Raw genomic sequence first — 72,089 nt, forward strand, 5'->3', positions numbered from 1 at the left:
AAGCTACTTATAAAAAAATCACTTCAATAACCATGAAATAGGTAGGATGAAAGCAAAAAGCTGGAAAAGACATATCAAGATCATGTTAAGAAAACCTATGATTAGGTATTTATTAGATAAAGTAGGCATCAGAGAAAAATAAGTAGGGGCAAAAGGGACATGATATAATCATAAATGGAACAATCCACCAAGAAGACTAAACATTTATACAATGAAAAGCAGAGTTTCAAAATGCATGGAAAAAACATTAATGGAACTGAATGGAAAAAAATTTAGAGACATCTACAACTATAATTAGAAAAGCTAATACTGCTCTCTCAATAGTATTGATAAATATTAAATATCTGTAGGATAAAAATCCTACAAAGAAAATCTGAAAGTATATAAAGTAACTGAAAAACAACATCAAGCCACAGAATATAACTGACAATTAGCAGTCCACACAACAATATCAGAATACATATTATTTTCCATTGCCCACAGAACATTCATTAAACTAGACCAAGTCCTAATCTTAAAACAGACCTCAAAAACTTAAGATAATTGAAATCATAGAGAATGTTTTCCAGTCATGGTGTATACAAACTAGAAATTGAGAGAAAAATAAGAGGCTATATCCAAACAGTTGAAAACTAAACAAGATATTTCCAAATAATTCACTGACTGAGAGGGAAGGAGGAAGTGTCAAAAGAGATAAAATATATATAACATTTAATTAAAAATGAAAACAAAATACATCAAAAGTTGTGGGATGCAGTTAAAACAGTGTTTAGAGGGAGATTTATAGCACCGAAAAATGCCTACACTAGAAAACAGAAAAAGTTTCAAGTAAATAATTTATGATCTTCCTCAAGAAGCCAGAGAACAACAAAATGCACACAAAATAAATAGAAGAGCCATCAGGGAGATTCAAATCAAAACCACATTGAGATACAAACTTACACCAGTTAGAATGACCAAAATTAACAAGACAGTAAACAACAAGTGTTGGAGAGGATATGGAGAAAGGGGAACACTCTTACACTATTGGTGGGAATGCAAGTTGGTGCAGCCACTTTGGAAAACAGTGTGGAGATTCCTTAAGAAATTACAAATAGAGCTACCCTATGACCCTGCAATTGCACTACTGGGTATTTACCCCAAAGATACAGATGTAGTGAAAAGAAGGGCCATCTGTACCCCAATGTTCATAGCAGCAATGGCCACAATCATCAAACTGTGGAAAGAGCCAAGATGCCCTTCAACAGACAAATGGATAAAGAAGATATGGTCCATATATGCAATGGAGTATTATGCCTCCATCAGAAAGGATGAATATCCAACTTTTGTATCAACATGGACGGGACTGGAGGAGATTGTGCTGAGTGAAATAGTCAAGCAGAGAGAGTCAATTATCATACGGTTTCACTTACTTGTGGAGCATAAGGAATAACACAGAGGACATGGGGAGATGGAGAGGAGAAGTGAATTGGGGGAAATCAGAGGGAGAGACGAACCATGGGAAACTGTGGACTCTGAGAAACAAACCGAGGGTTTTGGAGGGGAAAAGGGTGGGGGTTGGGAGAACCTGCTCGTGGTATTAAGGAGGGCACGTATTGCATGGAACACTGGGTGTGGTGCATAAACAATGAATCTTAGAACACTGAAAAAATAAAACTAAATTTTAAAAATAGTAAATACAAGAGAAGAAAGAAGAAAGAATAGAAACTAGTGAAATTGAAAACAGGAAAGCAATAGAAAATGCAATGAAACCAAAAGTTGATTCTTTAAAAATATCAATTAAATTGATTAATCCCTAGCCATACTGACAATGGTCAGAACAGAAAAGACACAAATTGTTAACATCAAGAATGAAAAGCGATGATTCCCCTGCAGGGAATACTGCGTGCAAATTTAAGTTTAAAATTTCAGCAACTTAAAAGAAATTGGCCAATTCCTTGAAAACTACAAGCTGTTAAAAATCAACCAAGATTAAAAAGAAAAGTAAATTTGTATTTTTTTTTTTAATTTGTACTTTTAAAACTCCTGAAAAAGAATTTCTATGCCCAGATGGCTTTCCTATAGAAGTTTACCAAAAATTAAAGAAGAAATTTGGGAGAGGAGGGTGGGGTTATGGACATTGGGGAGGGTATGTGCTATGGTGAGTGCTGTGAGTGTGTAAACCTGGCGATTCACAGACCTGTACCCCTGGGGATAAAAATATAAGTTTATAAAAAATTAAAAATTAAAAAAAATAAAAACATTAAAAAAATTAAAGAAGAATTAACCATTCTATGCACAACTTCTACCAGAAATAAAACAGGAGAGGAGAATCTCCACCTATTGTAAATGGCCAGCATTACACTGATATGTTACCAAACACAGCAGTGGGGGGAGGAAAGAGAGAGAGAACTACACAGTGTGGGGGGGAGATAAAGAGAGAGACAGAGAACGAGAGAGAGAGAACTACAACAGGCCAATATCTCTCATGAATTTAGGAGCAATATACTCAAAATAATAAATATAAATATAAATCAAATCCAGCAAAATATGAAATAAGTTATGTGACAGGTCTAAGTGGGATTCATTTCAGATATGCAAGACTGGTTCAATATTTGAAAAATCAATCATTGTAATCCACTGCATCAACAGATATATAGAAGGTTATATATCCATTTTTACAGGAAAATAATTTCACAAAATTCAACCACCATTCACGATTAAAAAAAGAAAAAAAAACCTGTTCGCACACTATTCAAGAGGATAATTTCCCAATACGATAAAGAGCATGTACAAAAGACCCTTTATTAACATCATACTTCATGATGAAAGACCCAATGTTTACCACTTAAACTTTTTAAAAGGCAAAAATTTTAAATTTTCCAGTTATTTAACATAGTGCTGGAAGGCTGTAAGCAACTTGGAATTCTCTACCCAGCAAAATTATCTTTAAAACTGGATGAGAAATACAGACTGTCTCAGACAAACGAAAACAGAGTGAATTCATAGCCAACAGACCTACCCTGAAAGAAACATTTAAAAGAGTTATTTAGTGAAAAACACAATTGATACAGGACAGAAACAGATCTACATAAAGGGGGAAAGGGTATCAGAGAAACAACAGATGAAGGCAAAATCTTTTATTTTTATTATTTAATTCATCAAAAAGACAACATGTCATTTAAAATAACTATAGTTAAAAGGTATTGGGCAATTGCAGCATACTGACAAGTGAAATAAATGACAGCATTCCCACAAGGGATGGGAGGGAGGAACTGGAAATTCTGTCATATGTACTTACACTACATGTGAAGCAGTATAGCATCATTTGAAGATCAGCTTAGATAACTTGAGAACATATATTGTAAACTAAAAGGCAGACACTCAGAAAGTGAAAAAAATGACATTTTAACAGAAGAGACAAAATAGACACAATTCACTAATATTAAAAATGAAAAGGATAATTTTTGATCCTATGGAAAAATTCCTTGAAAGATACCGAAGTGCTACAATTCCACACAAGGCATAATATATAACTTGAGTAACCCTAATTCTATTAAATAAATTGAATCAATAATTAACAACCTTCTGAAAAGAAAGCAACATACCCAAATGATTTTAATGAGTGAATTCTAGCAAACATTTTAAATTATTATGTTCAATTAGCCAGCATATAGTACATTAGGTCTTTTTTTAACATTAAAAAAAAAGATTTTATTTATTTATTTAACAGAAAGAGAGAGATCATGAGTAGACAGAGAGGAAGGCAGAGAGAGAGGGGAAGCAGCCTCCCCGCTGAGCAGAGAGCCAGATGTGGGGCTCAATCCCAGGACCGAGATCATGACCTGAAATGAAGGCAGAGGCCTAAGCGACTGAGCCACCCAGGTGCTCCACATCATTAGTTTTTAATGTAGTGTTCAACAATTTGTAAGTTGCACATATCTAGCGAACAATTAAAGGAGAAATAATAGGAATTCTTCTCAATCTCTTCCAGAAAGTTGAAGCAGAGAGATGCCTGCCTTCCTAACCTGTTAACTTTCATGTAACTTACAAGAATCTATTTAAAAAAATGTACAGTTAAACTCAAACTTAATAATGAGAGTAGATGCTTTTTCCCTAAGCAGAGCTAGGCAAAAATGTCCTCTCTCACAAATCCTATTCTATACTGTTTTAGACATCTTAGTACAATAAAAGAAGAAAAAGAATGAAAGATAAACAAATTGAAAATAATGTTGTTATTCTCAGTAATCAGTATTGTCTATGTAGAAAACCCCAAACCACCCCCATGACTCTAAAACTCCTAGAAATAATATGCAAAAATAAGAGGGTCTTAGAATAAAAAGGTGAATATATTAATCAAGCATTTCTATATACCCGTGACATATTACTGGAATGAATAAGAAATACATTTGCAACATCACCAAAAAAAGCAATACTTAAGCAAAAATTTAACAAATATGTCTTAATTCTCTTTATCCCTTTATCCATCTTTCTATCTATTCATCCCTTCCTTAAAAAGGTGTTTCCAGGGCGACTGGGTGGCTCAGTCATTAAATGTCTGCTTTCGGCTCAGGTCATGATCCCAGGGTCCTAGGATCCAGCTCTGAATCTGGGTCCCTCCTCGGCAGGAAACCTGCTTCTCCCTCTCCTACTCCCTCTACTTGTGTTCCCTCCCTCACTGTGTCTTTCTTGGTCAAATAAATAAAATCTTAAAAAAAAAATTTTTTTAAGTGTTTCCAGAAATGTATTGGCACTATATATTTGGAAATGAACTAAAATATCACACAAATAAGAAATCATCCATATTGATAAATGCAACAGGGGAAAAAAACAGACGGAGGACTGCCACAAAAGTCCTTTCTAAGAAAGTGGCATTGAAGCTCTGAAGTAAGAGTGGGTCAGACAATTACAAGAAGAGAGATATGAAGTACAATTCAAGGAAAAGCAACAGGCATCTAGAAAAACCCTCAGAAGGGAATAAACTTATGCCAGTAAACTGAAAAAGGCAGTGTGGACCACAAAAAAGTTGGAAAAATTGGCAGACAGTAATCCTGAAACCCACATTAAGATTGTGTGCGTGTGTGTGTGTGTGCGTGCGCGTGCATGCGTGCTTAAATGGAAATATTTATTCAGGGATTTTAGGTTATCTTTGGACTTCCAGCAAATAGATTCCTTTCCCTACATTATTCGACCATTTAAGTTTTTCCAAGAAAACATTTCCAATGAAATTCAGTAGGAATATATCCTCTTATTTTGAGGATTTAATAATTACTGACTTTTCAAAATTCTTCTGAGGTGGTCCTCTTTTTTTTTTTTTTACATTTTTTAATTATGTCAGTCACCACACAGGTACATCATTAGTTTTTGATGTAGTGTTCCATGATTCATTGTTTGCATATAACACCCAGTGCTCCATTCCATACATGCCCTCCTTAATACCTATTACCAGGCTAATCCATAATCCCACCCCCCTCCATTCTAAAACCCTCAGTTTGTTTCTTGGAGTCCATAGTCTCTAGTGGTTTGTCTTCCCCTCTGAATCCGCCCTCCCCCCCGCTTCATTTTCCCTTTCCTTCTCCTAATACCTGAATTTATGTTCAGGAATTTATGTTCCACAAATAAGTGAAACCATATGATAATTGACTTTCTCTCCTTCACTTATTTCACTTAGCATAATCTCCTCCAGTCACATCCATATTGGTGCAAAAGTTGGGTATTCATCCTTTTGGGCGGCTGAGTAATATTCCATTGTAAATATGGACCACATCTTCTTTATCCATTTGTCTGTTGAAGGCATCTCGGCTCTTTAAACAGTTCAGCTATTGCGGACATTGCTGCTATGAATATTGGGATGCATGGGGCCCTTCTTTTCACTACATCAGTTATCTTTGGGATAGATGCCCAGTAGTGCAATTGCTAGGTCATAGGGTAGCTCTATTTTTAAATCTTTGAGAAACTTCCACAGTTTTCCAAAGTGGTTGAAACAACTTGCATTCCCATCAATAGTGTAAGAGGGTTCCCATTTCTCCACAACCATTGGTGTTTCTTGCCTTGTCAATTTTTAACATTCTAACTGGTGTAAGGTGGTATCTCAATGTTTTTTTTTTCTTTAATTAACATATAATGTATAATTTGTTTTAGGGGTACAGGTTGGTGATTCATCAGTCTTACACAATTCATAGCACTCACCATAATACATATCCTCCTTAATGTCCATTCCCCAGCCACCTCAGTTCTCCCACCCACCTCCCCTCCAGCAATCCTCAGTTTGTTTCCTGAGATTAAGAGTCTCTTATGGTTTGCCTCCCTCTCTGGTTTCATCTTGTTTCATTTTTCCCTCCCTTCCCCTATGATCCTCTGTGTTTCTTGAATTCCTCTTATCAGTGAAATCATATGATAACTGTCTTTCTCTGACTGACTTATTTCACTTAGCATAATACCCTCTAGTTCCATCCAATCATTGCAAATGGCAAGATTTTGGTTTTAGTTGATGGCTTCATAATATTCCATCCATTTCATATATATATATATAAAATATATGAATGTATATGGAACATAAAATGTAAATTTAAGTATAAAATATATAATATAAAATATAAATATGTGTGTGTATATATATATATATATATATATATATATATATCTCCCATCTTCTTTATTTGTTCATCTGTTGATGGACATCTAAGCTCTTTCCACAGTTTCGTTATTGTGGACATTGCTGCCATAAACATTCAGGTGCATGTGCCCCTTTGGATCACTACATTTGTACCTATAGGGTAAATACCCAGTAGTGCAACTGCTGGGTCATAGGGTAGCTCTATTTTCAACTTTTTGAGGAACCTCCATGCTGTTTTCCAAAGTGGCTACACCAGCTTGCAAATCCCACCAACAGTGTAGGAAAGTTCCCCTTTCTCCACATCCTTGCCAACATCTGTTGATTCCTGACTGGTTAGTTTTAGCCCTTCTGACTGGTATGAAGTGTATCTCACTGTGATTTTGATTTGTATTTCCCTGATGCCAAGTGATGTTGAGTACTTTTTCAGGTGTCTCTTGGCCATTTGGATGTCTTCTCTGCAGAAATGTCTGTTCATGTCTTCTGTCCATTTGATTGGATTATTTGCTCTTTGGGTTTTGAGTTAAATTATTTATAGACTTTCCATACAGCCCTTTATCTCATATTTCATGTGCAAGTATCTTCTCTCATTCTGTCAGTTGTCTCTCAGTTTTGTTGACTGTTTCCTTTGTTGTGCAAAACTTTTTATCTTGATGAAGTTCCAATAGCTCATTTTTGCCCTTGCTTCTCTTGCCTTTGGCAATGGTTCTAGGAAGAAGTTGCTGCTGCTGAGGTCAAAGAGGTTGATGCCTGTGTTCTCCTCAAGGATTTAAATGGATTCCTGTCTCACATTGAGGTCTTTCATCCATTTTCAGTCTATTTTTGTGTGCAGTGTAAGGAAATGGTCCAGTTTCACTCTTATGCATGTGGCTATCCAATTTTCCCAACACCATTTTCAGAAGAGACTGTCTTTTTTCCATTGGACATTCTTTCCTACTTTGTCAAAGATTAGTTGACTATAGAGTTGAGAGTCCATTTCTGGGTTCTCTATTCTCTATTCTGTTCCACTGATCTATGTATCTGTTTTTGTGCCAGTACCATGATGTCTTGGTGATCACAGCTTTGTAATATGGCTTGAAATCAGGCAATGTGATGTCCCCAGCTTTTTCTTTTTCAACATTTCCTTGGAAATTCAGGGTCCTCTCTGGCTCCAAACAAATTTGTTCCAGCATTTGAAAAGTGTCTTTGGTATACTGACTGACATGGAATTGAAAGTATAAATTGCTCTGGGCAGCATAGTCATTTTAACAATGTTTATTCTATGGATCCATAAGCATGGAATGTTTTTCCATTTCTTTGTGTCTTCCTCAATTTCTTTCATGAGTATTCTATAGTTTTCTGAGTATAGATTCTTTGCCTCTTTTGTCAGGCTAATTCCTAGGTATCTTATGGTTTGGGGTGCAACAGTGTAAATGGGATCAGCTCCTTAATTTCTTTTGCTTCTGTCTTGTTGTTGGTGTACAGAATTGCAACTGATTTCTGTGCATTGATTTTATATCCCAACACTTTACTGAATTTCTGGTAAATTCTAGCAGTTTTGGAGTGGATCTTTTGGGTTTTCCACATAAAATATATCATGTGCAAAGAGGGAAAGTTTGACTTCTTTGTCAATTTGGATGCCTTTAATTTCTTTTTGTTGTCTGACTTCTGAGGCTAGAACTTCTAGTACTATGTTGACTAGCAGTGGTGATAGTGGACAGCCCTGCCATGTTCCTGACCTCAGGAGAAAAGCTCTCAGTTTTTCCCCATTGTGAATTATATTTGCTGTGGGTTTTTAATTGGTGGTTTTTGTGATATTGAGGTATGTACCCTCTATGCCTACACTGGGAAGAGTTTTGATCAAGAAAGGATGCTGTACTTTGTCAAATGCTTTTTCAGCATCTATTGAGAGTATCACATGGTTTTTGTTCTTTTATTAATGTATTTTAGCATATGAACTGATTGGCAGGTGCCGAACCAACCTTGTATCCCAGGAATAAATACCACTTGGTCGTGGTGAATAATCCTTTCAATGTACTGTTGGATCCTACTGGCTAGTATTTTGGTGAGAATTTTTGCATCCATGTTCATCAGGGATATTGGTCTGTAATTCTTTTTGATGGGGTCTTTGGTTTGGGGATCAAGGTAATGCTGGTCTCATAAAATGAGTTTGGAAGTTATTCTTCTATTTCTACTTTTTGGAAGAGTTTCAGGAGAATAGGTATTAATTCTTCTTTAAATGCTTGGTAGAATTCCCCTGAGAAGCCATCTGGCCCTGGGCTCATTTGTTGGGAGACTTTTGATGTCTCCTTCAATTTCCTTCCTGGTTGTGGGTCTGTTCAGTTTTCTATTTGTTCCAGGTTCAGTTTTGGTAGTTTATACATCTATAGGAATGCATCCATTACTTCCAGATTGTCTAATTTGCTGGTGTATAGTTGATCATAATATGCTCTTATAACTGTTTATATTTCTTTGGTGTTGGTTTTGGTCTAACCTCTTTCATTTATGATTTTATTAATTTGGGTTCTCTTTTCTTTTTGATATGTCTGGCCAGGGGTTTATCAATCTTATTAATTCTTTCAAAGAAGAGGCTCCTAGTTTTGATGATCTGTTCTACTGTTCTTTTCGTTTCTATGTCACTGATTTCTGCTCTGATTGTTATTATTTCTCTTCTTCTGCTGGGTTTAGGCTTTCTTTGCTATTCTTTCTCCAGCTCTTTTAGGTGTAAGATTACATTGTATATTTGAGACCTTTCTTGTTTCCTGAGAAAGGCTTGTATCATTATATACTGTCCTCTCAGGACTGCCTTTAGTGTCCCAAAGACTTTGAACAGTGGTGTTTTCATTTTCATTTGTTTCCATGAATTTTTAAATTCTTCTTTAATTTTCTGGTTGACCCATTCATTCTGTAGTAGGATGATCTTTAGCCTCCATGTATTTGAGTTCTTTCCAACTTTCTTCTTGTGGTTAAGTTCTAGTTTCAAAGCATTGTGGGATAAGCAGGGAATGATCCCAATCTTTTGGTACTGGCTGAGATCTGATTTGTGATGCAGGACAGGATCTATTCTGGAGAATGTTTCCATGTGCACCAGAGAAGAATGTGTATTCTGTTGCTTTGGGATGGAATGTTCTGAATCTATCTGAGATGTCCATCTGTTCCAGTGTGTCATTTAAAGCCTTTATTTCCTTGTTGATCTTTTACTTGGATGATCTGTCCATTTCAGTGAGGGGGGTGTTAAAGTCCCCTATTATTGTATTATTATTGATGTTTTACTTTAATTTTGTTATTAATTGATTTATATAATTGGCTACTCCCATGTTAGGGGCATAGATATTTAAAATTGTTAGATCTTCTTTTTGGACAGACCCTTTAAGTATGATAAAGTGTCTTCCCTCATCTCCATTATAGTCTTTGGCTTAAAAGTCAATTTGTCTGAATAATGATTACTACCCCAGCTTTCTTTTGTTATCCATTAGCATGGTAAATTATTTCCCACCCCTCAGTTTAAATCTGGAGGTGTCTTTGGGTCTAAAATGAGTCTCTCGCAGATAGTATATTAATGGGTCTTGTTTTTTAATCCATTCTGATATCCTGTGTCCTTTGATTTGGGCATTTAGCCCGTTTACATTCAGGATAACTACTGAAAGATATGAATTTAACGTCATTGTAAGATTTCTTTTTAAAGATTTTATTTATTTGAGGGACAGGGAGGGAGAAAGAGAGAGAGAACACAAGTTGGCAGAGAGAAAGAGAGAAATTCCCCACTGAGCAGGGAGCCTAATGTGGGACTTGATTCCAGGACCCTGACATCATGACCTAAGCCAAAGGCAGATGCTTAACTGACTGAGCCACCCAGGCACCCTGAAGGCCACATTAAGATTTAAAAATTTTTGTCCTAAGTAATGTGGATCACCTATGTGACTTTTTAAAAAATTATAATAATACAAGCAAATTCAAGCTTCTCAGAAAACAGAAATTAAACATACACTAAAAGGGTGTACCAGAGAAGCCAAAGGCAAGATTTTAACAGCCCCAAGAAGAACCTAGAATATGAGATGGAAGAGTGGATAGAACTCTACTAGCAATCTCCACATTTCTGGTTTATTCTTTTCTAACTAATCCTTTTGGTCTCTCAGGCCCATGAGCTTATCTTCCCTTACAAATGCAGATAAGTGGGGGCAAGGGCAGAATGGCCAATGGCCAATCTTTCAAGCAATCTGATATTCATTATATTATATCATATATATATATATATATATATATATATATATATATATATATATAAAATACCATATTGCCACTCCATATGTGCCAGGCTTACTCTCTTTGCTCTACATTTATTTGTATTATATAATGTAGAGTGGCTTGGTCTCTAGTTCTTTTCTATTCATTTCTTTGAAGCCCAATTTGTGCTTCATCTATATACAGAAAATCTCCCTATGCTCTCTTAGTCTAGATAAATTACTCTGGATTCCTTACTCTCAAAACATACATTTCTTTTCTTTGCTCCTTGCCAAGCAGAGCGCCCAAGGCATGGCTCCATTCCAGCCTGAGATCATGATCTGAACTGAAGGTAGAGGTTTAACCCACTGAGCCACCCAGGCATCCCAAAACATATGTTTTCTTAAATATCTTGATATTTTATTAAATTTTGCCTTCAACTATTTTTAAATAAGTATCTCTTTAAAATCTGTATTTTATCAATAAAAATTCTAGATATTTCAGGATTGGTATTATGCCTGTATGTATAATTCCCTATATGCCTCCCATTGTGCCACACACATAGTGAATGTAATAAAATAAAACACACAGTGAATGCTCAATAAATGTTTGTATAGCTAAACAATAAAATTAGATGCATAAAACTATTATTTATAAAATATACTTTAAAATGTTATGAAGTATTATTGTTGGCAGGATTTATAAAATACTTACATGGACCAGTTTAAATTTAGTTACAGGATAGATTTACTTTACTCCACATAGCCCACAAGAAAAGGAAGTACCCTATCACCAGTTATTCAGACAAGGGTATCCTCACTGAGGAGGGAACCCCTTCCCATATTCCTAAAGATCTTCATTTGTCATCTGGATTATTATATTAGCCTATACTCTGGAACTTGCCTGGCCTTGCTTCTCTTTTAATGTTTTCAACAGTGCTGCCCAAAGGTGTCTAAATCCAAAGGCTCACTGCCCTGGTTTAAACCCTTCAATGGATTCTTCTACCATTAGGATAAAATCCGCACTAGCATGACACTCAATGTCCACTATGATCAAGCATCTCTCCACCTATTTCTCTTGAGTTGTCCATTGTCAGTCATCCAGAGATACCAGTCATACCAGACATTCTGTATTTTCTCTCACTCACACCATCCTGATTGAAACTACTCACTCTTCAAGCCATTAATGGAGGAACTTTCTCCTACAATCACTGAGATAAAGAACTGATGTTTTCACCCTTCAGTAACTAATGGTCACCTTGTGATATAAATCATGACTCCTACAGACCAGGGACAGGGTCTGAACTCTTTTTATTTAGTTACTAGCACATGTCCTGGTATTCAGTGGATTCTCAATTCGAATGCGTTAACTAAATTGTGTGTGTGGAAGGGAACACTGGTACCCAAAGGTGAGGTTTAAAAAGTTCTAATTGCTGGGGAACCTGGGTGGCACAGTCAGTTAAGCATTCAACTCTTGGTTTTGGCTCAGGTCGTGATCTCAGGGTTGTGAGATGGAGCTCTGCGTCAGGCTGTGCACTCAGCACTGAGTCTGCTTAAGAATCTTTCCCTCTCCCTCTCTCATGCCTATTCATGCTCTCTCTCTAAAATAAATAAGTAAATCTTAAAAAAAAAAAAAGCTCAAATTGCTTAAATGATCAGAAGAGCAATTTCTGCATTTTGTGCCAAAATAAATTAGATTTTGAATTGGACTGAGTAAATATTCCCAGAACAGAAAAGATTTAAACTATTTAAAAGCATCTTAATTAAAAGTTCCTGAAAAATATCTAAAATCATTTTTTTTTAATAAACAGGCTTTGCATAACCTCGGTGACCATACCATCTGTTAAGCATTTTAGTAACATTACTGAGCATGAATTGCATTTTCTAAGTTTGGCCCATCACTCATCTGTTCTGTGTGGTAAAAGGCATGGCATTTTTAGCATGTTCAAATTGCAAGTAATTTAGCATTTCTGCAAGTTCCTTGGTGATTTGAGTCATACTTAGACAGTAATTATGATTTGTTTGAAAATGGACCATAATGTGTGATTATTGTATCATATACATTGAAATGCATTTATTGACTTTCTAATTTTTGAGTACAGTAATTACCCTGAAATGAAGCAAAGCCAATTTTACTTGTTTTTATCAACTTCAAAACATGCAAGTTAATGAGATTTATACACTGACAATTTTTATTGTTTTACTTGCTCTGTTATGAACATTAGCATCTCAAATCAATATATTATCCCTTTGATCTGATAGTCATCAGAGGAATAGGTTTGGTTTCATTCTCTTATGTTTTTTCATATAGGCAGTACTCTAGATCATGAGGACAAGTCAAGATGGAAGGCTTTTATTCCCCAAAAGGTCTTTTATGACTGCTCAGTAGTAATGCCCTCTCTACTTCTACTTCCCCAGAAGCCCCAGGTGAATGGAATAGCAGATTTACAACCAATGGTTGTACTATTGGTTGTACTGAGACTAGCCCAGGAATTTTACATTCCTAGTAATGATAAGTCTTTGATTCATTCACTTGTTCTCTCATTTACATGTATTTAGTAATCATTTCTTAAATGGTAGACACCATTATAGGCATGGAAGGATTCCCAATAGAGAAAAAGGCATGCTCTCTGCCTTCACAGAGCTTATAATGTGGTACGGGACAAAAGTACATAAACAGACCACGTAAGATAGCAGTATGTGCTATGACCCAAGAAATAAAGAACATTTGGTGAATGTATAGTTAAGGACAGGAAATCCAGTTTGGGGAACAGGAAAAAACTTCTTAACCAGGGTGACAACTCACCTGAGCGCTAAGTAACAGAAGAGGAAGATCCTGGCCTAAGTGATGCAAGATGTTTATGTATAAGATCAGCTCTGAATCCTGGAAAGAAAAGCAATTTGGACCATGTGGTCCAGAAAGTACCAAAACAGTCATAATTGTTCCTAACAAACATCACTCCTTTCCACCTTTACTGGAAATTGCTGTATTCATTGTTAAATGAGTCAGTAGCAGGTCTCATCATAAAGGGCTAACCTTGTACTTTTGCTCTCCTTTGAGAAAAATGCAGAGTTCTGCCAGCTTTTCCCTGTTTAATCATGTGTTAAATCTCAAGAGCTCCTTTTAGGACATTTTTTCTTTAAATGAGTCCCTTAACAAGTCTAGATGCTAAAATCACACATCCTCACCTGAATATACTTCAGAAGGTTTGGTGCTATGCACGAGTCTTCATTAAGAAAATGACAGAGTCTTGATTGTTATTTAATTTGGAGAAAATGATACCTCGTGTCTGGGCATGCTAGCTTGTAGATTTAAAAATAAATGTGAGATTTCAGAGTCAGGTGGACTTAGCTGGGGCTGTGTGGAATTCTGAATAGGGAAAATGATTCAATGATTAGGACAATTCAGGGGACTATTTTTATTCGTTCTTTAATTTTGCATTTTTAAAAGATCCTCATATTATTTGTAAATTCACTACAAGAAGTGTTTAGTATATGAGACTTTTCATAACACACATCTATTTCTACACTGAATTTGAAATGCATATAATTGATCTGTAATTAGAACTTTGTAGGATCTTGAGCAATAAATTCCTTCCTTTCAAAGGGCTTCTGTTATGTCATGTATAAAATGAGGGAGCTGATTTAGATATATATAAAATAGGTTAGAGGGAACATAGTGAAACGGAATATAGAGGAAAGATAACCTCTAACAGTATGTTTAAGAAATGAAGACACTAGTGGCTCTTATAGTTTTTAAAATATAATACAACTTTATAATGTCCAAATTTCAGGGAAATAGAGTATTCTATTACAAAGTATCTCTAGCAACCTTGTTATTTATCCACAGCTAAATTTCTAGGTTTCTCACATTTTAGTATATACACCTTAAGTAAATATACTACTTATAATATACATATTTTACTATACAGTGTATATATATTTTCAGTGTGTATATATACACACATATACTCAAATATATATTTAATATATTATTTATTTTTTCCTCACTTATTTCTAGGGCAATTTGAAATATAATGGACTGAAATGTTAGTCACACTATTATTTCTGTAAATGTTTGTTTTCTTATTAATATTATATCCTGACTTTTGTTTCTATAACTCTTTGTTTCTTAAAGATTCATGACATAGAGATCTTAACTCTATTAAAATGGGATTGTTAAAAATCATTAGGTGTCCCACTTCTCTGAATGGGATTGAAAACAAGGAACTACCCTTGTTTGTAGGTTAAAAAAATGATTTTTTTTTGTACAAAGATGTTATTTTGCATGAGGATATAGTTATTGTACAGTAATTTTGCATAAGGATATTGATCTCAGAGCATGAACTGCCAATGATTTTTTTATATAGTATTAGGAATAATTTTGCCTTAAGACACCCACATTTTGGGACATTTGGGTGGCTCAGTCGGTTAAGTGTCTCCCTTCAGCTCAGGTTATGATCCCAGGGTCCTGGGATCAAGTCCTTCCATTGGGCTCCTTGCTGCGTGGGGAGCCTGCTTCTCACTCTGCCTGCCTCTTCCCCTGCTTGTGCTCTCTGCTCCTCTTTCTGTGACAAATAAATAAATAAAATGTTAAAAAAAAAGACACCCACACTTTTCTCAACCAAAGTCTTCTTTGTAAGCATAAATAACAAACTGAAAGATAGCTATCACAGTTTAGATGTTTAATCTGAAGTCCATGGTACAGGATGGATTAACCCAGAAAGGACTGATCTTTACAGCCTCCTTATAGAAATTGATGTGGCAATTTACAAGAATTTTTGTGTATTGTTTCATCAATATGTGAATATATTCTTGAGAGTCTGTATTAAGTATTTTAAAGGAAGGGAAACCAAACTGTGCTAAGGACTTGATAGCCCTTTTTTCTGATTCTTAAGATTCTTACGATATACTAATGTTTTCTTTCCTAATCTATATACAAAACGACCCAGTAAGAGCCAAAACAGTAGAAAAAGTGCTATTTATCCCATTGAGAGGAATAAATAAGATTCTTTATAGATGAAGATGATGTGAGGTTTTCTTACCAGTGCAAAAGTTTATAACTACACTCAAAATAAAGTTTGACCTCCTAAATAGATTAGTTGAGTTTATAAGATTTATCTTGCCTAAACATAATTTCCTTTGTTAAAGATTTCACAGATAAATCCAGAATACATAATGCAACACAGCAATGATAAAATGTATCTTAATTTCAGGAACAGAACTGCTATTAGTCTTCTATGACAGTAAAACACTGATGGACTGTGTTTGAATTCCACCTGCCATTAAGTATTATTCACACACAGCCACACTTACACACTCATTATATAAGTGAATATATTGAGAAAAGTAACATTTTAGTGATTATGAATGCTGGTGACTAGAGCAGTGATCTAGATTCTGCAGAATCCTTTTTTTTTAAAGATTTACTGATTTATTTGAGAAGGAGAGAGAGAGGAGCTATGGGAGGTGTGGGGGCAGAGGGAGAGAAACTGAGAAGCCAGACATAGGGCTCCATTTCAAGATTCTGAGATCACAACCTGGATGAAACCAAGAGTCCGAACCTTAACCCGCGGGGCTACTCTGGTACTCCTAGATTCTGCAAAATTCTTAATTCAAATTACAAAAGAAATGTTGCTGACAATAAAAACGGAAAACACCTCTACCTAATAGAAAACCTGTTCTTTAAGAGCAAAGCAATAAATACTATTTATCATTATATCTTGCACAGTACTTTGTATATTATAGATGTGTGATCCATGCTTGTGCATTGATAGATATATTAGGCTGCTATACAGCCAAGCTATTAAAAAAGAGCATCTACTTGTTATAGATTATCCACTGGCTACTACTTTAATGCAGTATCCTTAGGAAACTCTTCATATAAAATTCAATTAAATCCTTTCTTTTGAATAGAAATTTTTTATGTAGAGGGACAGTACTTTTCCCTCCTCACCACACCTCCTCATTGGAGTCAAGTACTCCACTGAATTGGAGGAAATGGATGTGACTTAGCAAAAGTATGTGTACAATTTATAAATATGTCTCAGTGGTTGGTTGAAAGGAAGAACTATACAAGTCAACAAATCCTGTGGTCAGCACGTCATTTTGGGTTTCACGGGAGATGAGGTAGTGTACCTTTATAGTGGATTAAAACTTGTTTGACCAAATGTTTTCAGGTGTCTGAGTTCACTTTTTTTTTTTTTTTTAAACTGAGGAAGACAGTGCAAAGATGCCCATCCCTAGACAGCACCCCAGCTGACTCTTCATTGTGTGTCATACCAAATAACCAGACACCAGTTCTTCATGCTGATTATTCAAGAGGAGCAACGGGGCGTCTCGGAAACAAAGTCAGGGAGACCCTCCAGCAGCCGCTTCTCCGTTCAGCCGCGTCTGAATCCAAACAGGGGATCTCACATTGCTACACCCACGTGGGTCTCCTGGACACGAGCCTCGCTGTTTTCAAAGTTAGATGTTTTGAGGGCTTGTGTCTCAGAGGCAGGTCTTTAAAAGTTGGGGATGCTGGGTGTGAGGTTTGAACCCTTCCCTCCTCAGGAAGAAGCTTCCAGTTTGAGCTCCTTCCCGCTTTGGAGGTCGCCCCACCGTGGTGGGGTTTCTGGCGGGACTGCGTCCTGGCCTCTCCCCTCTCCTACCTGCTTTCATGCGGGCCTTCTCTCCTTCCTGCAGGCTTAGGTGTTGTGAAGCTGTTGTTGCTCCTTAGAAGTTGTTCCACGCGTCTCTCTGTAGCACCCGTTTGTTTCCGGGAGGAGACGAGTCCGGGGTCCCACGCCGCCATCTTGAATCGCAACTGCGCGTTTAGTCCAAGTGGAAGCAGCCGCGCGAGACACGGGAAGAGAGGTCAAAGGCGCTCTACACACCGGCAGTGAAAGGAGGTGGGGGCAGGTTGTGTTTAGCTTAAGAAGAGAAAGTTAAAAAAAAAAAAAAAAAAAAAGGAATTAATGCTTGTAAGACATAGGGTCAAAAAGAGAATGGCAGAAAATAAACAAGTCCTTTTATTCTGTTTAAAATTACCTAGTGAATTCTCATCTTATTCAGAGAAAGACGGAACCTCTAAAACAGTGGTCGTCAATGATGTGGGAAGAGTGGATTTGAGCGTCGAAGGAGATTTCACAGAGTCAGGAGACATTTTTGATTGCCATCATGAGAGGGATGAGCGTGCTTCTGGAATCTGGTGGGTAGAGGTCAGGATGCTGCTGAACATCCTACGGAGTACAGGACAGTCCCTCACAACAAAGAATCATCCAGCCCAAAGTGTAGGTACTGAGGTTGAGAAAGACCTAAACGAGACCTCAAGACCCCTTTTTAACAATCTTGGGTCACTTCTTTCTTGTCTCCAATTATCCATGTATTTGCTGAGCCCCAACCATAATGGCTTCCTCACTCTTTCTAATATGTTTCTTCCTCAAAAGGCTTATACCATTCCCCCTCTTTAGAAGCCACTTTCCTCAAATAACAGCATGGTCTATGTCTTCATCTCTTTCCGTGTTTTGTTCTCAGTAAGCACTTTTTGAACTCTCTGCTTAAACCTTTCATCACAACCACCGTCCTCATGGCCTATGCTCCTTCCTTTTTCTACATTGCATTCATTTACTTTATTGCCTACCTCTCCCCACTATCATGTACACCTAAAAGGGAAGGAATTGTAGCTATTTTGTTCCCTCCTGTATTCCTGTTTCTGGGAATCGTATTTTTGCGGGAACGAATAAAAGGAAGAGCTGTACAAAATTTCTTATGTAAAACATTGTATCAGTATGAACAAAGAAAATTTTGGAAGAAATTGATAGTACCTATAGGAAGATGAACTGCAGTGAGTACAATCTATTAAAGCGTCAAAAAAGAATTGATAGAGAGCTCTATGTTGCAGATTTCTTTATGCTAAAGCAATGATAAAATTATCACTGAACAAGGAGAAATAGATGAGATTCAAACATTGGCTCTTCAAGTTTCTGACAAGTTACGAGGTGGTAATAGGCACAAGCTTTGGACTTAGACTTATCCAGGATTGGCTTCAGTTCTACCACTCTGCGTATTTACTGTGAATCCTTAGGAAAATTACTGAATCTCTCTGAGCATTACATTACTTTTTATCTAAAATAAGGGTAGCAATAATATATTCTGCAAAAGATCAATTAGAGGAGTAAATAAGAATTCTGTGTGAAGTACCTCACACATAGTTAAATGCATATATTTGTTAATAATAATAATAATAATAAATAATACTTACTAGTGTTAATATTTTTTCCAGAGTATATAACATTGTCTTTTTTATTTTGAGTATTTCAGATTTGTTATCTCTACCTTAACACCCACCATATTTTTCCTAGACTGCCCCTAAGGACAGAAGTTTAATCAGTCTTCAGTGCCAGTACAGAATTATTATGCTACTCTTCTGTCAACCCAGGCCCTCTCTCAAAATACTTAGGATAAGTTCTTAGTCTCAATGCTGACATGCCTATTACATTTTAAGTGTTTAGAAATTGTATTTGCAGAATAAAAATAAGAATTTTATTTGTAGAAATTTTCCTGTAGCTCTTCTTAACCACTGTGCTGAGAGTCTACTACAGGGCACTACTAGATTCTGATCACTATGCAACATAAATTTTTGGTGTAAGTGGTAAAGATGATTATAGAGCAGGATATAGAAGGTCAAAATCTTGATACAAGTAAAAAGAGCTATTATCTGAAACTGAGGCCACAGACAAGATTGTATAGGAGATGAAATGTTCAAACATTCACTTCCACGTATATAAGAAAATGGCATTATGGAAGAAAACAATTCTACTCATTTATAAAGTGACCAATAGTAGTGGATATATTTATTTATCCTATATATAGTTATGTAATGATTTATCCTATATATGATTATGTGGTGATTCTTGGTGACATATTAATGTCATTTTGATAATTAATTTTGTATGTCAACTTGACTGGGGTAAGGTTCCTCGGATAACCGGTAAAACTTTATTTCTTGTTGTGTTTGTGAGGGTGTTTCCAAAAGAAATTAGTATTTAAATCAGTAGACTGGATAAAGAAGTTTGCCCTTGCCAGCGCAGGTGGGTGTCATCCAATCTTTTGGGAGGCCTGAATAAAACAAAAAGGTAAGGAAGAGTGAGTTTGCTCTCTGCCTGAGCTGGAACATCCATACTTTCCCGACCCTGGATATTGAGCTGGGACATCCATACTTTCCTGCCCTTGGACATTAATCCTCCTGGTTTTGGGGCTTCTGACTCAGACCAGGACATATACCACCAGTTCCCCTGGTTCTCAGGCCTTTGGACTTGGACTGAATTACATCACTGGCTGTGTAGACAGCAGGTTGCAGGACTTATAGGCTTCCAAAATCACGTGAGCCAATTCCTGTAATAAATCTCCTCCTGTGTATATCCTATTGGTTCTGCCTTTCTGGTGAACCCTAACTAATACACAGGTGTCTGTCAGTTCAGGCTGCCATAACAGAACACCACAGGCTGAGTGGCTTAATCAACCGAAATTTATATCCTTACAGTTCTACAGGCTAGAAGTCTCAGATCAATCAACAGGATTGGTTTCTGGTGAGAAATGTCTGACTGGCTTGTAGATGCCCATCTTCTCTCTACGACCTCACATAGCTTTTCCTAGGTGTGTGCATGCCCAAAGGGAGAGAGAGAGAGAATGAAAGAGGGAGAGAGAGATCTTTCTCATTTTATGATCATATTATAAGATCCATTGGGATTAGGACCCTATGCTTATCACTTCATTTAATCTTAATTATCTCCCAAAGGTCTACAATTTAGGGAGATACAATTCAGTTCATAGCAATCCCTTCAGGTATGTACCCCCCAAATATGCCATTTAAAACATGCCATCCACAGGCTCGAAATGTTTGAGAATTAGACACTAAGGATCTCAGGATCCTCAACATCTTAATAGTTACAATGCATCCTGTCACCCCCCCCCAATAATTAATTAGATTTAATGCCTCAATTATGTGTTTCAACAAATTCTGCAATTTTGTCATTTCATCTAGTAACTGATGAAAGTCGAGGAATTAACCTAAAAATTACACTCCTGACTTTTATTACATAGGTCAAAAGAAATTAGTATTTAAATCAGTAGCATAATACTACAATGTATCCAGTAAAAACTTAATAAATTTTTAACTACATGTGACTCATAGTATCCCTACTGATGATGTAAGCTGGAGTGGCTCTGCTGAAACTCTTACACTGTCTCAATTCCTATCACTATTCTTTTCTGGATTTTCTGATGACTGTATTTTAGTCACATGAATCCAACTTTTTTTCCCCTCAACTGATAGAGGAAAGGAAAATGAGAGACAGAAACAGGGAGAGAAGAGAAATAAGAAAGAGGGAAGAAGAAGAGGGAGGAAGAGAGGGAGAGAGAGAGGAAGGGAGAGGGAAATAGAGAACAATTTAAAAGAGGAGGTGATTTCATTGGCCACTTCTCACCATGGGTATATGGGCTGGAGTGACCTTGAAATGACAGAGTCAGTTTCCTGTTTTCTCATTCATTCTCAAATACTCAGATTCTCAGAGTATATCATGTGATAGGGGATTCTAGGAATAGATTTATAATTTTTTATCACATCACCTTTTAGTATGAACATAGTGGACATATTGTATATTTTATTTTGCATGGACATTTTAAAGAATTACAGCCTATTTCTGACAGCATATAATTCTTACCTTACCATTTGGCTTTGAAAGCAAAACCCATCTCCTATGTTTCCATTGCATAAATCCTAATTTCAGAAAAGTTAAATCTGTAATATTTTGTATCACAGAGACAGGACGAATTTTTCAAACTGAAGTAGCTGCATAGGGACAACTGTATTATCATTAAGAATTAGTACTTCACATCTTCTCCAACACTTGTTGTTTATTATCTTGTTGATTTTGGCCATTCTGACTGGTGTAAGGCCACAGTCACCAAACTGTGGCAAGAGCCAAGATGCCCTTCAACAGACGAATGGATAAAGAAGATGTGGACCATATATACAATGGAGTATCGTGCCTCCATCAGAAAGGATGGATACCCAACTTTTGCGTCAACATGGTTGGGACTGGAGGAGATTATGCTGAGTGAAATAAGTCAAGCAGAGAGAGTCAATTTTATGGTTTCACTTACTTGTGGAGCATAAGGAATAATATGGAGGACATTGGGAGATGGGGAGGAGAAGTGAGTTGGGGGAAATCGGAGTGGGAGACAAACCATGAGAGATTGTGGACTCTGAGAAACAAACAGGGTTTTGAAGGGGGGGAGGGTGTGAGTGGGGAGTTGGGTGAGCCTGGTTGTGGGTGTTAAGAGGACATGTATTGCATGGAGTACTGGATGTGGTGAATAAACAATGAATTTTGGAACACAGAAAAAAAATAAAATTAAATTAAAAAAAAAAGAAGAATTGGTACTTCTCAAAAGAATTGTAGCTAAATTATCTGTAGTCTCTTCTACAGCAATATAAATGTTGATTTTTAAAAATAACAGTTTTCCATAATTTAGTCCTCCACACATTATGATGCCTCACAAAAAAGCTTTTCAAATATGTTTGTCCTTCCTTTAGTGAAAGAGTCTTTGGAAAGGTACAATGTCTTACTAGAATTATAATAAAATGATAAGCAGTGGTTCCTGGGGTTGCAATAGTGAACTATATGACAAGTAAAATTAGTAAAATATTCTTTATTTAATTACATTATTAAGATAGAGTTATTAATGGAGTTTCACATCTTTTTAACTTCGGGCATTATATATGGAGGCCATATAAAGAACACATCTACAAGTATCATCAAATAGTATTTTCAAAGATGCCTGAACTATTGGAACAAAATCACTCTGAGTTCATGTGTTTTTGTTTTTGTTTTTGTTTTCCACTTAAATTAATCCTCAGCTGAGAAAAGTGGTTCTTAATACTTATGACTATAGTTGTTAATTCAGATAATGAAAAATAAGGTTATCAGCAGGAAAGAACAGCTTTGTGTCCTGAATTGCAGTTTTCTTATACCTTACAGAGGAAATGAGATATTCACATTGTCTCCATGTAGAGAGATTTTGTGGTAGGAATAGACACTGTAATTTGTCTGCGGTACAAATATTCCTATATAGATCACACTCACTCAGGAAATGCCCAGAATCTAAATTACAATACAACTATTTCAGTCAAGATGGATTCAAAACCCAAACTGTAAAATCATCAGGGTCCTCAGAATATACAAATGTGTGTGTGTGTGTGTGTGTGTGTGTGTGTGTGTAGATGTAGAGATATATGTATATATATATATACATATACATATGTATATATATATGTAAATCAGGGACTTAAAACATAGACCCTAATATACTTGGAGATAAATATATTGTATATACCACTCTTTACTTTGGTAATACAGATAAAAAGAAGAAAAAGAAGGCATGATGAGAAAAGAAGATTTCATAAAGAAGATAAAATCACCATTTCAGATATAAATGAAATGTAGCTATCTCCATATTAACATCTTTGTGATTATAAAGCTTTCATTTTGATTTGTTTTCCAAGCTGTCAAGAAAAGCACACTCATGTGTTGTCCTTATTGAATGCCATTACCTGAATATTAACAATTAAGCTGCCTTTAAGAGATACAAAGTGATAGCAATTCTAAGTGTTCTTTCTTCACTACCCTTTCGTGTGTTTATTTGTAGATTTGTGTTGGTAGAATGTTTACTGAATTATGAAAGGTTACTTTAAAAATGAAATGCAATTTTTTTCCTGTTTTTCCTTTACCTCTTTTAAGAAAAATTCTAGACCATAGTGAAAAATTCACCCCAGTAATAGCCTAAAGAATAGTCATTATTTTGAAAAGAAGATAGCAATTGCTTAAGCAGTATTAGAAATACTGAATGATGAGACTAATTCCATCAAGCCCTTTAATATACAATCCATACCTACATAATACCTCCCAGGAAAAGAACATAAGTGTTTTGTATCTCTGCAGAATAAATAGTACAGGAAGACTGAAATAGTCTATCTATTAATAACCAAAGAAATTTTCCCCTCAATTCCCCGTTTTCAACTATCCTTTACTGCTTTAGCATTTCTTTCAGTATTTGCTTCAGTTTTAAGATTTTCTCCAACCTGGGGCACCTGGGCTCAGTGGGTTAAGCCTCTGCCTTCAGCTCATGTATGATCTCAGGGTACTGGGATAGAGCCCTGCATCAGGCTCTCTGCTCAGCAAGGAGCCTGCTCCCCTCTGCCTACAGGTGATCTCTCTGTCAAATAAATAAATAAAATCTTTTTAAAAAATTTTAAAAAATCTAAAAAAGATTTTCTCCAACCTCACAGCATATAATATTAATAATAAATAAATAAATAAATAAATAAATAACATCTACTATTTGAGAGAGGTTTCCCCCCTATGTAATTTTCTATAGTGGCTTAAGAAACATATAAACAAAAGCTTTGAACAACAGCTTTAAATCTGAATCACTTTGCTGTAAATGGATTTTGGTATAAAATTATTGCCTCTCTTAAGGTTTACAGAAGACATAGAGAAACTATATGTGTTATAAATTTAACTTTGAGGAAAAACTCCAAAAGAGTTTTAGAAATGCCAGGCCATCTGGGTAGCTCAGTTGGTTAAGTGCCTGCCATTGGCTCATGTCATAATCCCAGGGTCCTGGGATAGGTCCATGTCAGGCTCCCTGCTCAGCAGGGGATCTGTTTGTCCCTCTTCCTCTGTCCCTCCCCACCCTCGCCAGCTCCTGCTTATGCTTTCTGTCTCTCAAATAAATATATCTTTTAAAAGAGTTTTAAAAATGCAAAAAAAAACTAGGGAAAATAATGTGTTCCCTTGACTTCTTCAAAGAGTGAACAATTTTACAATATTTGTGAGCTAAGAAAAACATGTGTAAATGAAGTCTTTGCCTCTCCAGCATGCTTGTGTTATGGGCAGTGAAATGGAGATACGAGTAAAGATTTTCTTCCTATTCAGATACGAACAGTTTCCAGTACAGATTTTACATTTGACTTTAAAAAAAATACCCCCTCCCATGTACATCTAAAAGAAAGTGCTGTGAAATGCTGCCTTCAGCTATTATAGTTTGCCTGAAACATAGTATTATATTTTATGTATTTGACTTTTATGTGCATTTGTCCAGATTTGGTTATCAATTATAATGTCAGTAGGTGGAATGCTATAAAATTAACTAAATGCTGAGACCCACAGAGTTCAATTCTATACAAAGCATGACAACTGACTCACTACGGAAACCAAAAAAAATCACTTGACCACTTGTGCCTTCCGTTTTCTTATCCACAAAAAGAGAGTAATGGTACTCCCTCATGTGGATTTTACTGAGATTCCCAAGAGACTCAGAAGGTAGATTTCAAAGGCTTTGAAATGTATAAAACACGAAGACAGCAATAAAATATTCTCAATAAAATAATGAGAATAAGTGAAATTTTATAGCATGAATAGACTGACAAATAGAGATTTCTGTTATTTTGCTTCTGTGGTTAAATTTGGGAAAAGTTGTCATTTTTTTATTATACTCTAACAAATGGTACGTACACATTGAAATTTATTTCAAAAGGAAGGCCTTTAAATTTATTTGAAATATGTACATTTTAATATATTTTCCAACCCATGAACATGAATGTCTTTTCATATATTTACATCTTTAATTTGTATTTTCAATGTATTGTACTTTTCAGCATAGCTCTTTCAATCCCCTTGGTTAAGTATATTCTTAAGTATTTTATTCCTTTTGACACTATTATAAGTGGAAGTGTTTTCTTAATTTCCTTTTCATATTTCATTGTTAGTGTATAGAAATGCAACTGATTTTTGTATGTTGATTTTGTATCTTGCAGATTTGCAACCTAAATATGAATCAGTACATGAATGGATAAAAAAAAAAATATGGTATCTACACACACACACAATGTAATTCAGCTTTAAGAGAAGAAGGAAATCCTACTATTTGCAACAATGAGAATGGACTTGGAAGACATTGTCCTAATTAAATAAAGAAGTCAGTCACTGAAGGACTAACTGCATGATTCCGCTTTTATGTGCTATCTGAAATAGTCAAACTTACAGAAGCAGAACATAGAATAGTGGTTTCCAGGGTACGGAAGGAGGGGACATAGGGAGTTGTTCAATGGGCATAAAGCTAGGGTTGTAAAAGATAAATCAGTTCCAGAGAGCTGTCCAGCATATAACCTATAGTTAGCAGTACAGTATTGTGAACTTAGTAGTACTTAGTATGAGTAGGCCTCATATTCATGTTCTTACAATGGTAATAAGAAGGAAGGAAGCAAGGAAGGAAGGAAGGAAGGAAGAAGGGAAGGAAGGAATGAAAGAAGAAAGGAAAAAAGGGATACTTGGAAACATTTGGAGGCAACGGATACATATATAACCTTGACTGTGGTAATGGTATCCCAGTTGTATGTAATGTCCAAACTCATAAAACTGTATATATTAAATGTATACAATTTTTTTGTATATAAATTATACCTCAACACAGTTGCAAAAAATTTTAGATATAGACACAAACACAGGCACAGGCACACAAACACCCTAATACACTAGAGGATATACTATACAAAATACATAAATAACCCTCTGTTGTAAATTATTGATGTTACATTCCAGAACCCCTTTTAAATAATATGAGAATTGAAACTGATTTTTAAAACAGAAAGAAGAGTAAAATAAATTGAAAATAAACTTTTAACAAAGCTTGCAAGAAAGTTGTTTTATTATTAATCCATATTGCTATAGAAGTAAATAAGTTGAATCAGGTAAACAGGAAGCTTATAGACCTGACTGTTTGAAAGAAATATTCTGCACAGCATTATTTAGGTTTGTTTGTTCTGTTCACTAGTTTAAAATGTTAGTCTTTAAAATTAATTTATTTAAAATTATTTGAATTCACTAAGCTTATCTTCTGAGTAATTGACCTCATAGGTAGACACTTGGTTCATTTAAAAAGGAAATAGGGTAGGCACCGCTGCAGTTTCATGAATCTGGAATTTATGCTAAAACAAAAAAGGAAACAATTTTGGCACTTAATAAATAGGGGAACATTTTCATCTATTGATTTATACTCCTAAAAGCAGTTCAAACATTTATTTCCTAGAGGTGGCATATAGTAAATATGAAATATGGACCTTGGTTTCTCATATCATCTGGAGAAGAAATAATTGATATCACTGATTTGTTGAGCTCACAGCAGATGATTAGCTACATTAATTATAACCTGAGGGCTTTTATTTTTACCATAAATATATTCTCTGCTTTCCTACCAAAGCTCAGGATGGTTTTTACATTACTGTGCATAGATTCATGGTTGACAGCTTCTTGTAATTCTCATTTTGGACATAATTCTGGTCAGGAGGGATTACTTGAACAATCTACATTCCATAAATAAGCACTTAGGTTGGCATATCTATCTCATGATTAATATAAATGGTGTTTGTTTTCAGATGTCAGAAAGATTGTCTGTTTCAGGAGCCATTGCTCCTCTGTATTGAAAGGTCAATATATCCTGATTCTTCTATAAGTGTCCAAACCCCAAACGCCCAGAGAGAACGACTGAACAATAGAATAGAAAGTGAAAGAGCTCAAGTCAAAGGGCATACCAAGCAGTAGAGTTATGTGGGTGAATCACTTTACTACTCTGGTTTTCATTTTTTTAACTAAAATAAATTTTGGATTAATTGTTGTCTATGATTCCCTCCTGCCTTGTTGTTCTATAATATGTGTCTGAAATTTTGCTGAATCCTTTGAGATGCAGCTGCCAAACAGTGAAAATTTGGTTTCTCAAGGGTTGTTCTGAGTAGAGTCGTACCATGTATTCACTAAAATTTGCCTCTTTTAATCCTTTCTGTAGCTTTTGAAAAGAGTGCACCTCAAGCACTGAGTGGTTTTTTCTTTTCCTCAAAGAACCAATAAAATTAAAACTGAAGTCAAGAAAGAGTAAAATTGGAGATAATTGTGGTGAAATCATGCTAATAATTTTGAGTACTCAGCTTTTTTTTTTCATTAAATTACTCTCTCCATCATGATCCAATTAATCATCATCATATCTCCTTAAGGGAGTTAAGTAGCTAATATTACTAGGTGAATTAAATGCCCATTTTTATTTTAAGAGGTATCTTCCCCAGCTTTATTTTTAATACCAATTACCTCTTTATCTAGAGTAGGCTGAAGTATACCAATAATACCACATACATTCTTTTCCTGTGGTCAAATAAATAGGTTATTTTACTGATTTATTTCATGAATTTGATGATATTTCAAAAAAGTAATTTTGTGTCATAGCATAGTGAATTCTAAGATTTTCTGATTGTCCAAGTAAGGCTAAATTGAATCCATAGGTTTCATGAACTTACCAGCTCTTCTATTAATTTGTTGTGTGTTCTTGCCCAAATTCTTTAATATATTTGTGCCCCACTGTAAGAAGCTAGTAAACTAATTGCTCTGTTAATATTTACACTTCTTAGGTGTGTTGTACAAATTCAAAATAATATGATTGCCATTATGTCTGATACCAATATTTATCCTTTAAAAAAAACACTGCCAGGGGAAATAATGACCAACTTTCTAAACCCCAATGCTCTAAAACTTTTCAACTTTGTACAAATGTGTGTAAAAAGTGACATTTGTGTGCATGCACAAGGTATGTACAAAGCATACATCTAACTAGCTCTTTCTTTTTATTTTTCATTGGACAAGTGAATCATGGTTAAGGTAGAAATAAAATTGGGAATTTTCTCAAAGTATTTCATATTTACAGAATTATAGAATTGGGCATGATCCTTGAAAGAATGTCCTTCTGTTCCCTCATTTTCTATAATGTATTCATGCTGTGTAGGAGAGTGATTTAGAAGAAAGTATTTGGAGACAACACTGGATTTTGACTACTGACTATCACTAAGTAGCTTTGAAAACTTGGCCAAAACCTAGACCTTAATTTTTTGCAGTTTTGTAACTGAATGATTAATTTCTAATTCATTGAACTTTTGGTTAAGTAAGGTGATGTATTCAAGACACTTGATATGCTGAAAATAAAAGGAGGGACAGAGGGTGAGAAGAGATAAAACGTTTCTTTGTTGAAGGAGCTACTAGGTGAATTCTTTTTGGTCTTTTGGAATTCTCTTTGATTCAGTCTTCTGATGCCCTCTGCTCTGGATGAGGCCACGGAAGAAGAATGCACAGGCATCGACCTCTGGATATTTCTATGTTGCCTTCATATCTCTTAGCTTCTATTGCAGCAGCTTCTACTGGGAAACAAAATGAACAAGTTTGGGGAGTGAGCCAATTTGGCAAAGATCACTCTTCTCTTCCTGTGTTACTTAATGCCCCTAGCAGAACATGGCACTCACTCATCCATGTCTTTTTCATTACTGCCATTTTGTGTTACAAATATCTCTATTAGCACTTCTTTCCCTAGATTCTAATTATCTGTCGATGTTTCTTTTCACTAGATTGAGTCCCTTGAAGGTATAGGGTATATATTACTTTTTTGTTTTAATTTCAGCACAGCTCTGACACATCAGTGCCATTCAGTCTGAATGAATGAAGTTTATGTGTTAGATTAATAATGGGAAACAAATTCAGAAAAAAGAGAAAAGACAGAAAACCCTATATAGGTTAGAAGTAGAAATCCATCTATGTGGAACAGAGAATTTGATATACATAATTTATGGTCACCATAGATACTAAGCTTATGTGAATTCTGTATAGTCCTGCTTATGTGAGCCTCCTTTTAAAACTGATGGCCACACCTGATATGAATTAAATATGTACAGGATAAAAGAAGAATGAGCCACAGTTACTTTAACATTGATTTTTCTATGGATATTTTAGTTTTGAAATTACAACCTTTATCCTAATTGCTATTCACAGTATGCTGTGGTTTATTGAGCTCCACATATGTACCAGGCGCTGTAGAGGGACTTCTGCATTAAAATTTTAAACTTCATGATTATAGTGAAGTAATTTTGGTTTTCTTATTTTATAAATGAGTACTTTGGAGCATGAAATGAAACCAACGATATTGAATTCATAGGTGATTATGTAAATATACTGGTGTTGCTCTCTTTCTCCAAGTGACTTTCAGAAGATCTGCTAATGAATGTTACAATGGTCTGATCAAAATATATTTTTTCTAATCACAGTGAGGAACAAGCCACCAGTTGGACAATTGCTAGGAAGATGAAAGGTTAGGAATAATGCACATACTGGATAATTGACCCACTTGGATGGTCTGTATGGGAATGGCAACAGCACTCCACCCTCTTTTGTTCTATTCTAAATATTGCTTCTCAGTGTCTTAGGTAGCTCACAAACTGGGAAACAGAGTGCATGAGTCACTGAAGAGAACTAGTTAAGACGCTACTGGCACAAACTTGCTAACATATGCAAATGTCTTATATAAGCGTATGCTTCTCAGTATTCTAAGCCCTTTATCATAAATTAGCTTATAATATGTAGGCTAGCAGAGAGAAGCAATAAAGTATCGTGGTTCAGACACAAAACAGAACTGAATGCAAATTCTAACTCTGCTTTTCTTTGCTGACTGTGAACAAGTTACAATACTTTCCTTGTCGGTAAAACATGGGGGTATAAAACAGATTTCATAAAGCAAACTGCTTAGTATATTATATGACCTGTAATAACCCTTTCCATGAAGCAAGACTAGCAGTTTAGGTCCCTTCAAGATGGGAAACAAAACAAACCTTGGAGAAGTATAAATGACATTCATTCAAAAATTTATGGAGCATTTGTAAGATATCAGATACTACAGTAGACTCTAGATAAATAAAGAGAAATAGATTTCAAACAGTCTTCAGTTGTCTCAAACTATCAGAGGACCCCTAAGTCATAGTTCTGGAGTCAGCTAATAGAAGCTAATATATTTTTTAATTTTTTTCAGTGACATTTTTTTTTAAACACTTACATCAGATGCTATTTTACCCATTTAATCTTCACAACAACCTTGTAACCTAAGAACTATTATTATCGCCAATTTTTAGGTGATAAAACCAAAGTTGGGAGAATTTAAGTAGTTTGCCTAAGACGGCATATTTAAAGTGTTTAGCTGTGCCAGATAGCCGTCACATTCATGTTCCCTGCTGTGAGACAGTGCCTCTTACTGTGCATTTTCTATTCTTATATATCTGCTTAGGGAAAAAAAAAAGAACAATAATATCTGATCAAGATATCATAAGGAAATATTTGTGCATACTTGATCACTTAAAATACACAGACATTGTAGATTTTTAAAAAATTGACAATTAGTCGTATTCAAAAAAGAAAACTCTCCCTGTATTAGCAATCCCTTAGTGATAAGTTGGTATTCAAATCATATGGTGGCAGAGCAGTGGGGATCATTTTCAATCACTTGAATATTCTTGCAGAAACTGGGTCACGTAGTAAAACAGTGGAGTCTATGGCTGTGTATATATAGCAAGGGTCAGGGGCCATGCTCCTCATCAATGAGCTGTGGTAGGAATAGCACCATGTAAGCAACAGTTGCATGCCCAACTTTGCAAACCAGAAATGTGGTTGCTATGACTCAGGAATAAAGAACCTATGGTTCTTTATAGGTTGCCTATGGCTCAGGAATAAAGAACCACCCATGCAAGTATATGGAGCTTATCTGTACTACTTGAAGGGGTAGTGCAACGTCTTACAGAAGACAAAAATAGACTGTGGGTCTTGTCTCACCATGAGATATCATGCAATTAATATCACTTGTGTGGTCTGTTTCCTCATTTGTAAAATATGCATAAATTGAATGTACTTCATTGGACTGTTGTAAAGATTAAACCAAATAATATATCTAAATACTTACAAAAATGCTTGACTTGTACTAAATAACATGTATTTAGTAAGATTAAGACCAAACCATTTTTACTTTGACTGTTTTTGATAGAAAAAATTTAAAATATTTTATCTCACTCTCATAACACTCTACATGGAGGTCATTGAAAATTCATTATACAATTGTTATAAAATTTAATTTGTTAAAGGGTTTTGGAAATCATCTCATCAAATTCCCTTCCCCATAATAGAGATGTAGAAATGGAGGTGCAGAGAAGTAAGTTAATTGCTCATGGTTCACCTAATCTTAGTGCAGGAATCTGTTCCCATGCACTGTTGACTTTAAGGCATTAAGACTTCAAGACTTTATTCTTATAAAGGAGAGCTGTGTGCCCCAAAACACAGTGAGCCCACAGTTGTGCAGCTAATTTTTATATTCCTCTGCCTCACTGCTTTCCATGTACTTTCAGTTCTATTTTGGGTGCCTGATTTTAAAGCCCCTCCTATTTATCCACATTTTACTCCTCTCATCCACTTTGGGGTAAGAAACTAATTAGAGTGAACTAGGTTTAAAATAGGAGTAAACAGGCTTTGAGTGACTCTGCTCTGAGTAAAACACTTGTCTTTCAGTACCTATCTTTTTGTTTATTTACTTCATGGATGGTAGTGGGAATTGAGGGGAATTCTGGACCAAGCATTGGGTTATCAATTTTTTTAAGATGTATTTATTTTAGGGACACCTGGGTGGCTCGGTTGGTTAAGCTGCTGCCTTCGGCTCAGGTCATGATCCTGGGGTCCTGGGATTGAGTCCCACATCGGGCTCCTTGCTCAGTGGGAAGCCTGCTTCTCTCTCTGCCTCTGCTTGCCACTCTGCCTGCTTGTGCTCTCTCTCTCTCTCATTCTGACAAATAAATAAATAAATAAAATCTTTAAAAAAAAAAAAGATGTATTTATTTTAGAGAGAGAGCACAGTGGGGAGGGGCCCAGGGAGAGAGAGAATTTCAAACAGACTTCCCACTGAGTGGGGAGGCCAGCGTGGCGCTTGACTTCACAACCCTGAGATCATGACCTGAGCCAGAACAAGGAGTTGGACATTTAACCACTGAGCCACCCAGGAGCCCTGCATCACATTATCAGTTTCATGAAAAAATTAAAGTCTCCAGAAAAGTGAACTACAGATAAAAGTGAAACTTTGTTTTATTAACATTTGGATAAATGTAAAACTCAGACACTGAAAGTGAATTAGTAAACCACCACCAACAAAAAATAATTCAAGAATAGTAACTAAATTATGAGATTTTAATGTGTTCAATTAGAACTAAAATGTAGAAATTAAACAGAGAAGGTTGTCAGTCAATTCATTTTGTAATAATTGAGAAACAAGCAAATTAATTTTAGAAATGTAGGAAAAGTCTATTTGCATATTATCTTTATGACTGTACATAAAGCATCTAGTCTGGAAGGGTTCCCATTCAAAGGGACATTAAATTAGCATAATGCTGGTCTACAGGTCTTCCCCAGTATTTACCCACAAGCTCATAAACAGACACAGTTAGAAAGATGAATGTAGCTCAGGTTCTGGAGGATTTAAGACAATAATTGCCTTCAGTGTTTCTATGGAAGAAAGCATTAGACTGCCAAAATCTGGGTTAAGGACATTTTTAAGCCATAACACATAATCAAATAACCAAAGTTTGTGGGAAGCTCTTAGAAACTGTACTGTTCATGTTACTAGCACTTCACATCACTCAAACTTCTCTACAGCAATTTGTGGTTTTCTTTTGTTTTTGGTGTGATAGTACACATTTTATTTTTGTATCAGCTAATATTTGTTAAAAGCAAGTTTATGATTACAGATTTCATAGACCTGATTTGGAATGTTTTTAACTTTTATTTTATCAATTGTATATCAATGCTTAATACTAGCATGGTGAGATGATAACAACAATGATGATACTATAAACATTCTCTTATTATGGTGCCTTATATATGCCGGACACTGTTCTTAACAATTTACATATAATTTCATTTGATGATAACACATTGGAATAGGTTTTTAACCAGTAAGTGCTTTCAGACAAGTCCCTCTGCTCCTCTACAGCTCCACCACCAGCTCATTATGGCTCCTGAAATCCAACTATTAGGAAGTATTTTAAAGAGTTTAAACTGGACATAGTTTAGGTCCCAGTCTGTGTTCATATTTAAGCTATTATCTCTTGGTTGCAAATCTACCCTTCTATACTTAGTAATCCTGGTGCTAAACTACACAGCTTTCACCCCTCTCTTTAAGATGCGTCTTACCCAGTTCTGGGAATAGCAAGTACTCTAGGGAGATGAGAAGAAAGAAGAGAAAAGGAAGAAGGGACTTCTTCAGTCCATTCTAAATCTGTTCTCTAAAGACTGTCCTGATAATAGCCTCCAAGTGCTATAGCACTTGTTTCAACCTCTAAATTATTATTGCATTCCCAGGACTAGCCCCATCATGCCCCAGGCACTGACCCCTTTAAAAGACTGGACCCCAGTTCCTTGGGGATTTTTCTCAAGATGATGTTCCCGGCCCCTTCTCTCTCTCTCTCTCTCTCTCTCTTTTTCTCCCTAGCTTTAAAGATAGTAGGTGCTTCTCTATCTGAACTGCGCTTGATACCAGGAGATTCTGAAGTTTATTTGATCATGTCCATGTCCTTTAATAAAGTGCTGCTCTCCTTTCCAATAGGAAGTGTCATACTAGTAATTCATAATATGAAGTCACATCACAGTTAAGTAAAAGCATCACTCTTATTGACTGTAATAAAATAATCCTGAGAATCAAGTGTCTTCATTTCACAATTTTTATAGTAGTTATGTGGGGTATAAGAACTGTGCGGGGGGCGGGATGCCTGGGTGGCTCAGTTGGTTAAGCGACTGCCTTCGGCTCAGGTCATGATCCTGGAGTCCGGGGATGGAGTCCCACATCGGGCTCCCTGCTCGGCAGGGAGTTTGTTTCTCCCTCTGCCCCTCCCACTTCTCATGCTCATCCTCTCTCTCTCACACAAATAAATAAATAAAATCTTAAAAAAAAAAAAAAGAAAGGAACTGTGAGGGGGTTCATCCTCTTCTGACTGCACTAGAGAATCAACAGGCAGAAAAGTGTGAGCTCGGGCTTTTAATTCTCGGTTCAAGTAATAGAGAACAAAGAAACTTCTATGGAAGTCTCAAAAGAATCTCTTATTTCTTGTAGCTACAAGGCTGGCTTCTCTTAAATAGTAGATGCACATTTTAATTGTGCTGAATTTAGAATTACAATGTAAATCAAAATCGTACATTGGCCGTGTCTCTCATGAGAAAGGACATTAATTGGGAAGGAAAGTGAGGTTGAAACTTGTATGGTGACATATGAATGGACTTTAACAGTGCTTAGAATCTTAGAACTCTAAGGTTTTCTATGATTTTTTTTTTTAAAGATTTTTATTTGCAAGAAAATAAGCACGGGCCTGCATGCTTGACTAGGGGGAGGGTGGCAGAAGCAGAAGGACAAGCAGACTTCTTGCTGAGCATGGAGCCAGATGCAGGGCTCCATGTGAGGCAGGATTTCAAGATCCTGAAATAACGACCTGAGCCAAAATCAAGAGTCAGATGCTGAACTTACTGAGCCACCCAAGCTCCCCTCTAAGACTTTCTTATGGATGGAAGCAGTCCACCTTCCTGGATGTGAGAGGACTATCCTGCTCTTGGCTTAAGACCCTTCAGTAATTCTGTCAGGTAAAAAAATTGCAAATCAACCAGTTGGCAGGCTGAGAGAAAGGGTAGTAGAAGAAGGAAGTTATTTATATCAACTACAATCATGTAACTCATTACGTGGATGGGGACTATAGAAGGTATGCATATCTTATTCCTTACTTGCTATTACTTTTTAGACATATATAGAGTTCTATCTTTCTGTAAAGGTCACATGGTATTTAAATAAATCTCAACAAATTGATATTTGTATGTACCAAATATTTTCCTTTGATTTCCCTTCCATTCCTTTACTGTTTTATGGAAAGGTATTTTCATCATAGACAGGCTTACAACTGAATCTTTGGGAAACAGATTATTCAAGTGGGATCGTGATGATATTAGAAGATTAAATATCATCATTCAGAAATGGATGCTGTGATCCTTGCCTAGAAATGGATACGATGGCTGTTTGGATTTTGTATATCTCTTTCTTAGACAAAAAATGAGAGCATTTTGTTTGTACAAAGGATAATTGCATCTTGTTGTTCTGAGATAGTATACATATGCACAGAAGTGAACATACAGTACCAAGTAATTGAGAGGGTGAAGTTTGTCTTTTATTAAACATTTATCTGTCATCTCCAAATCCAACCTTCCATACTCTATTTTGTGATACTCGGGCTGGGACTCGTGTTTTCATTTCTTCTCTGCCACTGTCAGGTTATTCTTAGATAAGGCACTGGAGGAAGACTAGGGAGCAGGTGGAAAGGGAAGGGAAAAGAACATTCTCTTTTTTGTTGACTTGCTTTGCCTTTTAATGCTACCCTTCACCTTGTGAAAACAGTTAACTCCAGTCTCCAGTGTTCTGCATTCCCAGAACCAGCCTCAATGTGCCTTCCAAGGTATCAGTTTCAGTCAAGCAACACCTCTTCCTTGCAAATGTGCAAGTGCTCTCCTGCACATGATTAAGACTCTAGCAGCACGTGGACAGACCATAGAGGTCTGAGATGCAGCCCCAAGATGCCCCTCTTCTGATTACCTGTGATTCCACCATCAACCATGTAGTATTCTGCCCTTGGAAGCCTGATTCTCAGCTCTGGGGTTTCCTTCTCTGATCTACTGAGCTATCCTCTTCTCTTCTGAGGATGACTGAGTCCAGCTCTATGAGGCCTCTTGCCTAACGTTTCAGGCTCTGTAAACCTTATCAGCTTTCTTTTGGTGTTTACTCCTATAGGTACTATCTCTGTGTTGCTCATTTATCAGTTCCTTCTATACTAAATTCTCTTGAAACACATAATCTAGTTTCTGTTTTACACAGTCCTAATTTGTATTAGCTGGGGTAAGTTATGTGGCCATTCAGATTCCATTTCTTACCTGTTTTATTGATGGGTGGTTATAGAAGGGATGGTTCAAATAATATTAAAGTGGTGTTTCGCCACCTTTTCTGGTGAATACTAGTTCCAACATTTCCTCCCTTCAAAACAATACTTATGGCCATGTGTATTTGGAAAATGTTAAATACTATAGCAAACTGTGGGAGAATCATAATACACATAAGCATAATAAAGGCTTTGAGAAGTCCAGCAGAAAAAAAAAAAAACTTATTTTACTCTAATTCAATATCTCTTCACAAATTATTTAGCTAGGAAAACTGTTTTATTTTCAGTTAATCTCTATCACCATGCCATGACATACATCGAATAATAGTATTCTCTAGAATCCTTAGCAGTTTAGAAGTTTTGTAATTTAATGGATTTTTTTCAAAATGCTTTTTATTGAGGAGAAATCTAATGCCAAGAGATTGGTTTTGCTTATCTCTTTCAGCTCTAAGCATAAATGTTGACTGAAAGTAATGTCCTTTGCAGTGAAATGTAGAAAGAATGCTTAGGAAGGGGCAGGAAGGATGTCAGAAAACCAGGAAAATTATTACAGGAAGTGAAGACAAGATAAGAGAATTCTGGAGAGGATTAAAAATAGAGTCACAATGGATCCTATGAAGATATGTATGGTTATGGTTAAGTGAACAAGCTATGAATTTACACTGCTTAAATATGACTCTAATCTATGTCACCTGAGTGCCACTTGCTTTTGAAGAAAATGAGTTATCTTCTCTGTACCTTGATTTCTCATCTTTAAATGGAAGATAATAGTAGTATATACTTCACTGGTTTATGAGGAAGATTAAATGTAATGTATCATATAAGAGGATAACACTTGCCTAGTACTTGATGTACTCCCTAAAACAGAAGCAGGCCATATAGAGTTAGATTCATTTAATTTACATAGAAAAGAATTGTAATGAAACAACCATAAATTATTCAAAATGGGAGGATTCTCAAGGGCATCTAATCAATCCCTCGTATCCTATAGCTGAAAATACAATGAAGTTTCCCAGAGACTGAGATTTGGTCAGGGAGCTAATTCATAGAGACATTGGATGGAGATTTTGGTCTCCTCACCTTTAGCAGAGAGCTATTTTAATTACCCTCTAACTTGTTGGGTTGTAGAATTTTCGCATTTTTCTGGATTAAGTCAAGAGCAATAATCTCAAAATATTTCTTTCTGGGTTCATAGCTCAGGGTGACCTCAATGGCCTCAATTTAAGATGCACAACAGCTAATGAAGGGTTTATCAATAATGAGTTTTCCTATGCCTAGTTCCTGTTTCTCTAAGACTGTTATTCTGTGTGGGAGAAGCATGGATAAAGTCAGCATCAGAAAGAGTTGGGATAGCAGAGAGAAAAGTCTCATTCATTTTTTTTCAGCTTTATTGAGGTAAAAGTTGACAAACAAAATTGTAAGGTATTTACAGTGTACTGTGTGATGATTTGATATAAGAATACATTAGGAAATGATTCCCCTTACTGAGTTAGTCAACATATCCATCACCTCACATATTTCCTTTCCTTTTTTTTTTTTTTGCTGACAACATTTTGATTCTCTCTTACTAAATTTAGATTATACAATACAGTGTTCTACTGTAGTCACCCTGTTATATATTAGATCCTCAGACTCTATTCATCTTATAACTGAAAGTGTGTGGAGGGAGCAGGAAGGAGATGAAAGATTGACTCTGAAAACAGACTCAACTCTTCAATGTTTAGGGTGAGGTGACTGAGCTGACCTGTCCTGTACTTTCTACTTGTTAGAATCATCAGGGACACTAACATTAAGTAGAGTGTCTTAATTTCTTCATACTTAAGAGAAATCTTCTCCCCAGCTTTATTAAATAGATCCAGAGAACAATGTTTATTGTTTTATTTAGTGGTATACATAGGTAGAAAATATGAGCTATAGCCACAGTCATAATATAACAAGGCTTTGTCATAGTTTCATTGTTTTCTACAATTTCATGGAATTACGATGAACATATTATTTTGAAAGAAGAGCTTACTGAGATAAAATAGCACTGTATTGCAGCCCAACTAAAGCTATGTACATATGCATACTTTGTTTTATTTATCTATTCATTGAGGTAAAATAGCACAGCAAGGTTAAAAAAAATGGCTAAGCTCAATATGGGCTTGACACTGAAAACCATTTTACTAGCATAAAGGCCTCCAACATGCTGGTATTAATCTATTGATAAATATTTAGACTATTTATATTTTGCTGTCTTTGAGAACTAAGCCGAAATAAACATAGTTTAAGGCAACCTTTGGAAGTGTTGGCATTTCTTATTTTATATTCTTTGTGGTAAATGATCTTCACAGTGACAATTAAAATATTGAACAATGAAGGACAAAGATTGGCAAATTCCTCTTAAGTCCATCTTATTCTCTTACAAACTCTTTCTCCAACATACAGAAAAGTCATATTTTTCAACAACCTTCAACTTCTAGTGTTGAGGAGTAACATTAGTGCTTTTTGACCTACACATGCTACTCAGAGCTATATGTTACAGATTTTCAATGTTCAGAAAAGCATCTATACAAGTCTCAATGCTTTCAGAAAATGAGAACTTACAACATCCAAGCTGTCCTGGCTGCAACTATTCAACACTGCTGCTCACTTCCATCGTGTCTTTGGAAAGGTAAACTATCCAATATACAAGGTTAAATCCTGCAAATGCAACTGGGAAGAGAATCCGAGAATACTGGTCTATTTTACTGGTGCCTCCAAAGGCTGGAGAGAGTGGTGGGGGTGTGACAGGAGTTGACGGTAAGATAGGAGCTCTAGTGAGGACTTTGCTGGCCTCAGGGGATGGAACTATTGGCAAGGTCAGAGAGGTGATTCTTTTCTTCAGATGATACTTGGAATCAGGATGCTGTAGGCAAAAGACATAAATATTCAGCCTAGGTAAAAGACTAGTGATCACATAGTTATTTACTTTTTCACCGTGAACAGATTTTATTGACTACATACTATGTAAAATGAAATATTAGCAAATTTCTTTTTTTTTAAAAGATTTTATTTATTTATTTGACAGAAAGAGATACCACAAGTAGGCAGAGAGGCAGGCAGAGAGAGAGAGAGGAGGAAGCAGGCTCCCTGCTGAGCAGTGAGCCTGAGGCGGAGCTCAATCCCAGGACCCTGGGATCATGACCTGAGCCAAAGGCAGAAGCTTTAACCCACTGAGCCACCCAGACGCCCCGCAAATTTCTTTTTTTAATATTAGCAAATTTTTACTAGTATTTGATGGTCCTATCTTTCTAAGAAAGTGGTAAAATAAATTAAAAAAAAAAAAAAGATTTGCTGCCATCCAAAACCCTATAATTTCATACATCAGCAATTGATGCCAGCATAGTCTACATCCCAGAAACTGTGTTGACCACTGGGCCATTAGGAAGAGATAAACTAGCTTGCAAAGTTTTATCCAACCCCTTCTCCCTGGTAATGCATAAACCTATAGGGCAATGAGTGTGGGCAACGAGAGGGATTTCAATTTGGAATATATGGACAATTAATTAATACAAGAAAATATAGCAATTCAGTTAGTTGATATCATTCTTCTAGCCTACATCCTCATCTTCACACGTTCGTACGTGTGACCCAGCTGAGATAATAGCCACAAAAAATACTAAGGTGCTTTTTTGTTCTTTTTTGTCACTAGAAATCTTAAGACAGCCCTTTTAGTCCTGAAAGGGATACTTAGTACATTAATTGTTAGGTGAAAAGGCTAAGTCCAGAGAGTGGAGCTGGTAATACCTTGCCCATAGTCACACAGTTAGTAATAAACTACACTGGTTATTTGTGATCCTTGTTTCATCATCCCCACATTTTTTTGTCTTCACTTTAAAGTATTGGGTCTAGTGCAGGGACTCTAATTTTGTTTGCTTTAGACTCTTTTCATACTTGGAGACTAGAGGACCTTGCTCTGATTTGTATCTTTTCTTGTCTATATCCTATACTAGTCACTCTCCTTGTGACCAGGTTGTCCTTGCTGGTTTCTGCCTTCAAACACTTGCTGTACATTATCTCTGCTCTTGTAAAACTACCTTGTTTTCTCCCTGGCAGCAAAATCACCACTTTGATGCCTGGCAGGGTATGTTACTCACGTGGTCAGACTCCTGTGGCTTTAGCCAGCAACCCTGCAGCAACAGGATGAGGCAGCCACCTCCCCTGTGCCGGTTGAGCCACAGGACCAGAATGACCTGCCGATGTGGTGACATTTGGAGTGCGAGAATCAACAATTCTAAGAACCTCTTTTCTCTATAGTCCCCTTTTGAATTTTGCTGTTTGATTTGTCATGGAATTTACTGAGTAACTAAATAATAATAGTCATCATTGAGAGTTCAAGCCCATTTAAAGGCTGTGGGAAAATCTCTTCACCAAAAGCAAAAATAAGTCTCTGTAGTTAAGTCTGATGGTGAGTTGCAAGGAAAGAATATCTTTTTTTGTTATATATTGGCCCAGTATTATCCTAGGGACTCTTGAAATAATTAAATAAATCATAGGTCTTGGTGGTAAAGATAATTTAAAATAGTGAGGGCTCAGTCTGCCAATCTTGGGAAATAAGTGATACTTTCTACAAAAACATGTGACAGCTAAGGACTACTGTATCCAGGGTCACCGGTTAGCATGTGGATAGGACCAGAGTAGTGGTATGTTGGTCTCAATGTAAGCTGCCTATAGAGAATAAACATAGAACCTACTTTCCAGAGTTTCTATTGTGTATCTCAGGCTCTAATTTGAATTTTTAGCCATTAACTATGTTACTGAAATATTCTCCACCTGAAAGAGCAAATGTGTTAGTATTTCATTTTCTAAAAGAGTCAACCTCCTCCCAGATACATGGAATATTAAAATATTTTACTCTAGTAAAATTTCCAAGGATCATGATAGAGTAAAACAAGGGAAAGCCTTAGAGTAGATGGTCTTTCTAAACTCAGGATTTTTAATAGCATGCATTGCTTATGTTTATTTCTTTTTATAAATTTCTTTTTTTAAGGAGAAAGAGAGCAGACATGAAAAAGTTCATTGAGATGAAAAAGTTATTATAAAACATAATCTACCATAAAGATGTAAGGCATTGTTTTATCTCTCCCTCTTTAGAGCTGTGGGGGGGAAATGTTAATTGTCAATCTTTTGACATTGTCACAATGTCACACATGACTTATTAAGAATTACCAAATGACCCTTGTCTGGAGTTAAGCAACATCACTAAAAATACCATGACATTTTTAATGGCATTAAATTTTGGGCCTGGAATGAAAGATCCCCTACAACAGCATTCCCCTTTCCTCATCTGCTTCTCCAAACAATCTCAATGGACGTTTCCTTGAGAGTTAGGTGGACAAAAGAGTCAGAAAGCCCTTGAGTGCAGTTCCATATACTACTTACCTGCCATCTTTAAATCTAAGGACAATTATTGCTTTCTCTGTAAGTTTTTCTTATCTTTTAAGAATTTGAGAAAGAAAATATTCATAGATAAGATAGATGAAATTATATATATAATATATATAATAGACCTTCAAGAAAGAGAACCCTTTTCTGCTTACTTAAATGCTATAATTTGTTTAGCTCTTATCACATTCTTCCTTGTGAATATTATTTCTGTTCTGCCTTATCTCTTTTCCTGACATGAAATCTCCTTATTGGTAGAGGGCATCTTATTGTCAAGTATAAGCACCCCACAGTGCCTAGTTAGTGCACAGAACATAGTATGTGCTTAATAAGCATATGCTGATGCAACAAATGAATGAAAATCTGAACATTTCCAGGATTTCTTAAGTAATCAGGCAAGGAGAAGAAAACAAAAAATTTTATGATTATTTAACATTGTATTTTAGTGTCTTGTTTCATATTACAAGTACCATATCTGAATGCTTACAATTGACAAACACTACACAGACTTTACATGCATTATTTTGCTAATTCCTAGAAAAAGAAACTATGATGAAATATTATTATTTTCATTTTAGAGATAATCAAATGAAGGCTTAAGTGGGAAGCTCACACAGTAACTGGCAGTGCCTGAATGTGATCACTCTCAGATGCTAAAGATCACACTCTAAATAATTATTATGGCTTCTCCCCATCAGTTTTAAGTTTCAGCATATAGTTTCTCAAACACAGAACTATTGACATTTTGGGATCACAAATTTTTTGTTGTGGATCATTGTCCTGTCCTTCATAGGATGTTGAAGAGCATCAGTTGTGGGTTCTACTTCTACCCAGAAGATGCCTGGAGCATCTCCCTCCCCAAAGTGGTGACCACCAAAAATATTTCCAGACATTGCAAAATATTCTCTGGGGAGAAAAGTCACCTACCACTGAGTATCACTGGCTTAGAGTTACAGCTGTCTCACTGTCCAGTGGCGACTGGGGGTGTTTCTAGCAGGCAGCAAATATGACATACTCAAGGAAATGGAAGAGGTCTGGCTAACCCACATGCTGGATAATCAGCTCCTGAATAATTGGGAATTGGCAGTACAGGAAACCGGACTCCAATTTAGAAGAATCACATTGAATTTCTGAAGTGAAAAGAAAGCCAATTTTGCAAGCCATTCAAGATACAGGTTTGCATCAGACCCCGCCTGTTCTATTGTAAGCTCAGCAGCTTCAGCTGATGGTAAAATAGGTTTTTGTCAGAGTCCAGATGAGGGCTCAGCTTGGGGCTGTCACTGTTTTGAGTGGAACACCTGTGGTTTTGAATTTTTCCAGGGCTCCCCTGCTGCTGAATGCCATCCTGCTTTGGGTATTTATAGAGCATTGCTTTGTTTTAAATAATGCCATATTGCAAAGGTAGTTTGAGTCAAACTGGACTTTATGACAATCAATTATTTGATGTAAAGATAAGACATTTGGAAAGTACTTATGGAAAGTACTTTGATACAACATTCAGTAACTCTAATACGTTAAAGAGGAGGGGGCAATGGGTTACCTCTCAAGAGAGATATTCTAACCACAGCTACATTATACAAGGGACAAAAAAAAGCATCTGTTTTTAGAAGCAGCAAAGAGAGGCACCAAATATAAGAGAAATTTGAAAACATTTAGTACTTGATTTTTAAAAAAAAACTATTATATTAATTATTGTGGAGGAAGTAAGAATTTCAAATCAAATTTTCTTGCATCTACGTAATAGCTGGTAGAATTGGGACAGAGACGATTCCAGAATTTCTACAAAGAAGCAGCTTTTTGGCAGCAGTCTGGTGGGTCAGTGGTGCTAGGTACATGTCCAGACCATATTGGAATGTTTAGATGGTAAAGAAGGGAATATTGGATGAGGATTTGATAGAAGGTATAGGGAAAGAACTAACCACCCACACCCCTCATCTAATCCAACCTACCCTCTCTTTATTTTTTTTTTTAACAATTTTTTTTTTAAAGATTTTATTTTTATTTATTTGACAGAGGGAGATCACAAGTAGACAGAGAGGCAGGCAGAGAGAGAGAGAGAGGGAAGCAGGCCCTCTGCTGAGCAGAGAGCCCGATGCGGGACTCGATCCCAGGACCCCGAGATCATGACCTGAGCCGAAGGCAGCGGCTTAACCCACTGAGCCACCCAGGCGCCCGCTACCCTCTCTTTAAATTATGAAATAGCACAACCATGGTGCAGGGACTGAGTCTCAGATGGGCTACAGAGTAAATTATAGTATTCAAAGAATCTTGACAATATTTGGAACACGGGAGGTTAATCTTTCAGTATTCTATGCTTTCTATCTCTGTACATGGGTGGAAGGCAACCGTGATAATGACCCAGCAGATCATCCCAACCTTGAAAGGGAATATGGAAAGGATATGTCTTATTTCCCTCTCTATTCCCAAGTTTCTAGCAACCGATTTAGTGTTTCTAGAACAGGACCAAAATCATCCTTTGGTTCTCAACTCAGGCAAAACTTCCGCCAGAAGGATGCTCTCTCCAGCCTGTGGTAGGTACCCTTGCATGACTCTTCATTAGCCCCTATACATCTCTAATACAGCCTTTGTCACAATGATTCATTATGGCTCATACGTTTGTCTTTCTTCCTGTTCAGCAAGAAGCTCATGAAAGTAGAGGCAGTACTGATGTCACTCACTAATATATTCTAGCATTCTACAAAGGATATAGAACACAAGATCGTTTAACAAGTACTTATAATATGAATAATTCATTGAATACATATGTACTCAATAAATGGGTGCCAGATGAAAAGGGAAAAAATAGTGAATAAACAATATAAGCAGTATAAATATAATCATTGTCCTGACTAATGAAATTCTGGCCAATTTTGTTGTAGATAATTTACCAAGAACATCACACTTTCTGTGAAAAAGGAAAGCGAGACTGGATGTGTCGATGGGTGGAGGGAGTTCATTCTTAAGAACATAATAATGAGGGCTTAGACCTTTAAAATAACAAGGAATCTAGCAAAACATCCAAAAAGTGATTGAGGTCCAAACTTGGTCTCATATGCAGAATAAGTACACCCCAGATACATAACAATTTATAAAACATGAAGATAAGACTAACTCTTTAATGACAAAATAAGAAACCAGATAAAAGCAATAAGGAAAAGCACTGTAAAAGCAGGAAAGAAGCTGTGGATAATTTCTTCTCATAATCTAAAAACAAAACAAAACAAACAAACAAACAAACAAAAACCCAAAAACCCACAAAAAAACCAAGAAAACAACGACAAAAAAATCCAAAACCCAGTATCTAGTTCCAACTACCTTAAAACCAGAAAGCACTTCTGAGGTATTAGTTTTAAATATCTCTTCAGGTTTGAGTATTAGATTTAAAACTCCTGAATTTACTTGTCATTATTATATTTAATTTCAAGGTCAAAATCAAAGTGATAAACTGTTTCCTATATTCATTCTAAGTAGCTTCCTGTGAGAAGCAATGAGGACATTAAAATATAACTTAGAATCACATGAAACATCTAAGCACTTAATTTTATTTCAACCTCACCACATTGGTTTGCTATTTCAATGTCTAACTTATTCAAATAATGCTATTTTGATTACAACTGAATAGGCACTTTTAAATGTCATGGCATTTGAAAGAAAAAATGGCTAGCCATCATAATATACCTTTGTATTGTATAAATTGCAAATGTGTAATTTATGTTTGTTCCTCTACATCATATAAGGCAAATTGCCAAGGTTTGACATGAATAAATAAAATGTAAATGCTCTATGTAATCATCTATATTTATTTTTGATACCTACAAAGTTTGTATGGCTAGGTTTGCTTATTTTGGTCTTTATTTTTACTCTTTGATCTGCCCTTTCAGAAACAAAATGGTACTTTTCATTACCTTAAAATGTTTTAAGTGAAGCCAGGTTTAGAAATAAAATTTTTTATAAAAAAAAGTCAACTTGCAAGAAAAAAGTACTTTGCGATGATTTAAATGCATATTTTTAATCCAGCTTTCCAAAGGACCTGCTCATTATATGTTACTATTTTAGAATTGTGGAAGATAGCTTATATGAAGAACTGAGATCTTAAATTCCATCTTATTAATAAATTTTATCTTTAAAATAATAGAGAATGCTAGCTCCATTCTTTCTCCAAGGATTTGAAATCATATTCCTCTCAGTAATACATATTTCAAAAGAGCTAAAGTAAGGAAGTTGGTCTTTCTTTTCATCTCAATACCAGATCAATGAATATATTCAAAATCATTGGACTTATTTTTTTATCTTGTTTCTCATGACTCTCTCTTTGCATTTTTACTGCATTTCTAAAAGGAAACTGTTAAACTGAATTCTGATAAATATGAATTCTTCATTTATAGATATATGTTAAGACAATATGTGATCATTGGGCAATACCTATATAGATACCGACAGCTTATAACATAATCACTTATTTTTACAAAAATAAGCTGATTCTCAAAAATATTTTCTGAAAACAATATTTTCAAGGGTTTTGGATTGAGTCTTCAGACTAGTATCCTTCTGCTATAAAATTTATATATTTGTGGTCTTTCAAAATACACATATATAAAGAAAACATCATTAGGTCAAGAGAAGAATTTTGGGAATGACCTCACATTCTGAAAATGTTTTATTTTGTGTTATACATTCTTTTATATATCAGCCTTTAAGGAATTGTTGGAGAGGAGATAGCCTCTGCCTCTGTAAATCTGTATATATTGGACTCCTGCAATCAATTCCTAGTTTTTCTACTGGCTAGCAACAAACATTTTCTCTCTCCAAGACACTGTTTTTGATTTGTAAGCAGAGGCAATTAGGCTGGATCACTGGATGGCAAACTTTTTTTTTTTTTTCCTAATGAGAACCAATTTAAGAAAAAAAATCTTTAAATTATATATTTTCACTTATGGGATCTGCCTTGTTTTATTCCTTGGAGAAAATATAAATTCCCAAACAATTTTCTTCGTATATCAAAAGAGAAGTTTCAATAAGACCTATCATTTTTTTATCCAATAAATATCCGAGTATTTGAGAACAAAACACATATAGCTTTGTGATTTTTATCATTATAGTTAACCAAGGATTAGTTGAACTACATGTGGTTCTGTGATTTGGAAATGTTCACCAGAATTGATTATAAAGATATTTTCAGTTCCAAGTGTCAGCAGTACTTGATTTTACAGAGTGAAATTTTCTTCTTTTCAACAACTACAATTTGGAATTTGCATTGACATAAAAATTTGTATTTGTCAATCATTTCTATAATCCATTAAAAAAGTGTGCGCAGCTGAACTGCTGAGAATATTTACTCACATGTGAAACTGAAGTTTGGGAGTGCATTTACGACTCTTGAATTATTAATGCCATCATTTGTTTCTTTTTCAAAATAACCTCTGAGGACCAAAGTTTAGCCACAGCAAATCTAAACTGAGTTTTATAGCTATTTGTCACTAATTATAAGTCTTTGAATAAAAACATGTTAAAAAACATGTATTTAGTATTCAAATGTGAACATGAGAGTTTTCATGAAAATTAAAAACCTTGCTTATTTCACTCAGCATAATCTCTTCCAGTCCCGTCCATGTTGCTACAAAAGTTGGGTATTCATCCTTTCTGATGGAGGCATAATACTCTATCCCCAGGGGTACAGGTCTGTGAATCACCAGGTTTACACACTTCACAGCACTCACCAAAGCACATACCCTCCCCAATGTCCATAATCCGAGAGTCAATTATCATATGGTTTCACTTATTTGTGGAGCATAACAAATAGCATGGAGGACATGGGGACTTAGAGTGGAGAAGGGAGTTGGGGGAAATTGGAAGGGGAGGTGAACCATGAGAGACTATGGACTCTGAAAAACAATCTGAGGGTTTTGAAGGGACGGGGGGTGGGAGGTTGGGGTACCAGGTGGTGGGTATTATAGAGGGCACGGATTGCATGGAGCACGGGGTGTGGTGCAAAAATAATGAATACTGTTATGCTGGAAATAAAACAAAAAAACAAAAAAACAAAAAAACCTTGCTTATGACTTGGCATTCCCAGACCTAATACTCACATCTTGCCTTCATGGAGTGAAGTAGCAAGCAGATTTCTAACAAAAATTGTCCATTCTGTAGAGTCCCTCTTTATTTCCCTCAGACTCTGAAGCCTCATTAGGAACTTTTTTTTCACTTTATTCTCCCTAATTAGTATAAGTAAACCTGTTAAAAGGAAACATCTAAAGGCTGAGAAAAATGTTCTCATCCCCTCTGAGAGCTTGGAATCTGCTAGTACCAGTGAGGATGATAAAAGAACGCCAGAAGTTTAGAGCAAAGAAAAATGGAAGATTGTTGTGTCGTGTTGTGTTGTGTTGTGTTGTGTTGTGTCGTGTTGTTTGCTATGAAGTTGGAAAAGAAGTTGGCCTTGGATTCAGAATTATGTAACCTGTGCTCAGCTAATAGTACTTTTGCACTATTTAATTGTTTGTGATTACTGTTAGGCTGCCTTTTCATATACTGATGAGTAACATGAGAAAAGTAAATAATTACCAAAACAATCTCAGCTTCCAAAGGTTCCCTCGCTTTTGATATTGTCACTGGGGGTGAAGCGGCAATCTGTGCCCTCCTTTTGGCCTTCTGTGTCTGAAGATTGGTAAAGTAGTTGACAGCTGCAAACTCAATAAGAGCTGAGAAGACGAAAGCAAAGCAAACAGCTATGAACCAATCCATGGCGGTTGCATACGACACTTTGGGCAAAGAGTGCCGAGCACTGATGCTTAATGTGGTCATGGTTAAAACAGTGGTGATCCCTAAAGTGAAAAAAAAAAAAATGCAGTATTAGCATTTGGAATCCCAAACCAACATCAAATGAGTATTAGCATTAAATCATTAAATCATTTAAATCATTAAATCAGTATTAGCATTTGGAATCCCAAACCAACATCAAATGAGAATGTGTCAGTGGATTAAACACTCCAAATGTAATTTTTTATCTTGTTTTATAATTGTTCACAATTATTATATAGGTGTTACCATTTTTGTATTCTTCAATACCTAGTATAGTGCCATATACACTGTAGTTGCTCAAAAAAATATTTTCTGATTCGATTTAGTTTAACTATTGTAAAGTTTAACTTGTGAATAATTCTAGTTGTTACTTCTTAAGCAAGTTTATAACAAATAATCACTTAAGTACTAAAAACTTGAATTCTTGGTCAATTTGAATAGCTGGTAATGTCTATCAACATATTTAAGAAGTCTAGCTGGTATGAATAGCAAACATAAAATTAGGTTCCTCAGAATTTTTTGAAATTTCTAGCTTAGTTTTAAGGTAAAATATTTACTCATGAGAAAATAATTTCATCACTCCATCACCAGCAGTTTTATGTCTTATATAATAGTTGGGAAATACACGTAATTTAAAGATGATCAACATCATTATATAGATATTCTTTTATAATTTGCAGAAACAGATGTATTTTAATATAGCAAATTAAAAAGTAAAAATTCATCTGAGATTTTAATTCAACTCAGATCTTCCCTATAAACCTCTCTAAATGTATAATCATGAAAACCCAGAAAAAATTGGCTTTTGTTATTGATGATATTTTCTGTTACAGCTTTTTCTCAAAACTAATAGTTATTCCACATATCATAAATAGTGAACTCAAGAGGTTGAAACATGGGAAATTGGTTATATTTAACTATTTTGAGATCTAGAAAAACAACAGTTTATTATGATTCAACCTATTAAGGCAAGATATACTTTATAATAGATATAGTTTATGTATTAAGTTTCAATAGCCTTTCTTTTCAGGAATTTACATGTCACTTTTACTTTTCTGCTTTTCCTTAGTTATGAAAAAGCAAATTGAGATTAAAAAAAAAACAAAACAAAACACTCCTAAATAGGGCACAGGGAAGGCACAGGAATCCAGCCAGAATTCTTGCCAAGACAAAGTTTTTCGTGGATTCACCACGTAGCTTGGGATAACATAAAGGTCATTTAATATCATACATATGCCTGAATGAGACTGGACTCTGTTTCCTTTGTGGATCGAAAAAGTACACTAGTGTGAATATTCCCCTAACCTACACAAGAAATAAGAGCCAGATGAGTGGAAGTATAGCCAAAGTGGAAAGCATACCAAATACGGTTCTGGCCGGGACAGACTCCTTATTAATCCAGAAAGACACTTGGGAAAGAATGACCGTCATAATGCAAGGAGTGTATATCTGTATCATGAAGTAGCCCATCTTCCTTTGCAAGTGGAAATAAACTGTCATTATTACGTATTCACCTGTTGGAAAACATGTATATCAGTATTATTGCTTTTGACAGGGTGCAGAAAGAATGCAGCTGGAAATAAATCTTGCAGATCTTTAACATGGGCTGGAAGAAAACAAGTAAAGTCATATTTCTCTGTATGACAAAGATACTTGATCAAGCAGATGATAGATACATCAGCTCATTGTTTTAGGTTGGGTTCTTTGTGTCATATGCATAGAAAACTACTTATTCCAAGGTTACATAAATCTTTTTATGCACATGGTTGCAAAATCAATTTTAAAGAAGGCTACTCATCACTTCAAAACCGCAAATGTAGCCCAGGATAGCTAATGCAGAGAAGAAAGAAATAGATATTTTGAAAATGTGTATGAGGGTCACCTTGCTGGGTTACATTCATGAATTGGTCTAATTCTTACCTGTGTTAGATTTAATTGTCTCACTAGATACTGTTTGTCCAATCAGATCGTACTGGAGGAGGCTTGAAGATTCTTCTGGGACTTCAACAGAGTAAAGTGGTCCTTTTTTCCAAGTATATATGATTTCACTTTTGGGGTAAGCATCTGAATTTTTAAAACCAATTAAACATAACAGTGAATCTTACTAGTTTTTTTTTTTCAGGGAAAATTTTGTCCATATAAAAAGGAGCTACAAACATAAATTTTCTTTCTTTTTTTTTTTTTAATCTGGGTAACTAAAACCTGACTATTTATAAGATTGACAGACATGATTAAGTAAGTATATTCCTGGAATAACAATAGGAATATCATAGTAATATTTCTCTTTTGCTTTTTGGTCTTTGGCTACAATCAAATAATCATACACACCCACACCCACACAACCCCCCCCACACATGTATTTTTAAAAGACTACTGCCTTTATTTATTTATTTAGATTTATTTATTTCAGAAAAAGGGGTATAGGAAAGAAGCAGAGGAAGAGGGAGACAAGTAGACTCTCCACTGAGTGTGGGAAGTTCTGAGGTAGGGCTTAATCCCAGGACCCTGAGATCATAACCTGAGCTGAAATCCAGAGTTAGACCCTTAACTGACTAAGCCACCCACGTGTCCCAATAATTATATTTTGAATGAATAACTTACAACTCCCAAACTTGAGTGGACAAGCATGCCCATCCATAGGAAAGTTAACCAGCCTCATGGGACAGTCAGCATTGATGGTAAGTCTAGGGACATTAAAATAAATGGTTCTATGTTAGTATGTGGACAAATCATTTGGATTAGAGGTAGCTGAATTGCGGAAACCTCACCTCATGGTATATAGAATGGTTCCATTCTGCATTATTCTGAAGAGTTTATTAGGGGTTGTCATATTGTGTGCAATTGATTTTTTGCCATTCCTGAAAAAAGTGTCAGGGGTCCAGATTTTACTGACCATCAAGTTATTCAAACTCAGAATCTCAGTTGGTCCCCCAAACTTCAACCTCTCATCAGTCCAAGTCTGGCGGAAGAAAACGTCCATCGTATACTCCTATGAGAAAATAAGATATTCATGCAAGCTGGGGAGATAATTTATTAAGAATAGTTTATTCACTAGCTTATATATCTAATTCTAAAATTTTGGAAATAAAACAACTTTTTGTGATAATAACTTCAGACTATCAGAGAACCTGTGATTTCAGGAATTATTATTTTTCTCAAACTCAAAGTTTGTAATATCATTATAAAAGATAGCACTGTGTTGTGCCAAACTCCCTCCTCCACCTTGACCCTCTTCAACATTCTTCCTTTTTTCTATCAGTCATCCACCTCTCCATCTACTGACCTATCAAATTTCCCTCCATTAATTTAGAAGAAAAATATGAAAAGATTTTCAGTCTAGGTTTTGTGCTGTCCTTCCTACCATCACAGTCTGGCACACCCTTCAGTGCCTTCTTCACTTTCAAAGGTGTCTCCAAATACCTTAATACCATTTACCAAACTTCCAAGGATGGGTAAACTTTGCTTGGTAAGTGTACTCTGGCTGCACATCCCAATAATTTTATATTGTTCTTGGAGAATATAAAAGCAAATGTTACCATGATTACTCAGAGCATCATTGAAGCATGCATAATTGAAATTTTGAGTTTTAATTTGTGGCTTTTATGAAATAACATTAGAAATATTAAGAATTATGGTAAGAGCCATTGCAAAAGTCAATGATAAATAACAGCTTGTAAGTATATAAAAATATTGCCAATAATTGCTTTGTCTACTTTATGTGTTCCTGTATGAGACCTATTACTACAAGTTGTGATTAGATTTTTAAAATATAATTTGACACACAGTATACCATATAATAATGATCCAGGCTTTAACAAGCTCTCTACTGAACAAATATACTTAAAAAATGAGACACATACATAAAATGAAGTGTCAAGTGTTCCCCAGACTTCAACAATATAGTATAGTATGGTTGTGGTTATTTATACTTGGGATGAGTCAGTACTCAGTGAAAAATATGATAGTAAAATAATTGAGGATTCTGGATAATGCTGACTCTCCTTTCTTTCAAGTCGGAAGACATTTTTCTCTTAAATAAAGTCCTTCTCCCTCTCCTTCACTTCCTCGTTTTCTTTCTTACTTTTTTCCCTCCCTTCTCCTTTTCTTTCCTCTGGTACTTCCTTTTTTCCCCCTCTTGCCTCTTTCTTTTCTTGTCAGCTCAAAGATCAGAAGATAAAAGTCTCCAATAACTATTTATCCAGAGCTACATTTCCCTAATAAACTTTAATGATTCAATTATTTTAAGAGTTATGTGCATTTAGATTTTAGTACTTATATTTTACTTTTAGGGGGAAATGGTAACTGAAAACTGTGGAAAAAATATCATGATGCACTTTGTTCTAGAAGACTAGTTCAGAGTTTCATTGCCACTTACTATAAATAATCTCTTACGAATCCTACAGCCATCTGTACCTGGAACAGAGTTCCCAGAACACCTACTGGTCCATTTGCAACACAAAAGGTACAAAGCACTAGCTTTCCCAAATGATGCCCTTCACTGTTTTAATAAAATATACTGAAAATGATGTGCTACAGAAAATAGCCATATTTTAAGTTTCATAGATATTCTGAATATACTTTTACATGATATATCATCTTTGTTGATTTTTCTTTTTTTCTATTCTAAAAATTTACCAGGATTATATAAAAATGGGGAAACCTTATCTTTGTAGAAAATAATGGGTGCATGATATATGGCCAGAAGAGAGAACAGAATCTTAGAAAGTCCCACAGGTTAAAGTGTTCAAGTGGAGCCCATAGTGAAATGTCAAGGCAATTAAGCCAGTAATCTGTTGTAATGACCATGCGCTCCTGGCATGAACACACATATTGCATTAGGACTATGGAGCCAAACTTGGTAACAATGTCCAAGATCATTAGTTCTGGGACTCTGCCCTCCAGCCAATAAGTAAATTTACCCTCCTCACTCAGAGCTTACTCACCATCTCCACATCGGACACGGGCCCAAAACTGGTCACATAAATGTCTGTTTTGACTTCAGTGACAGCACCTGAAATTAGCCCAGAAGCATGGGGGCAAATATCACCAGTGATTTTAAGGACTCTGAACTTAATGACCCTACCACAAAGTCCCTTCTCATGGTTAGAACCTGCAATCCATCCTAAAGGAATTCATTAGCAGAAGCCCTTGGGTTTTTCAACTATGAAAACTCAAACCGGTTGCATTATTTTGAAAATTTTCTGGTCAATTTGAAAAATTTAAGGAATGGAAGAGAAGTTAAGTTAGAATTCTCATAATAATTGTAACAATAACTAACACACCTTGGTAATTTGGGGGGGGTGGGAACAAATGATGGAGAATCTCATTCTACACTCACACAACTCTACGAGGCAAACACTTTTCGTATACCCATACTACAGCTGAGGAAGCTGTAGCTTAGAGGGTTCAAATAATATGTGTAGAAGGTCACAAACAGAGGAAGGGACAGAGACTGGATGGAACATGTGGCCTCTCCTAGTACCCCTTTCCTTACCAATCTGCAATCCTTATGAAGCCTCTGGGTCTTAGACAAAGGGAAGGGGGAAAGGAGAATATAGACATTTGGTTTAGTAAGGAATGCTGCCTCTCACCTCCAAATCCTGGACGTAGCCGGTTGTCATAGCCCTCAAGCAAGTTGTCCAGGATCCGACTGATGTTTCTGGAGTAGAAGCTTTCTTCATCTTCAAGTGTCCCTAGGGTATTTTCTACCCTGTGAGCAAACAGTCCATGATCCTCACTCCCTACTCATGTACCCCACCACAAATACATGCCATACCACCCAGGCTTCTTCCATGATTTGGTATAGAAGTCACCCAGTGGGTGTGTGCTCTCGTTTTCCTCTGAACTAGAATGAAAAATCAGGAAAAAATCTTACTCACCATAGAAGAATGTAGAGCCAGGGCAGAGGTGATGCCATCCTGCAGTGCTCAGTAATGCCTAGTTCACCCTCCTCCTGTGCTTTCCTTCCTCTTAACAAGTCTCCCCCCGCCCGACTTTGCCAATCAACTAAAGTAACCTTCCAGACCCCTCATATCTCTTTTCCTTATTTGCCTTCAGCCAGCAATCCAGAGATGAAGAGGTTGCCCGCAAAACTTGTTCTCTCTTCTGCCTTTTCACGTGGAGCAAGGTGGCTTGTGGTCTTAGACTACATCCTGATGGACACTCAGCGTCTTCTGGTAGACTCACTTGGGAAAGGAGAGTCCGGAGGGACAGTGTATGGTTGGAGAGCAGTGACAATAATCGAATAAGGCATTAGGGGAGATTAGAAGGAAGAAATCCACTGCTAGTTTTGGCATGGAATTAGCAGGGCCCTGTGAGGAAATCTGGAAAGCAGTGGCATCTTGCTGATTGAGATTATGTTCCAATGGGCTCAGCATTTATTATTTCTGTGGTTCACGGAAGGATTCCTACACAGCTCTTACTGCTTAAAAAGTCCAACAATATTGAGATCCTTTTGAGTTCTCTTTCTGATTTCATCAGCTTTATTACATCATACAACTTTCCTCTGCATTTAAAAATTGTCCCTCATTATTCTTTGAAAAGCATTTATAATATGCTAGAACAACACTTGACTGTCTTACTATTCGGTTAATATATTTTGTTTAAGTACTTTGTTGATCCTTCTTAAGATAGGACAGCTCAAGCTAAGCCATAAATGGGTCCTACCACTATCTTTAGAAAATTCATCAGTTTCATGGATGTCTGCAAATAGCTGATTAAAGTTCTTCCTGTAGAAATACTGTAAGAATAAAGCATCTCTGCTCATGCTTATTGATGATTTGCTGGCACTATTTCACTAGGCTTGTCACAGGTCAAAAGCAAAATGTTTGAACCTAGGAAATAACATTCTCTGTCCAGTCTGGTAGATGGAAGTTGAAGAAAAAGAAGTCACTTTAATCCTTAAAATTGTAATCTTTAAATAAATGATTTAAAATGAGAATAAAGAAAAGCATTGTGAATCTCTCTGTATATATATTTAATTATATAGAATTAAATTAATAATATTTATTAAATATTATATATATAAATAACATATTTAGAACATCAGGAACATAAGAAAAAGAATCAAATATCGCACATGACCATCATTATGCCAGATCTACACCATATTTATCCAGTTCACAGTCTGTATCATCAGAATCTAAATTCTAAATTGTTACTATTTCAGACATATAGCAGTCTTAAGAGTCATTTCTGAAGACATGACATAAATTATTTGAGGAACATCTCAATAAAGTAGCTCTGACCAAGAAGAAACAATAGAAAAGGGTAAGACTGAAAGATTTCTGTGAAGCAGTTTTTTTTTTAAGATTACAGAATCTCACTGTTACATGGAATTTTTTTGTTATTCATCAAATATCAATATCCTCCAGTATTCTTGATAAGTGTTATTCAGCATCTGTTTTCTTAGATAGTTTTACTTGTGCTAAGCTGAAACCTGTGCCCTGGTCCTAGCTCTCACCTTTGAAACCATACACAATAATTTGTCAGGGAAAGACCACATGGCAGCCATCTAAACAAGTATAGCTATCATGTACATTCAAATTCAAGTTAACATTCCTAAAATCTTCTCTTGTTCATTATAGGACCTGGTTTCCATATCTCTTCTTATTCTTTTCACACTACACTGACTGTATTGATGACCACATTTTCAACTCCTGTTGATTGTACAGTTATAACCTAAACCTTAACTGTGTGGTATATATGATGCTATGAAATAATTCTCTGTTCATTTTTGCTCCAACTTACTGTTTTCATTTAAGCATGGGACTCTGTATCTCTGTATTGAGCTCTGTAGACTTGCATGATTTTTTCTATCAATATGTTTATCATCCATCTCTGATTTCTATCATCAGAGAGAAAACTTAATAAGGTGTTAAGACTGGATTTTTTTCGTATGGCAAAAAAAAAAAATAATAATCATGGGTGAGTTGTACCAATATACTTACTCTTAGAGAATGGATATGTTTTTCTCATTAAATTTATTTATTTAAAAGAGACAAATAATAGTTAAGCCACATTTGTCTCTAAAGAGAATATTAACTCCTTATACCATAACCAACAACAAGGTTTGTGTGTATAAAATACCTTATAAAGACTCAGGGATGATCAGAGAAAATTATTGCACAGAAAATGCAAACTTGGCACTGAACACTAAGTAGTACTTTCCATGATATAAGAGAGCCATTAGTTTTCCCATGTGTAGAAGGGGCTTGTACCAAAGGATTCTGGTATTTATGTAAGTGCTTCCTACCTAGTAAGAACTTGAAACATTTTTCCCTGTATGCCTTAGAAACTGTTATGGAGAGCAAGTCAGTCTAAAAATAATAAATGCAAGTTAAGGCAGTATCAGTGAGAATTAACTTAATATTAATAATAACTACTAAATATTTAACATTTACCATGGGCCTAGAATTATGTTAAGAATCCATAGACTCCCACTTATTCACTGCTAATACAAAAATCTATGAGTTGTCTAATAAAGTCCATTTTGTAAATCAGCAGGTATGTAACTTTCCTAATCTCAAAGCTAAAAAATGGCAGAATCAGAATTCAAAAGTGGGTATAAGCTAAGGCCACTGGACTGAATGCAGTGAAAAATAAGTTTCCATTGTATAAAAGAAATAATTTCTACCTGTGGTATTTATCCAAAGATGGAATGAGTACCATAAAAGAAAATGAGTTACCTGTTAACAAAATATTCAAGTATAGCATAAAACACCACATGTAGATTTAATGGATGTTTGTTTCAGGAGGAAATGACATAATCCCTAAGAATATTCAGTAGGAGGCTGAGGCTATTTGGGGTCATTGTAAGGAGGAGTTGTTTGGTAGAGACCTCGAGTGAATATTTGGATTCAAAGATTCTATGAGGGAGTTTCTCTGAAGTGATGTGAGATGAAGGACTTAAAGTGTTTACTTGTGGTAAAATATACCTTGGAGGTACACTGGAGGAGAAAAATGGAGAGATACTACTAGTATCTCTAGTAGATACTAAAAGAAGAAGAAAAAGTTGTAGAATATATAATAATAATATTTGTTGAACACCTACTGTATGTCAATCATGTACATTGATATTATCTCTAATCTGTGAAACTGTATTACAAGGTAGCAATTTTCATCTTTGTTTTTTTTTTATCTTTGTTTTATAAAGGATAAACTAAGGCTCACAGAAGATAAATGTATCTATTCTAATATTCCAGAGCTAGTTATTATCTCGAATTCCTAATATACTTTCATACTTGATGCTTTATATATGATAACTCTGACTGTTTTCTAACATTGGGACTGTTAAACCCTCTGGACCAACAGTAATTTTTATATTGTTAAGGGATACCTGATCTCTCTGTGGACACTGTAGAAAATTCCCATGCAATACTGTTTGGGGGATCCAATGCAATAAGAATAAAATTGCTCTGGGAGACAAAGGACAATAAAGATAAAGTCCTCTGGTCACCAGCTTTAAATTGTTCTAGCTTGGTTACCAATAGAATGTTGAACACATTATATGGCATGGACGTATAGGCAGGCAATATCAATTTCAAATCTTAAAACACAAATATTGAGGGAACAATAGTTATGTCCAAAAGATCACAGGTCTATGAATTCATGATTTATGCCTGTTCAACCAGTATCACTTCAATTTAATGTTTGTTTATTAAGTGCTTGGTGACAAACACTTGATGCTGAGGATATAGAAATTTTAAAAAATAATGCTTATCCTCAGGAAGCTCATATTCTAGATATTAATATTAACATAATAGAACTGATAAGATATTGATTGCTAAATCCCTATGATTAATTATTAGCCATGTGCAATGGGAACAGAGCTAAAAAGTATCTGTATGGGGGTGGAGGGTGGTCAGGGATTATTTCATGAAAAACACAACATTTGGACTGAGCTTGAGACCTTGAATAAACTTTGAGCAGATTAGAAAAGGCCATTCCAGGCTGTATTATGAACTCAGAGGCGTGGCAATTCATGGTATGTTTATAAACAGCAAATAAGTCTGAGAAACTAGAAAATAAGAAACCAAGAATATAATGGATAAAAAAGACTGGAAGATAAACATGGTCCAGTAGAGAAAGATTTCATGCTTCTCACTGGAGGATTTGAAAAATGTCATGGCCGTATGTAGCAGACTATGATGGAGTTGTTTAAGGAATTCATAACAGCACTTTTTCTCTGAGAATTGCCTTACTATTTTATAAGGGTAGGGACTTAATTTGTTATGGTTGTGCTGCTTGATCCTGTGTCAAGCCTCTGTTGATTATACCACTTTGCTATCAGCTAACTTGGGTTCATCAGCAGGCAAGTAACTCAGGCAAATTATTTTTTACCTCTAGGTATCATCTTCATCACCTATAAAATGAAATTACAGGGTCTTGGTGAGGATTAAATTAAAAATTCACTAAAGCCTTTATCACAGGAAATTGCCTATAGTAAATAAGAAGCAAAACCACCCATCTACATCACTACAAATATCATCACCCATAATCAACATTGTTGTTATCATTTGGGGCCAAACCATTTTTTTCGCCCTCTACCATTTAGAAATGAAGTTAAAAAAAAAAAATAGAGATTGGTCTATGTAATTTACTAAGGCTGCCAGGGTTAGAGGAAGGCATATTTGGCCAAATTCATGCTATATCAGAGAAATAGCTATAGACAGAGAGGAACAAGAAATGCAGTGGTCCTGCAGAAAAAAACAAAGACAATCACTGCAGAGACATTCACTGCAACCCAAAAATCTTGAGAGAGCAACTGCCTAGAATTCTGATGGCCTCCCTGATTCCATTGCTTCATAATCTAGGTGTCATTTCTATCTTGAGTTCCTTTTTATAACTTATTTTTATTTTTATTTATTTATTTTTGCTCCAGGTAAGGGGGTTACCGTTGCTAGCTCCTAAGGTGTCTTTTATAGCTCAGAAGACTATATATCCCAAACTTGAAAGCAAAATTTCAGATGGTGATATGACAGTATGACACCTGGATTGACCATGTGCACGACCCACTGGAGAGCAAACCTAGACAACGTGGAATTATGATTGTGCTTCCTGGGCCTTCTGGAAGGGAAGGTGCTAACTGGCAAATACATAATAATCTTGCTGCTTATTGAATCTCTCACACCTCCGTGGAGTAGAGTAAGCCTTTTAGTAAACTGCATGAACTCTTTCAGGCCACTAGGGGACTACTGAACCTCGTCTTCTGGCATGCTACCTATGCCCCAGAAATCTGTTTGCCTATTTATCAGGTGCTTGGAATATAGGAAAAGGAAGACAGAATTTTGGGTTCAAGCCCAGTGATGAGCTCTCGGGAAATGTTATAGAAGAACAAGCAAGAATGGAAGTCTATTAACATGGATTCTGTTGGACTTGGATAAAATGTAAATTCCAAACCTACCACCACGTAAAGGGGTATTCTCAAAGCAAGTGATAAAAATAAACATTTGAAAGTGCCATGGAAAGGTCAGAGGTCTTCATGGGAATAATTTTGTCCTTCATGTTGTTATATTAAATGACTTTATGCTTCTTCTTAGAATAAAATATAAGCGGATTGCTATTTATATATGAGTGATTTAATCTGAGAGGAAAAGTAAATGATGGGGTGGGGAGGTTCTTCTGAGAAGAGGCTAAAGGTTTTGATGCACAGTTTGGAGCTAATGACTCAGCAGTGACTGAATGATGTTGTACACACACACATGCACACACACAGTGCTGGTAAATGCTCTTTTACAAACACTGACCATCAAAGAAACAAATTATTTTAAAAGAGACTTTTAGCAGGCTTTGGAGAAGGTTTGCTAGAAGTAAGAGTATCTAATATGTCAGAATTAAAAGAGCTATATAGCTCTGTGAGCTTGCTGTGAGCATATTGTTATTGCTGCCTGTTTTGCTATTATGGCACTATATTAGTAAGGAGTGTGTTAGATATAAAAACAGAAAACCCAACTTGCAGTAGTGTAAACAAAAGTAGAGAAAAGGTTGGAGGTAGGCAGCTCCTGGCTTTGGTAGCTAAGTAATGCCAGAGAGGACTAGGCTGCATTTCATATTACTTTCCTGCATGGCTGCAATATGGCTACCTCAGTTTCAGTCGTCTGATCTGCATTTAACAGGAAAAATAAAGAATAGGGTCATGTGACCCTATCTAGCTACAGAGGAAGTTGAGAAACTTACAAGATACTCTTTGCTTTCTGATTTAGGAAGTGAATACATACAGATAAATATTCAGATGAATCCTACAAAAAACTTTTGAGTGCTGTAGAAATTTGGAAAACTGAGCTGATTACAATAGCAAGAAATATTCTTTTTTGGTTTTGTCATCCTTTATAACATAGATGGCCAATAGAGTTGAGGATTAAGACTGGAAGTTAAATGGGCCATCTGTCACAGGCAGGGATCTGCCTCTGGGTAGATTAATTACAGCAAGATACCCCTTACTCTGGTATGATGGCTTAGGGAGCAGAGTGCAGAGTGCCACTGGCACACTCAGCTTTTGGGCGAGGCACAATCTGCACAAATATGTGCAGAAACCTCATGAGAGGCTTGGGAGAATTTTGAAAAATCCTTTCCCAATATTTTTCTTAATATCTTTTCCAATAATTTCAAGATATTCTGCTGAAATCCATTGTTATCTAATATCGATAATACAGTCACAGTCCAAAAGGCTAATAGAATGAGAGACCTAACACATTCAATTAAAGCACTTAGACCATTAAAGGCCTAAATTGTTAAAGCCCATTAGTTTAGCTCCTACCAGAATAGGAACTGGGTTCCTCGGTTGCATTTCTATGTTATAAACTGATATATATTTTTAAGTTTCCTAAGGGAAAGAATCGAAAGATGTTATACCTGTTATATCAATTAGTATCCATTATATTAAGTCCCATCTGGAAGATTTCTTATAATGTTAAATAACAGGAAAATATTGGTCTTGATGAGAAACTAAAATAATTATTCTTATTTCCAAAACTGTATAAACAAGCATGTTTCTTCTTTTGACCTTGCTGCCTGGATACTCAAAGTCAGAACTGAATGAGAGCTGACTTTTGGTTGTGTTAATTTTCTTTCATTCTTGGACCTGTTTTTCTATTTCTATTTTGTACTTTGCTTTTGTTGTTTTTTTATGAGAGGCTCCTCAAAACTTCTAGGGAAAAAGAATATAAATAAACACTAGTAAGTGAAACAGTTATTGGTGATTTGGGGGGGACTACTAATTTATCTGGATCCATTATATCACATTATCTATTTATTATCTGGTATAGTGTTTGAAATAAAATCCAGTATTAAATAAAATACTGAATAAAAAGACAGTAACCATGAGAGGACAATTGGAACCAGAAGATTCAGCAAAATCAGACACAGAACTGGATATAATATATTTTACAGCAAAGAGGTAGTTACTTTGAGGCTCCTGCCAATTTATACTCTGAAACATTATCAATTTACCCTTTAATTACCCTTTAATCACATAAATAAAACAGTATTTCCTTCTTACCTAAAAGCAAGAAGATATATGACATTTTGATAATGTTTCAGAGTATAAATTGGCAGGAGCTTCAAAGTAACTACCTCTTTGCTGTATTTTCACAGCCCTGAAAATTCTCTGTGTTCAACGTAGTCAACCTTACCTCAGCCCAACCCGTGGAAACCACTGATCTTTTTACTGTCTACATAGTTTTGGCTTCTCAAGAATGTCCTATAGCTGGAATTATATAATATCTAGACTTTCAGACTGGCTTCTTTCACTTAGCAATATGCATGCAAGTGTCCACACCTTCTTGTGACTTGAAACCTTATTTCTTTGTAGCGTCAGTTAATAGTACGTCATTTGGATATATCACAGTGTATTTATTCATTTACCTACCGAAGGACATCTTGTTGCTTCCAAATTTGGGGAAATGTGAATAAAGCTGCCATAAACGCCTGTGTGCAGGTTTTTGTGTCAACACAAATTTTATAAGAAATCACCAAACTGTTTTCCAAAATGGCTGTATTATTCTGAATTCTCACCAGCAGTAAATGAGTTTCTGTTGCTCCATATCCTCACTAGGCTTTGGTGTTCTCAGTGTTCTAGATTTGGGCCATTCTTCTAAGTGTAATGGTATCAAATGTTTTAATTTTATTTTCCTAATGACATATGATGTGGAGCATCCTTTCATATGCTTATTTTCCATCTGTGTAATATTTGTTATATCTGATGATGTGTCTGTTAAAATTTTTTGCCCACTTGTTAATCAAGTTATTTATTTATTTGACAGAGAGAGATAGCAAGAGAAGGAACACAAGCATGGGGGAACTGGAGAGGGAGAAGCAGGCTCCTCCATGAACAGGGAGCCTGATGCTGAGGCTTGATCCCAGGATGCTGGGATCATGACCTGGGCCAAAGGCAGCTGCTTAATGACTGAGCCACCCAGACACCCCTATTGGAGTAGTAAACCTTCAGTAACAGATACAAATATTTCTACCCCTCCCCAGAACTTGAGACACATGTATAGGACAATCTCAGCTTCAGAACTCCCATGGATTTGTCCAGGTCCATTGTTGAGATTGCAAATTTTCCAGTCAGAGCTCTTCCTTTCCACAGGTGATAATACCAAAGTGCTCCCTAAAAACTGCCCAAAGGCTATCCTTTGTTGCATAATCTGTTCAGGGAATGAAGCTTATGACTCAAAGCAGATTTCATTGGCAAACTGCCAGTTTCTAGCCTCTTGCACAAACTTCTCTCTATATATATGTTTTTATATCTTATATTTCTAGGTGGTAAACTACCTATTCTTTAGAAGATCTGTAGGTATGCCACAAGGAATTAGATCATATATGCAAATTTTAAAATGACCCTAAAGACTGTTTTGAGAGACTCTATTATGGAAATATATATATATATTTTTTAATTTCAACAAGCATTTAGATCTAGTGTGTACTAGACCTTACACGTGATTCCAGACATTCAAAGAACTGTCATCGTGAAGCTCATTACCCACCTTTTGGCTTCTCTTTTAAACCACTATGCCAATATTTCTTTTGATTTTCATGTATTTGAAATGCTGTGGTTAAAGTATTCCTTCTTTTTATTTATTTATTTATTTTTTGTATTTCGTGGCAAAAGTCAGTGGCAGTTATATGCCAAATACTGAAATGGTTTTTAAGGAGGAAACAACAAGAAAAGTAAGACACTGAATTTTTTCAAGGAGGAACATAACAAGTATGCAATGTTGCAAACAGGCTATGAACAGGGATATGTGGAGGGGCAGGAGTCAGTGGATATTTAGATTAGAGAGACTTGAAAGCTCAATTTTATTCCACTTATCAAGGATATCTGTTTTTCAATTTAATCATCTATTATAGACCACTCTTATTCCATATTTGCTTGGAAAATATTTTGAAATCTTAATTTGTGATTTATTTCTTCCCTTTCAGTTTACCTATATCCCCTCCTTTAAGCAGTTGGCAAATTTTGTCCTTTTTCACTTTAGGAGATTGTGGCAGTGCAGAAAGCAATGAATATACTTTAGTTCCTAAATTTTGTGTCCAGAAAACACTATAGTGGTAGACATGCACAAGCTATTTTGAAAAAGCATGAAAAAGGAAAGATTTCATTCAGATTATGAGTAGATTCCCCCAGGCTAGAGGAGTAGAGAAACATGAGCATATTCCTCTGGGAAAAATAGGATTGCTGGGCTATGCTTCCCAGCTACAACAAGGCAAGGAACCAGAGTGGAAATGGTGGCATTGTAGATTAGGCAAATGGGACTACAAGCAGATGTTTTTTTCCCCCAGGAATAACTCAATAGTCATGGAGAACCACTAGATTTCTCAGGGCCATGCCAGTAGGGACAATGAAGTTTCACTGTCAACTCTGGGAACTGATGTTTGAGAGCAGGTACCCTGTCCTCAGTCCACGTCTTGGCACTGAATAAAATCTTATTGCTGTAGCATCAGGAGGGAAGAGGTTTCATTTTTTGCATACCAGAATTTGTCAACAGGGATTTATGTTATGTCTACAGCAAATGTATAATACTATGATCTCCTATTTATTATTTGCCTTTTGTTCAAGTACTGCTTCTTTCACTGTGTTATAATCCTTCTTTATGACTCTGTGGGGGGGTCAAGATGAGAAAAGGATTTATGGAGAAAATAGGAGCTGGATCAGAGAAACAGAAGCAATAAACTAGTTTTCTTCTCAAAAATCATTTTTTTGCTTCAGTCTTTAACCACAAAATGATATTTCATATGCAGTGGTCGTGGGGGGATAACTAGTAATTCACAGACTTGATGCCTAGCTTTCATTCATTATCTAGTCTTTTCTGCTGAGGCATATCCTTCAGAGATTTCTGAATTTATAATCCAAGGAATGGATCTATTATAATGAATATTGTTTGCTAATCTTTTTACCTTACAACTTAAGGTAAGGTTGCAACTTAAAATGTAAATTTCAGGGCGCCTGGGTGGCTCAGTGGGTTAAAGCCTCTGCCTTCAGCTCAGGTCATGATCCCAGGGTCCTGGGATCGAGTCCCGCATCGGGCTCTCTGCTCAGCAGCGAGCCTGCTTCTCCATCTCTCTCTGCCTGCCTCTCTGCCTACTTGTAATCTCTGTCAAATAAATAAATAAAACCTTTAAAAAAATGTAAATTTCACCACTAAGTCTACCTTTTCCCAATTTCCTCCCCACCCAAAATGGTTTTGACTTTTCAGTTATATATTCTTGTAGCATGTAGCACTTTTATTGTGCACTTATCATAACAGTAGTTAAATTTATTTTATATAATTCTTTGGCAAAGGACCTCCCTTCTCCCACTTACAATGTAAACTGTTGTTTAAAGAGTTATTTCTAGGGGGAGGAGCAAGATGGCAGAAGAGTAGGAGACCTAAATATCATCCAGTCCAGGGGGTTCAGATAGATAGTTATCACATGATTCTGAACACCTACAAACACAATAAGAGATCAAAGAAAAGAAGAGCAGCAATTCTAGGAACAAAAAATTGACCACTTTCTGGAAGGTAGGACCTGTGGAGAAGTGAATCTGAGGTGATATATGGGAAAAGAGACCTCAGGGGGAGGAGCCGTCACCCAGCAAGCAGTAGAGCAGCAGAGCACAAAATCAGAACTTTCAGAAGGCTGCTCCACTGAGGGACATCACTCCAGAGGCTAAGCAGGGGTGGAGCCCTCACAAGGAGAGTGTGGCTCAGGACCCATGGGGGTCATAAAAAGACCAGGGCTGTCTGAATCTGACAGAGCTCCCAGGTATTGGAGCAGGGAAGCCAGCTGCAAAGACAGAGCTGAGGAGTGGGTTTTTAGCTCGGGGTTACCTTAACCATGATCCAAGTCAGTCAGGACAGTATTCTTCAAGCAGGGACCCCACAAGTGGCAGATCTGGGGAGACCTTCCTCCTCCAGGAGGGAGCAGCACGGGAGCACTGGGTTTGGAGGCTCCAAATGGGGCCATGGGCCAGAGATAAAAACACTTGGTCACAGCCTGGGTGAGCTTGGAGATGGCCAGAGACCAGGGAAACAGCAGTGATTGACTGCTTTTTTCTGAGGGTGCACTGAGAAGTGGGGACCCTCAGTTCTCAGCTCCTCCAGGGCTGGAGATTAGGAGGCTGACATTATCATTCCTCTCCTCCAAAGCTCTATGGAAAGCTTCAGGGAACAAAAGCTACCAAGAGTGAGAGCTATTGGAGCAGGTTACTTAGCCTGGCCCCTGGTAAGGACTGTGCAATTTCACCTCAGGCAAAGACATGACATTTAAGAATCAATTGGAAGGGGAGGTGAACCATGAGAGACTATGGACTCTGAAAAACAACTGTGAGTCTTGAGGGGGCGGGGGCTGGGTTTGGGGGAACCAGGTGGTGAGTATTAGAGAGGGCACGGATTGCATGGAGCATTGGGTATGGTGCAAAAATAATGAATACTGTTACACTGAAAAGAAAAAAAATTCACTGCAACAGGCCCTCCTTCCCTCAGAAGATCAAGAAGAACATCCAGTCAAGACCAAGTTCACTGATCAATAAGAACTGCAAAACTTCAGAGCTACGGAAATACAGCACATAGAATTCATGGCATATTTCCCATGATTCTTTAGTCTTTCAAAGTTAAATTTTTTAAATTTTATTTTTTTCTTATTCTATTTTTTTAATTATTCCTCTTTCTGATTTTAACGTTTTTTAACTATTTTATCTTATTGATACTTTTAAAAAATCTTTTAAAAATTTTCATTGTTATAGTCATATTCTATCCCTTCATTGTATTTAACCTTATTTTTTATATACATACAGGCTTTTCTCTCTTTAAAATTTTGGGATACAGTTTCCTCTAATAGATCGAAATATACCCTAAATCTAGCACATGGCTTTGTTCTAGTCTGTAGCCTGATCACCTTATTTCCTCTTTTTTTTCTTTTTTCAACCAAATTCTTATCAATTCCTTTTTTAGAATCTTTTTAAATTTTCATCTTTACAGTCATGTTCCATCCCTTCGTCATGTTTACACTTATTTTTGTATATATATAACTTTTTCTATCTTTAAAATTTTGGGAGGCAATTTCTTCTAACAGACCAAAATACATCCAAAATCAAGTGTGTGACTCTGATCTATTTACCATATATGGACATATATATCTATATCTATACACGAGAAGGAAGGGCGAAAAATATATATACATATATATACACACACATATATAAATATATATATATGCATACAGAAAAAAAAATATATATATATAAATTTTTTTTTCTTCCTCCTCCTTTCTTCTCCCCCCCATTTTGGGTCTCTTCTGATTTGGCTAGTGTATATTTTTCTGGGGCTATTGCTATCCTTTTAGTATTTTGTTCTCTCATTCATCTATTCTTATCTGGATAAAATGACAAGGCAGAAAAACTTACCAAAAAAAAAAAAAAAAAAAAAAAGAAGAAGAGGCAGTACCAATGGCTGGGGACCTAATCAGTGCAGACATTAGTAATATGACAGAACCAGAGTTAGAATGATGATTATCAAGGTGCTAGCTGGGCTCAAAAAAAGCATGTAAGATACTAGAGACTCCCTTTCTGGAGAAATAAAATCCCTTTCTGGAGAAATAAAAGAAAAATCTAACCAAGTTGAAATTTTAAAAAAGCTATTGATGAGGTACAATCGAAGATGGAGGCTTTTACTGCTAGGATAAATGAGGCAGAGAAAGAATTAGTGATATAGAAGATCAAATGAAAGAGAATAAAGAAGCTGAGAAAAAGAGACAAACAGAGAGAATTTGAGAGATAAGTGATACCATAAGACAAAACAATATTAGAATAGTTGGGATCCCAGAAGAAGAAACAGAGAAAGGTAGAAGGTATTTTAGAAGAAATCATAGCAGAGAATTTCCCTAATTTGGCAATGGAAACAAGAATCAAAATCCAGGAGGCACAGAGAACCCCCTCAAAATCAATAAAAATATGTCAACACCCCATTATCTAATAGTTAAACTTACAAGTCTCAGTGACAAAGAGAAAATCCTGAAAACAGCTTGGGACAAGAGGTCTGTAATGTACAATAGTAGAAATATCAGATTGACAGCATACTTATCCACGGAAACCTGGCAGGGCAGAAAGGACTGCCCTGATATATTCAGAGCACTGAACAAGAGAAATATGCAGCTAAGAATATTATATCCAGCCAGGCTGTCACTGAAAATAGAAGAAGAGATAAAAAGCTTCCAGGACAAACAAAAGCTAAAAGAATTTGTAAACACCAAACCAGCCCTATAGGAAATATTAAAAGGGGTCCTCTATGCAAAGAGGGCACCTAAAAGTAACAAACAAGAAAGGAACAGAGACAATATACAGTAAAAATCACCTCACAGGCAATACAATGACACTAAATTCATATCTTTCAACAGTTACCTTGAATGTAAATGAGCTAAATGCCCCAACCAAAAGGCACAGGGTATCAAAATGAATTAAAAAGAAAATCAATATGCTATCTGCAAGAAACTCATTTTAGACCCAAAGTCACCTCCAGATTTAAAGTGAGGGGGTGGAAAGCAATTTACCAACATTTACATCAAAAGAAAGCTGGGGTGGCAATCCTTATGTCAGATAAATTAGATTTTAAGCCAAAGCCTATAATAGGAGATGAGGAAGGACACTATAACATACTTAAAGGGTCTGTCCAAAAAGAAAATCTAAGAGTTTTAAACTTCTATGTCCCTAACATGGGAGCAGCCAATTACATAAACATATTAATAACAAAATCAAAGAAATATATCAACAATAATACAATAATAGTAGGGGACTTTAACAGTCCCCTCCAAGCAAAAGATCAACAAGGAAATACAGGCTTTAAATGACACACTGGACCAGATGGACATCACGGATATATTCAGAACATTCTATCCCAAAGCAACAGAATACACATTCTTCTCTAGTGCACATGGAACATTCTCCAGAATAGATCACATCTTGGGTCACAAATCAGGTCTCAACTGGTACCAAAAGATTGGGATCATTCACCGCATATTTTCAGACCACAATGCTCTGAAGCTAGAACTCAATCATAAGAGAAAAGTTGGAAAGAACTCAAATACTTGGAGGCTAAAGAGCATCCTACTAAAGAATGAATGGGTCAACCAAGAAATTAAGACTTTAAAAAAATGTCATGGAAACAAATGAAAATGAAAACACAACTGTTCAAAGTCTTTGGAACACAGCAAACGCAGTCCTGAGAGGAAGTATATAGCGATACAAGCCTTTCTCAGGAAACAAGAAAGGTCTCAAGTACACAACCTAACCCTACACCTAAAGAAACTGAGCTGGAGAAAGAACAGCAAAGAAAGCCTAAACCCAGCAGAAGAGAAATCATAAAGATCTGAAGAGAAATCAATGAAATGGAAACCAAAGAACAGTAGATTAAATCAATGAAACTAGAAGCTAGTTCTTTGAAAGAGTTAATAAGATTAATAAACTCCTGGCCAGACTTATCAAAAAGAAAAGAGAGAGGACCCAAATTAATAATATCATGAATGAAAGAGGAGAGATAACAACCAATACCAAAGAAATACAATCAATTATAAGCATATTATGAGCAACTATACGCCAGCAAATTTGACAACTGGAAGAAATGGATGCATTCCTAGAGATATATAAACTACCAAAACTGAAACAGGAAGAAATAGAAAACCTGAACAAACCCATAACCAGCAATGAGATTGAAGCAGTCATCAAAAATCTGCCAACAAACAAGAGCCCAGGGCCAGATGGCTTCCCAGGGGAATTCTACCAAACATTTAAAGAAGAATTAATACCGCTTCTCCTGAAACTGTTCCAAAAATAGAAATGGAAGGAAAACTTCCAAATTTATTTTACAAGCCCAGCATTACCTTGATCCCAAAATCTAAGACCCATCAAAAAGCAGAATTACCAACGAATATCCTTGATGAGAATGGATGCAAAAATTCTCAACAAAATACTAACCAATAGGATCCAACAGTATATTAAAAGGATTATTCACCACAACCAAGTGGGATTTATTCCTGGGCTGTAAGGTCGGTTCAATATCTGCAAATCAATCAATGTGCTACAATACATTAATAAAAGAAAGAATGGGAACCATATGATACTCTCAGTAGATGTTGAATAAGCATTTGACAAAGTACAGTATCCTTCCTTAAAACTCTTCACAGTGGGCATGCCTGAGTGGCTCAGTCAGTTAAGTGACTGCCTTTGGCTCAGGTAATGATCCTGGGTCCTGGATTCGAGTCCCTCATTGGGATCCTTGTTCAGCGGGGAGCCTGCTTCTCTCTCTCTCCCACTGCCTGCCACTCTGCCTGCTTGTGTTCTCTCTCTTTGTGTCAAATAAATAAATAAAATCTTAAAAAAAAAAAACAAACTCTTCATAGTGTAGGGATAGAGGATTCATACCTCAATATTTTCAAAGCCATCTATGAAAAACCCACAATGAATATCATTCTCAATGGGGAAAAACTGAGAGTTTTTCCCTTAAGGTCAGGAACATAGCAGGGCTGTCCACTATCACCACTGCTATTCAACATAGTACTAGAAGTCCCAGCCTCAGTATCAGATAACAAAAAGAAATAAAAACTATCCAAATCAGCAAAGAAGAAGTCAAACTCTCACTCTTTGCAGATAATATGATACTTTATGTGGAAAACCCAAGACTCCACTGAAAAAATTCTAGAACTCATACAGGAATTAGTAAAGTGTCAGGATACAAAATCAATGAATAGAAATCAGTTGCATTTCTATACACCAACAAGACAGAAGAAAGAAAAATTAAGTCAATCTCATTTACTATTGTACCCCAAACCATAAGATACCTAGGAATAAACCTAACCAAAGAGGCAAAGCATCTGTATTCAGAAAACTATAAGTACTCATGAAAGAAATTGAGAAAGGCACAAAAAATGGAAAAACGTTGCATGCTCATGGATTGGAAGAACACATATTGTAAAAATGTCTATACTACCTAAAGCAATCTACACATTTAATGCAATCCCTCTCAAGATACCATCAATATTTTTCAAAGAAATGGAAAAAATAATCCTAAAGTTAATATAGAATTAGAAAGGACCCAGAAGAGCCAGAGGAATGTTGAAAAAGAAAGCCAAAGTTGGTGGCATCACAATTCCATACTTCAAGCTCTATTACAAAGCTGTCATCATCAAGGCAGTATGGTACTGGCACAAAAACAGACACATAGATCAATGGAACAGAATAGAAAGCCCAGAAATAGACCCTCAACTCTATAGTCAACTCATATTTGCCAAAGCAGGAAAGAATGTCCAATAGAGGGAAAAAAATACAGTCTCTTCAACAAATTGGTGTTGGGAAAATTGGACAGCTATATGCAGAAGAGTGAAACTGGACCATTTCCTTACACCACACACAAAAATAGACTCAAAATGGGTGAAAGACATTCCTACCTCAATCTGAGACAAGAATCCATCAAAATCCTTGAGAAGAACACAGGCAGCAACCTCTTTGACCTCAGCCACAGCAACTTCTTGCTAGAAACATCACCAATGACAAGGGAAGCAAGGGAAAAAATGAACTATTGGGACTTCATCAAGATCAAAAGCTTTTGCACAGCAAAGGAAACAGTCAACAAAATCAAAAGACAACTGACAGGATGGGAGAAGATATTTGTAAATGACATATAAAGGGGTAGTATTCAAAATCTATAAAGAACTTACCAAACTCAACACC

General features: G+C 36.0%; 1 protein-coding gene and 1 long non-coding RNA gene across 2 annotated transcripts; one reads left to right on the forward strand and one right to left on the reverse strand.

The window, feature by feature from the left end:
• Window positions 1–17,630: 17,630 nt before the first annotated feature.
• On the forward strand, window positions 17,631–25,813 carry LOC116585718. Its single transcript, XR_004283776.1, has 3 exons — window positions 17,631–17,684; window positions 17,828–17,983; window positions 25,655–25,813. It is a non-coding gene; the product is annotated as an uncharacterized LOC116585718 (long non-coding RNA).
• Window positions 25,814–38,759: 12,946 nt separating this feature from the next.
• GABRA6 (gamma-aminobutyric acid type A receptor subunit alpha6) lies at window positions 38,760–55,246 on the reverse strand. The gene is made up of 9 exons (XM_032337112.1): window positions 54,772–55,246; window positions 54,484–54,602; window positions 53,836–53,903; window positions 51,661–51,881; window positions 51,494–51,576; window positions 50,813–50,956; window positions 50,254–50,406; window positions 48,656–48,915; window positions 38,760–39,578 (listed from the first exon to the last, which is right to left on the reverse strand). Exons 1-9 carry the CDS (start codon window positions 54,807–54,809, stop codon window positions 39,303–39,305), a joined length of 1,362 nt encoding a protein of 453 aa, XP_032193003.1. The 5' UTR covers window positions 54,810–55,246; the 3' UTR covers window positions 38,760–39,302.
• Window positions 55,247–72,089: the final 16,843 nt, after the last annotated feature.

Source organism: Mustela erminea, chromosome 3 (genome assembly GCF_009829155.1).
Source record: "Mustela erminea isolate mMusErm1 chromosome 3, mMusErm1.Pri, whole genome shotgun sequence".
NCBI classification, from domain to species: domain Eukaryota; kingdom Metazoa; phylum Chordata; class Mammalia; order Carnivora; family Mustelidae; genus Mustela; species Mustela erminea.

What these genes read in the sequence shown, in the direction of transcription:
- GABRA6 (XM_032337112.1), bottom strand. Translation starts at nt 54,809, where the DNA reads ATGGCATCACCTCTGCCCTGGCTCTACATTCTTCTATG. An exon ending in GCTACGTCCAGGATTTGGAG is followed by an intron (nt 53,904 to 54,483) that starts GTGAGAGGCAGC and finishes GGCTAATTTCAG; the next exon opens with GTGCTGTCACTGAAGTCAAA. An exon ending in CCCGGCCAGAACCGTATTTG is followed by an intron (nt 48,916 to 50,253) that starts GTATGCTTTCCA and finishes TTTTCACTTTAG; the next exon opens with GGATCACCACTGTTTTAACC.